Here is a 72,089-nt window from a genome sequence, read left to right as displayed (position 1 = left end):
TGTCCATTTTATACAATGGACCGAAATGAAGAGGGTTTAGAGGATGGTGGGTGATTTATTTTAATAAGCTAAAATAACATCATGATGACTCTACTTACCTAGCCTTACATGACTAAGGTTTAGATAAGAACAAAAGGAAAAAGGGAAGGACCATGCATTGGTCTTCCACTCCCCTTGAACCGGCACCCCTCCCTCTACATTAGAGAATTTGTTCTCTATTCATTTTCCCATGCAATATTCATACATTCATTATTTTGTTATTCTCATCTTCTCTCCCACTACTCTGTAAAACTTGCTTTAGAATACATGAATATTGTTCATCAACAATTCTAATCACAATATAAGATTACTAGTGTAGTAGTAAGAATATTATTAAAATTATATTTTAAGGTCTCTAATTATATATATCTAGTTAATATATTAATTAGAATTAAGGGTTTGTCTTGGTGCAATTGAAAGGAGGTTCTCACAATATTGGGACAAAGGGGATCATCAATTTATTTTGAACTTAAGAACAAGTAAGAAAGGTGTTCTTACTTGTGCCCTTAAAATCCGATTTCCATATTGTAAGAAGCATTCTTCTTATCTTTGTTTAATATTTTGTTACGCATGCATAAGATCAACATCTAGTTTTAAAGAGTAAATTAGATTATTAATTAAATGAATTTAATTAGAGGGTATAGTATCCTTTCAAAAGGAGCGTTTGACCACAGTTCTTATCTTAGCGTTACCTGAGGGAAGCGCGAACTTTGAAGTATACACCGATGCTTCAAAGAATGGTTTGGAATGTGTTTTCATACAGAATGGGAAGGTTATAGCTTATGCGTCGAGGCAGTTGAAGCCGTATGAGGAGAACTATCCTACTCATGATTTGGAGCTGGGTGCAGTTTTTTTTGCTCTTCAGATTTGGAGGCGCTATCTTTATGGGGCAACTTTTAAGGTGTTTTCAGATCATACGAGTCTGAAATATATCTACGCTCAGAAAGAGCTTAACATGCGACATAGACGATGGATGTAGCTGATTGGGGACTATGACATGGAGATCATCTATCATGAGGATAAGGCTAATGTCATGGCAGATGCCTTGAGTAAGATGAGTGTTCATTCGTTGTGTACAGCTATGTCTTTGCTGAAGCTGAAGGATGAGATGTCCAAGATGGGAATCCACATGATTAGGAAAGGGGATACCATCGGGGACTTGACGATCGAGCCAGACTTGTATGATGATATAAAGAGGAAACAAGAGCTTGATCCAAAGATACAAGAATGGAAGTCAAGGGTGGAGAGTGGCACGATTTCCAGGTTTTCTATCCATACAGATGGGGGTGTTCGTTTTGATGGGAATGGTGTGTTCCTAATGATGCAGATTTGAGGAGAGTAATCATGATAGAGGCTAATTTCACTCCTTATTCAGTTCACCCAGGAGGGGACAAGCTTTATAAGGACCTCAAGAAAACATTTTGGTGGCCTACTATGTGACACCCCGCGAATTTCCCATTTTAACATTTAAAATTTATTAAACCGTTTGATTACTTTATTTTATATTTTTAATTGTTCAATTTAACTAATTTTATGTCAAACACGATTTTTATAAAAGTAATATATATAAAAACTCATTTATATAAAAATATGTATTATCATTAATTTATATTTGGGACATAAATTAAATAAGAATACATGTGTACGTATTTTTGGTCGGACAATAGTAGTGACAGTAATAATATTAGTTTCCGTCTCAAGTTAAAATAAACTCGAGACATTTTTCCGTCTAGCTATAGACCGTCACATTTTACTTTGTACTTACTTTAATCCGGACGAACCAGAAATCGACAACACGCTCACCTACCACCCTCCCCCCCTCCCTACACTCCACCCCTAAATATCTCTTTATTATATATTTATATATTATTAGCATTATTATTATGTATTATTAGTTTGTACTATCATTATTCTATTATTGTTGTTATCCTATGCGGCGTCCCCAACCCCACACCCCTCACTCTTTCTTCTTCTTTTTCCCCTGCGTAAAACAACAACAGCAGCAGCAACAAACTCAAGCTCCGCACCACCATTTTTACCACCTTCAACCATAGATCCCTCCTTCATTCCTCAACCAAATTCCATGAATTTTGCACCAATAGCTTCCCCATCTCGTCCTCCTTCTTTATATGCAATAAAGAACAAAGCTTTCGTCCTGTTACTTTTGGGTCGTCTTTCAGGGATGCGATTTCGGAGCTAATTTCTTCCATTCTGGGTTTGGGGTTACCCTTGGACAGTTCCTTGGACGTTTAAGAGATCAAAAACAGGTAACGGTGATAGGTTACTCGACAATGAGTCGATATTTTCGTCCTTTTACTCGGTTGTCACCCTTTTGGTCGTAAAGATTGAGCCTTTATGTCCTTTTGCTTGTGTATAGTGGATTACATGAGTTTAGGAAGCAATTTACATGTTAATTTGACTGTTTTCATAGCCTAATGCCATTGAGAGATTTCGACTATGCTTTATTTTCGACTGTATGCTGCGTCCCTTTTGCAGGATTGTCCCTCCATGGCCGTGCTTCGCACATTTTGGGTGGCTGTTTCGCGAACCCGTTTTGGCTCTTTGTTTTGGGATGGGTAGAGCAGTCTTTTGGGACTGATTTTGAGTCATGTTATACTCGTGAAATTCAGTCTTAACCCGTCTCAAGTGAAGTCGTAGATAGCTCAACTTCGTCTTGTTTTATGCACAGGAATGGAGTAAAGTGAGGTGTATTGTACTCTGCCTTAGGAGTGGTACTTTGCAGGATTTTGGGACTGTTTTAACGTGGCAGAGCAGGCCGCCATTTGGCCGTTGTGGGACTGTTTTAGGGGCGGACCATAGGTTGTAGTGGTGACTAATGTTAGCTCGGTTCATGGGTGATTGGTTGGGTTGTTTGTCTCGGTTTTGGGTAGCTTGCTAGGTGGTCATTTGGGCCTGGGTTGATGTGTGTGGTAAGTAGGTGTAAACATTTTTGTATCCGTCTTAGCATGCTCTTGTTTCCGTCTCATGATTACTCGTCTTAGCATGCTCTTGTATCCGTTATATTTTATTTAAACGGCATGATAAATTATAAAATGGAATGTTTAGTAATATAACACAAGTATGAGTCATTATTACTAAATAGTTATTTGTGAAGAGTCATATTCTTAATAATCCCGTCCTGGAGCCTTGGTCCTATCGGACACTAGGGGTGAGCCATAGGCCCTCTAGTTGCGATATGATCATCGGGACTGATGTTCCCATCTGTACTTATGGTGAGATGCAAGCCATAAGTATGAGTGTGACATTAATAATCCTGTCCAATGTACTTGTTTGTTGTTCATGTTTATTCTATTTAACCGGCATGTATAATTATGAAATGAAATGTTTATTTATATGTTACAAGCATGAAAAGGTTATTAAAAATAATTACTTGTAAGAGTCGTATTCTTGTATAAATGCCATATTACCATCGTACGTGCTTGACATACATCTTTGCCTTGCTTGTGTTGTTCTGGCAAGCACGGGTTTGACCTACTTGTGCTGTTCTGGCAAGTACGGTTTTGGCCTACTTGTGCTGTTTTTGCAAGTACGGCTCTTGGCCACTTGTGCTGTTCTGGCAAGTGAGTCTTATCTTAGTCTTTCCGCCACTTTCGTGCTGTTCTGGCGATTGGGGTACTCGGTCTCCTTACTAGTCGAGTCTTGGGTGCGTGCTGTGCTGGCGCACGTCGAATCGGGATGTACGCCCGAGAATCTGCAGATTTAGACTAGGACCGTATTATTATCGTAGTCCTACCCGGGGAAATTATAGTCTAAGAGTGATAAATGTCTTGCATTATTTGGATGGTTACTTTGGTCATATCTCCTTGAAATACGTGCTCGTGGCTAAGTGGTCGTGTCGGTTTCTTGTCTTTCTTCTCCATTTATTTATTGTTTCTTATGCCTTACCTGTTTATTCCATCATTTCTTTATTCCTTGTTGGTTTAAACACGTATGATCCCATGTTTAGTTATTATTCGATTCACTCATGTCTTATCTAATATGATTGTTTGTTTATGTTCTTTGTTATGTTCGTTTCGACATATTGCGGCTGGGAGAACCTTGAGTTACTCCCCAATGACTGTGGCGTTCATGTTTACATGAATGACAGGTGGTGAAGATGCTTACGTGGGGAAGATGTGTGGGCTAGCGAGAACTAAACCCTTGGGCCTTAGTTGCTAGTTTAGATACCCCTTATATGTTTATTCGTGGGATATCTTTTCCCCGCCTTCTAGACTTGGGTTGTATTAACCTAATTTTGTCTATTATTGTATTTGTTTCTTCTCATTTTGGCACCCGCATGTTAATCTTTAACTAATAACTAAAAAGTTTTTAAAATATCACAAATTTTCGATTTACTTTATTAGTTATATTTTCCGCGTTATCGCGGGGTGTCACAGTTGGTATCAGAGCCTATGTTGCTCCTGACGCACACACGTGTACCCCAAATTTAAATTTGAACTTGACCTTGAATAATGAATGAGAGATGGGTAGACTTAAGGACCTAATGTGGTAGTCTGTATTGTGTTTGCTCTTTGTTAGGTTCTAACATGTTTGTTGATTGTTGTGCTCTTGGATTGACATACCATGAGCTTACCAATGTGATGATTAAGATTTGGTTCCTATTGCCGAGTATTGAAGATTTGTTCGACTTTGAAGAATGCTTCTACTTCCTTGAAGATGTTTCTCGTTCTTTGTGTATCTTGCCTTATTCTTTATCTCTTGGTGCTATCCTCCTTCTAAACTCTCTTCTGTTTTACTTTGAAAGCTACTCTTGTATTTCCTAACTTGTCCTTTGTTCCTTGTTTATCCTTCCTTAACGCATGTTGATAGTACTCTTTGTTTTGAGAAATGTTGACCTTGGTTGGAAAAATTTGGCTTTTGGAGTTTGTTTGTGGTTAACCCATAACCCTGGTTTTGAGAGGTTGTGATGTTGGAAAGACTTAGGTTGTGTGATGAGACATACTTAGTGATTCATATACCTAGATCCTTGATAAAGTGAGCATATTTGATTGGTGGATTTTGTGTGTCAAGTGTGAGTTGCATTGGTTACTAAGGTTATAGAACCTGGCTTTGTTGTTTATGTTTGGGATGCTAGTGCTTAGTACTTGACTTAAAATGGATGAAATTGAATGGTGGATTTGAGGATGTAGGATTGACTAAGTAAGTCGAGTTTGTGATTGGCTTCCATAATCACTTTGGATATGAGAGTTGGATAATGTGTATGTTACCATATGAGAAATGCTAATGGTGGGATTATTAGTTGGTTTAAGTGAGTGATATTGATTACTACTTGAAGTATGGTATGAGAGTGAGAGTAAGCTACATTGTTGGGAAGTCTTCGCGCTTGTTTTAGTAACTAGAAAGGATAATGGTATGGTTGACACCAATTGTTAAGTTTAAGAACATAGTTTCAATTTATGGTTTTAGAAACTTTGAGGTTGTATTCAGTACTTGAGATGATGGGATGATGTTGTAGATGAGTGTAGTTCTGCTTTTGGCAACCCATGATAAGTAAAAAGATAAAAGGACTCGAGATCCTATTGACTTTTCAGACTTTGGGTTGACATGTTACTACCTTGTTTTGAAATGAGAACCTTGTGGAATAGTTGAGCAACCTTTCTCGGGATTTAGAGCTTGGAATTAGGACCCTTGATTGAGCATTTTACCATTTTGAGGAACCCATTGGTTGACACTAGTTGGATATGAGTATAGCTTTGTTGGGAACCTTGACCTTGATCTTGTGGAGGTTGTTTGTGGATGGTTGAGAATTTGGAGTAGTGAAATCACACTCATAGTGGAGTGCCTTGTTTCATGGAACTGCTTAGGGTGAAGTAACATAAGTGATTTGAGGAAATCCTTGGGAGTGTTGTGGTTATAAGTTTTGTTGCTAAGAAGTTTTCAGAACCGTTTAGGATGATGTGTGGTTGGAGGTTTAAGTACCTGGCGTTTCCTTGTTGTCTAATTTCCCTTTTTCTTTGACCATAAGCATTACTATTCATACCTCTCTTTCCCGCTTCATCATGCTCCTCCTCAAGTTTGATGCTAATGACCTATTAAAACTCTATCTTTTACATCTTTGTTGACCTGACTTCGATTCTTATCCCTAGGAAGTTCATCATAGCTTTTGTTGTTGGTTAAATTTGGACTCACTTAGCGTACTTTGTATTCATGTTGTCTAAATTGCTTTTCCTTTCATACAATTCCTAAATATTTCAAGCTAACAGTTTTGATACGTTGTTAAAAGTTGATGTTACTTTTGAAAAACCTTACCTATTTTAAAGATTTGAAAATGAAAATTTGATTTAATTCCATATTTGTTCCTTGAGTATGGACTTATTCCTCAGGATTTTAATTGCTAAACCCGAGATTTCTTTAAGTTTTATCCGATTCCTGTTAACTTTGATCTATTTATGATTTCTTTGACAAAGTTTAATAACACATCCTGAGGAACTTGACCCCTTTTTGAGTTTAAAAGTGAAACCTTCATTTCTAATTTGACTTCCGCAAAAGAAATTTGAGTAGATTATCTTTTTCTTTTGATTTTAACGTTGATCGGATGTTAGAACTCGTTATTGAAGACGTTTGATAACCTGTTCTACGCTTGTCGGCGAATGATTTTTGTTTTGAATCTGTCTTTGACTTGGAAAGTTAGCGTTCTTGTGTGCACGACAAGAGCAATTTCGTTCCATGAATGAGACTTATACTTTTGAAAACTCTTCATTAATGTTTTTGAAAGTATTTTGATTTTTGATTTATGCAAATGATTTAATTTTCGATCGGGTTCTGTCGGAAAATTTTATTTGAAACTTTTGAAAGAATTTTAATTCTTACGATAAGTAACCTTTAAAATGTTTTGGTTACCGATTACAATTCCAGTTTTATTTTTAGAACCTTTCATTTCTACTTTCAAGTTTCGAGGACGAAACTTTTTAAAAGATGGGGTGATTGTGACACCCGCAAATTTCCCATTTTGACATTTAAAATTTATTAAACCGTTTTATTACTTTATTTTATATTTTGAATTGTTCAATTTAACTAATTTTATGTCAAACACGATTTTTATAAAAGTAATATATAAAAGCTCATTTATATAAAAATACGTATTATCATTAATTTATATTTGGGGCATAAATTATATAAGAATACATGTGTACGTATTTTTGGTCGGACAAAAGTAGTGACAGTAATAATATTAGTTTCCGTCTCAAGTTAAAATAAACTCGAGACATTTTTCCGTCTAGCTATAGACCGTCACATTTTACTTTGTACCTACTTTAATCCGGACCAACCAGAATTCGACAACACGCTCACCTACCCCCCCCCCCCCCCCCTACACTCCACCCCTAAATATCTCTTTATTATATATTTATATATTATTACCATTATTATTATGTATTATTAGTTTGTACTATTATTATTCTATTATTGTTGTTGTCCTATGCTGCGTCCCCAACCCCACACCCCTCACTCTTTCTTCTTCCTTTTTCCCTGCGTAAAACAACAACAACAACAGCAGCAACAAACTCAAGCTCCGCACCACCATTTTTACCACCTTCAACCATAGATCCCGTCTTCATTCCTCAACCAAATTCCATGAATTTTGCACCAATAGCTTCCCCATCTCGTCCTCCTTCTTTATATGCAATAAAGAACAAACCTTTCATCCTGTTTCTTTTGGGTCGTCTTTCAGGGATGCAATTTCGGAGCTAATTTCTTCCATTCTGGGTTTGGGGTTACCCTTGGACAGTTCTTTGGACGTTTAAGAGATCAAAAACAGGTAATGGTGATAGGTTACTCGACAATGAGTCGATATTTTCGTCCTTTTACTCGGTTATCACCCTTTTGGTCGTAAAGATTGAGCCTTTATGTCCTTTTGCTTGTGTATAGTGGATTACATGAGTTTAGGAAGCAATTTACATGTTAATTTGACTGTTTTCATAGCTTAATGCCATTGAGAGATTTCGACTATGTTTTATTTTCGACTGTATGCTGCGTCCCTTTTGCAGGATTGTCCCTCCATGGCCGTGCTTGGCACATTTTGGGTGGCTGTTTCGCGAACCCGTTTTGGGTCTTTGTTTTGGGATCGGTAGAGTGTGGGAAATAATCTGTATACTTCCCTTAAACTAGAAGGATTATAACGAGTTTAACAATGATGATCAATGGTCATAACCAAAATACATAAACATAGTGTAAAGGATTTAGAATTAACCTTCGGTCCTAGCAAAATTGGCCTAAGAACAATATCAAAATTGATATTCGCCTATTAGTTGCACCCAAGACGATATGAGATATGCCCCTTGATTATGCTAGAAATCGATCTAAAATTTTCTGTAAAATTTAGTTGTTTTTGTGTTTTTTCTGATGAGAGAGAGGAGGCAAGGTCAAGAAAAAGCATTAGGGTAGAAATAATTCTCTCCCTTTCTTTTTATACAGACCGAAACTTGGAGTCAATTAGGAAAGAAAAATCCTTCCTAATTTTCGTCCAAACTGACCGAAATAAGGAGTATCTCCTCCTTATTTTTGGTTTTTCCAAAAATATATAATATGTGTTGAATTGTCATCTAGTGAGGATCGAACCCAAGACCTCTTGGTTTGTGTACCCTCACTATTACCACTATGACGCATTCATCTTGTTGATATTAAATATAACTGATTATATTTAATTACGAATTAACAGATTAATTCGTCCAAGCTAACAATATATACATTTAATTAAATATAACTTATTATATTTAATTTACGAATTGACAGTTAATTTGTCTCAACTAATATTATTTAATTTTCATTAAATAATTATCTCATCAACACATTGACTAACTTTTTAGTCATATTGGGCATCAATGTGATTATATTTCTATAACCACATTTCTCAAACACATCCTATAGGTGTGACCTTTAGGGACCAGTTGATCACCGCCATCTGTATGATAATAACGTCAAACTTTCTAGCAAGCCAACCTTATTAGGTAAACGTTAATCAACTGATTAAATATACGAAGTATACCCTTGTGAACCTGTAAGATATTTACAAATGTTATCACACTAATTTGTGGAGGACACAAGCTCCAACAAACTCCCACTTGTCCTCACAAGTGTATGTGCGATAACCGATTCTCATATCCTATAAAATTTCTCCCACTCAATGTAAAACAATTTGCAAATCTGAATTCACAAAGGTCGTATTTTACAAGCGATCAATATCAAGAGTGGTTTCCCCGACTAGAGAGTAACTTAACTGATAAACGAATCAACATTCGAGCATGGCCATGCATTTCAGTTACAACTCCTCGAGTGGCCCTGAGAAATAACTATACCTGATAAGGGTTGGATATTTTCCTCAACTCGAATCCTGCAGATGTAAGCGCAGTATGAAATGACCCAGAAAAACTCTACTTAGCCTCCAGTTACGGCAGACCGTGAGAAAGAAACCAAAGTCACCCAAAAACTGCATTAATCTCAAGAGACAGTCCATAGTCAAAAGAATCGACTCTAGGAACACAATGGATGTCCTATCCACGACCTGGCACCGAATGTTATTAAACATTTAGGACTCCATTACGTTGTCACAAAAAGTTGTCCTACGAGGTATCGTCATAATCTCGTATCTGTGATCGATCAGTCAACCGTTTGACTTATGGCTCGTTGAACCCACCATCAATCGACTGCACAATATAATAGCCGGAGTTATCAGCTCACATTGGCGATTACGGACCAAAATAAATATAATGTAATTCAGTTCACTTTGTGGCGTTCAATGTGGCCAGTACAATCCACATGAAAAACAAAAATATTATATATATAAAACGATGAAGTTATAAATAGTATATGAGAAAGATAATGTATCAAATCCATAATCAAGTACTACAACTCAGGAACATGTTTAATTCCCATGGAATTAACATGCCCTACATGCTTATCATAATTCAACGGTTTGGTGAGAGGATCCGCGATGTTATCATCCGTCGCAATCTTGTCAATCACTATCTCTTCTTGCTCCACATAATCACGGATCAGGTGAGCTTTCCGAAGTACATGTCTAGATTTGTTGCTAGACTTTGGCTCCTTAGCCTGGAAGATGGCACCTCTATTGTCACAATAGATGGTGATCGGGTCATTCGAACTAGGAACTACCGAAAGCCCTTGTAAGAATTGACGCATCCATATCGCTTCCTTTGCTGCCTCCGAAGCGGCATAGTACTCGGATTCAGTAGTAGAATCTGCTACAACACTCTGTTTGGAACTCTTCCAGCTGACCGCAGCACCATTAAGAGTGAAGACGAACCCGGACTGAGATTTTGAATCATCTCGATCCGTTTGGAAGCTAGCATCTGCGTAACCGGTTGCGCATAGCTTAGTATCGCCTCCATAAGTCAATACCCAATCCTTAGTCCTCCGTAGGTACTTGAGGATATTTTTGACTGCTATCCAGTGTGTTTCACCTGGAGTCTTTTGGTACCGACTCGTCATACTCAATGCATATGCCACGTCTGGACGTGTGCATATCATGGCATACATGATCGATCCTATTGCAGATGCATAAGGAACACGACTCATGCGCTCAATCCCTTCAGGCGTCGTGGGTGACTGAGACTTGCTCAACTGCATCCCAGTCGTCATAGGAAGGTTTCCCTTCTTGGAGTTGGTCATGCTGAACCTCTCAAGAACCTTATCCAATAAGACTCCTGAGTAAGTGATAACGTCCGTCGTGATCTATCTCGGTAGATACGGATTCCCAAAATACGATGTGCCTCACCCAGATCTTTCATCTGGAAAGGGTTCTTCAACCATTCTTTAACCGAAGAAAGGAGAGGAATGTCATTCCCAATCAAGAGTATGTCATCGACATACAATATCAAGAACACAATCTTGCTCCCACTCGACTTGATATATAAGCATGGTTCCTCGACCGATCGAATGAAGCCATACTCTTTTATCACTTGGTCAAAACGATGATTCCAACTCCGAGAAGCTTGCTTAAGTCCATAAATAGAACGCTTAAGCTTGCATACTTTCTTAGGATGCTCAGGATCTATGAAACCTTCGGGTTGCACCATGTACCAATGTATCTGTCCGGAGGATGAGAGTCTCTACCCGACCTCCTAGGTTCCTCAGGAATATTAACCGTATCATCAGTTGGAGGTACAGCTTCCTCCATCTGTTCCTCGGTTGTTGGTTCTGGAATCTCCGACAGCTCGAAGGTTCTATTACTCGACTTGTTCTCGAGAAATTCTTTCTCTAAGAATGTCGCACTAGCCGCAACAAAAACTCGATGTTCGGTAGGCGAATAGAAGTAATGAGCAAATGTTCCTTTTGGATAACCTATAAAGTATGTCTTGACCGATCGCGGGCCGAGCTTATCCTCGTGTCTTCCCTTGACATAAGTCTCGCAGCCCCAAACCCGAATAAAGGACAATTTAGGGACCGTTCCCTTCCACATTTCATATGGAGTCTTGTCGACAGCTTTAGACGGACTTCGGTTAAGTATAAGAGCAGCTGACAAAAGAGCATAACCCCATAATGAATCAGGCACTACCGTGTGACTCATCATGGATCTAACCATATCAAGTAATGTTCGATTTCTCCGTTCGGACACACCATTCAATTGAGGTGTTCCAGGTGGAGTTAACTGCAAAACGATTCCACAGTCTTTCAGGTGTTGATCAAACTCATTTGAAAGATATTCGCCACCCCGATCTGAACGGAGTGCTTTAATCTTTCTACCCAGTTGGTTCTGTACCATATTCTGGTATTCCTTGAATTTCTCAAGGACTCACTTTTATGCTTCATTAAGTAGACATATCCGTATCTACTCAAATCGTCCGTGAAAGTGATAAAATATCTATAGCCATCTCTAGCGGTAATTGACATAGGTCCACATACGTCCGTATGTATGAGTCCTAATAGGTCACTAGCGCGCATTCCAACACCTTTGAAGGAAATTCGAGTCATCTTTCCAATGAGACATGATTCACACGTGCCATATGTAGAAAAATCGAATGCGGGAATAGTCCCATTATCGACGAGTTTCTTCACGCGTTTCTCATTTATGTGTCCCATTCGACAATGCCATAGATAGGTTTGATCTTTGTCACCAACCTTTAATTTCTTATTATTCATGTGTAATACTTCCGTGGTTTGATCTAAGATGTAAATTCCATTCATGGAAACTGCTTTGCCATAAATCATTTCAATAAAAGAGAAAATACAACTATTATCCTTTATTGAAAATGCAAAACCGTCTTTAGCAAGTACGGAAACAGAAATAATGTTCTTAGATAAACTGGGTACATAGTAACAGTTATTTAAAGATAACTCAAAACCACTAGGGAGTTGGATTACATATGTCCCCTTCGAGGCTGCAGCAACTCGTGCTCCATTCCCGACTCGCAGGTTCACATCACCTTTTTTGAGAGGTATGATGTTCTTTAGGCCCTGCAAATGATTACACAGATGAGAACCACAACCAGTATCTAGTACCCAAGTTCCGAAACTTGCATGGTTAATCTCAATCATATGAATATAAGATGACATACCAACAGGAACGACGCGGCCTGCCTTGATGTCCTCACGGTAGACGGGACAGTTCCTCCTCCAATGTCCAGTCTTGTGACAATGGTGGCACTCTATGTCACCGCCCTTGCTCTTTACTTTACCTTGTGAGCCACTAGTCTCACCAGGCCCACTCTTACCGTTTCCTGGCTTCTTAAAATTTGTCTTACCTACAGCTAGGTCGCCATGAGCCTTGCCCTTACCCTTACCTTTGTTGTAAATCGTGAGAACATCCTGCTTCACGCTCCCACTCAATTTCATATCCTTCTCGGTCTGTACGAGAAGGGAGTGTAGTTCATGAGGACTCTTTTTCAAGTCATTCATATAGTAGTTCGCCTTGAAAAGGGCAAAACCATCGTGAAGAGAATGAAGCATTCGGTCAATGACAATGCTCTCACTGATTTTATAATTCAGTGCCTCCAGCTTCTCGACATTCTCAATCATGTGAAGAATGTGTGGGCTAACCGGTTGGCCCTTCTGGAGTTTCGCATCAAAGAAGCGACAGGTATGCTTATATGTAATGATTCTCGGTGCCTTTGAGAACTCATTAGTGAGCGTGGTGAAAATCTTGTTTGCACCTTGGGCAATGAAGCGTCTCTGCAAATTGGTTTCCATTGCAAAGATGAGTACGTTCTTTATCGCACCCGCTTCCATAACGAAATCACTATAAGCGAGTGACTCGTTGGCTCCTGCATTTGGGCCTGGGTTAACCGGTATTGGCTCAGTTAAATATCTGAGCTTACCGTCAGCAATGGCAGCATTCCGTAGTGCCGCCTCCCAGTCCGCAAAGTTGGACCCATCATTCTTCACTCGCGTGGACTGAATCATTTGGTCCATGAATATCCTTAGCCAGGACAAACGATCTAGTGTGACACTAGGCATTGGGATTGCGTTATTTCCAGCCATTTGTTGTAACAGTATTATCGATAATAAACGTGTTCTACACTGCGAAAGAAGAATAAAAATAATAAGCATGTGCATCGTTTTGATTTTAAGTCTAATGAACTAATGTCATAACGCGAAGACTCAAAACATTTATACAATTGACCTCCCTCAAGAATTATATAAATGACCCCAAGACTCAATTCTCTGTAAATTGATAAGCTAACCTTTTAGCTAATTCTACCGTTAGAATTCTTGGTCGATAAATTTCTGTAAATACTATCTTTAGTCCATCATAATCATGAGAAACTCTTCGGACTATGATGTTGAGGTAAACTAAGTCAACACAACTACTTACCCAACGTAGAAGGGGTCATATTAGGCCTACCGACGAAGAAGGGATTCATAGATGTTTGCCCTTATAAAGACTAATCTCAATTTCCGTTTTAGAGGAAGATCCCATCAACATTATTTTAATTCATTTTAAGTGAACTATAATCTAGCATGCGAGAATGAATAAATTAAGGTGATGGCTTATAGACTGTGACATCTGCATGTCCATGAAAACTAACATACAACCTATATGAGTCAATTTTCATGCATTTTAGAAGTAGGTGGTTTGGTTTTAGGCGGAATATGATGCAATTACTAACATGTGAATGAAACGCAATAATAATGAAAAACGTAAAAAAACAGTAAAAGTCCTAGTGTGGCCTATCCTATCAAAATGAACAATAAATACAAGTTTGGAATCCATCCTTGGACCCGAGAAGCTTGTCTTGATGTTCCATCTTGATCCATGTAGCGGGAGTGAGCTTGAATCTTCATCTTTAGTCTTCTTTGAAATTACAATAAATAAAATTACATAATTGACCTATTTATTACATTCTAATTTCAAAACCCGAAACTAAAATAAAGGAGATTCGAGATCTCATAATTACAAAAAAATCATGTTTCCTTCATTACGAAAACATAATTTGACTAAGGCCACACTAAGTATTACAAATTACAACCGATTGCAAAATTAAATACGTAAATAAAATTCATTCATTCGATTCATTCAACAAAATTAAAAGCATCAACTAAAAATAAATTAAACATACATGACACAATACCTTAATTATGTAGATTAATTTATCCAAACCACCTATTTAAATTAAATTAAGTGACAATTCCGCAATTAATCACATTAATTTCATTCTCAATCCATATTAAACTTGTAATATGAATTCTATCCGTCAAAATTTTAAACTGCTTTAAAATAACTCGGTATCTTTAAATTGTGAACCGATTCACAATAACTAATTGGCCAAAATAAAAATAAAAAAAAAAACCTTTTTTTCTTGTTTGGTCACGGCAGAACCAAATAAAAGAATTTTTTTTTTTATTAAAAACCCAGCTCTCGGCTGGAAAAAGAAAACAGCCAAAAAAAAATTTTTTTTTATCCGACAATAAAAAAAACAAAACCTTTCCCCTTTTTTTTATGCGGCAAAAAGGAAAAAAAAAAACAAAACTTTCCTTTTCTTTTTCTGATTCGATAAATCAAAAAATTTCCTAAAAACCGTTTTTTTTTTCTTTCCAACGGCAAACCCCATAAATTGAGCCGTCAAAAAAAAATATTTCCCTTTTGCGGCAATATACCCTAATTCAAAGATTTTATGAAGAAAATGTTTAAGTTGCTATTAGGACATGATTTAGCAAATGCATTAACAAACATGATTAACCGTATATGCTAAAACTATGTAGCAAAAACAAATTCTTACATCAATGACATGATGATACTATATGTATTTTAACTTAATCCGCATTAAATCAAAATCTACCAATTCTCATATGATAATTTAACCGATTAAAAAAATGATATGAACTAAAAAAATTGGATATAAATCATCAAACAAAAGGAAAAACGAAAGAAGAAAAAAAACAGGCCGAAAGATAAAAAAAAACTCGGCCAAAAATTTTTCAGCAAAAAAAAAACGAAACCCTAATTTTTTTCGAGAATTAGGTTATTGTTTACATACAATTTTTATGAAAATCATCAAAATAAAAAACGTGGCCTAGTGCTCTAATACCACTTGTGGGAAATAATCTGTATACTTCCCATAAACTAGAAGGATTATAACGAGTTTAACAATGATGATCAATGGTCATAAACAAAATACATAAACAAAGTGTAAAGGATTTAGAATTAACCTTCGGTCCTAGCAAAATTGGCCTAAGAACAATATCAAAATTGATATTCGCCTATTAGTTGCACCCAAGACGATATGAGATATGCCCCTTGATTATGCTAGAAATCGATCTAAAATTTTCTGTAAAATTTAGTTGTTTTTGTGTTTTTTCTGATGAGAGAGAGGAGGCAGAGTCAAGAAAAAGCATTAGGGTAGAAATAATTCTCTCCCTTTCTTTTTATACAGACCGAAACTTGGAGTCAATTAGGAAAGAAAAATCCTTCCTAATTTTCGGCCAAACTGTCCGAAATAAGGAATATCTCCTCCTTATTTTTGGTCTTTCCAAAAATATATAATATGTGTTGAATTGTCATCTAGTGAAGATCGAACCCAAGACCTCTTGGTTTGTGTACCCTCACTATTACCACTATGACACATTCATCTTGTTGATATTAAATATAACTGATTATATTTAATTACGAATTAACAGATTAATTTGTCCAAGCTAACATTATATACATTTAATTAAATATAACTTATTATATTTAATTTACGAATTGACAGTTAATTCGTCTCAACTAATATTATTTAATTTTCATTAAATAATTATCTCATCAACACATTGACTAACTTTTTAGTCATATTGGGCATCAATGTGATTATATTTCTATAACCACATTTCTCAAACACATCCTATAGGTGTGACCTTTAGGGACCAGTTGATCACCGCCATCTGTATGATAATAACGTCAAACTTTCTAGCAAGCCAACCGTTATTAGGTAAACGTTAATCAACTGATTAAATATACGAAGTATACCCTTGTGAACCTGTAAGAGATTTACAAATGTTATCACACTAATTTGTGGAGGACACAAGCTCCAACATAGAGCAGTCTTTTGGGACTGATTTTGAGTCGTGTTATACTTGTTAAATTCAGTCTCAACCCGTCTTTAGTGAAGTCTTAGATAGCTCAACTTCGTCCTGTTTTATGCACAGGAATGGAGTAAAGTGAGGTGTATTGTACTCTGCCTTAGGAGTGGAAATTTGCAGGATTTTGGGCTGTTTTAACGTGGCAGAGCAGGCCGCCATTTGGCCGTTGTGGGACTGTTTTAGGGGCGGACCATAGGTTGTAGTGCTGACCAATGTTAGCTCGGTTCTTGGGTGATTGGTTGGGTTGTTTGTCTCGGTTTTGGGTAGATTGCTAGGTGGTCATTTGGGCCTGGGTTGGTGTGTGTGGTAAGTAGGTGTAAACATTTTTGTATCCGTCTTAGCATGCTCTTGTTTTCGTCTCATGATTACTCGTTGTGGCTTGTTGGGGTGGTCGTGGCCTGTCGTAGCCTAGCAGCAACTAGCTGTGGCCTGGCAGTGGCCAGGCTATGGCTGGCAGTGGCCTGGCTATGGCTTGGCAGTGGCCTAGTTGTGGCCTAGCAGTGGCCTGGCCGTGGCCTAGTTAGTTACGGGTTGAGGCCGCGTGTGGTTTGTTGTGAGGTCGAGTTGAGGTTGCCATAATAGCTCGTGAGTCATGGTTATAAATTGTTTTGACGCTAGTTTGGTTTATTTAAAATATGATTAAATAACCGTCTCGTATTTTATATAACGTAACTCGTTAAATATCATTCATTTACATGTTAATTTAATTGGACTTATTAATTTAATTGGACTTCTCATATTTAGCTGTTTGAACTTGTTTGGCTAATTTAATTGAAATTGTCTCGTTAATTTAGTTGGACTTGTCTAGCTTACTTGTTGGGCTGAGTTTGTTCTATCCATTGGACTTGGTATGCTTCGCTTGTTGGGTTCCACATTTTATCCCGTATAATTACTATAATTCCCACATGACGTAAATTATTCTTTATCGCTTGTTATATTTTATTTAAACAGCATGATAAATTATAAAATAGAATGTTTAGTAATATAACACAGGTATGAGTCATTATTATTAAATAGTTATTTGTGAAGACTCATATTCTTAATAATCCCGTCCCGGAGCCTTGGTCCTATCGGGCACTAGGGATGAGCCATAGGCCCTCTAGTTGCGATATGATCGCCAGGACTGATGTTCCCATCCGTACTTATGGTGAGATGCAAGCCATAAGTATGAGTGTGACATTAATAATCCCGTCCCATGTACTTGTTTGTTGTACTTGTTTATTCTATTTAACCGGCATGTATAATTATGAAATGAAATGTTTATTTATATGTTACAAGCATGAAAAGGTTATAAAAAATAATTACTTGTAAGAGTCGTATTCTTGTAGAAATGCCATATTACCATCGTACGTGCTTGACATACATCTTTGTCCTGCTTGTGCTGTTCTGGCAAGCACGGGTTTGACTTACTTGTCTTTGTTACGCAAGTACGGTTTTGGCCTACTTGTCTTTGTTACGCAAGTATGGCTTTTGGCCACTTGTCTTTGTTCGGCAAGTGAGTCTTATCTTAGTCTTTCCGCCACTTTCGTGCTGTTCTGGCGATTGGGGTACTCGGTCTCCTTACTAGTCGAGTCTTGGGTGCGTGCTGTGCTGGCGCACGTCGAATCGGGATGTACGCCCGAGAATCTGCAGATTTAGACTAGGACCGTATTATTATCCTAGTCCTACCCGGGGAAATTATAGTCTAAGAGTGATAAATGTCTTGCATTTTTGGATGGTTACTTTGGTCATATCTCCTTGAAATACGTGCTCGTGGCTAAGTGGTCGTGTCGGTTTCCTTTTCTTTCTTCTCCATTTATTTATTGTTTCTTATGCCTTACCTGTTTATTCCATCATTTCTTTATTCCTTGTTGGTTTAAACACGTATGATCCCATGTTTAGTTATGATTCGATTCACTCATGTCTTATCTAATATGATTGTTTGTTTATGTTCTTTGTTATGTTCGTTTCGACATATTGTGGCTGGGAGAACCTTGAGTTACTCCCCCACTGACTGTGGCGTTCATTTTTACATGAATGACAAGTGGTGAAGATGCTTACGTGGGGAAGACGTGTGGGCTAGCGAGAACTAAACCCTTGGGCCTTAGTTGCTAGTTTAGAAACCCCTTATATGTTTATTCGTGGGATATCTTTTCCCCGCCTTCTAGACTTGGGTTGTATTAACCTAATTTTGTCTATTATTGTATTTGTTTCATCTCATTTTGGCACCCGCGTGTTAATCTTTAACTAATAACTAAAAAGTTTTTAAAATATCACAAATTTTCGATTTAATTTATTAGTTATATTTTCCGCGTTATCGCGGGGTGTCACAGTTGGTATCAGAGCCTATGTTTCTCCCGACGCACAAACGTGTACCCCAAATTTAAATTTGAACTTGACCTTGAATAATGAATGAGAGATGGGTAGACTTAAGGACCTAATGTGGTAGTCTGTATTGTGTTTGCTCATTGTTAGGTTCTAACATGTTTTTTGATTGTTGTGCTCTTGGATTGACATACCATGAGCTTACCAATGTGATGATCAAGATTTGGTTCCTATTGCCGAGTATTGAAGATTTGTTCGACTTTGAAGAATGCTTCTACTTCCTTGAAGATGTTTCTCATTCTTTGTGTATCTTGCCTTATTCTTTATCTCTTGGTGCTATCCTCCTTCTAAACTTTCTTCTGTTTTACTTTGAAAGCTACTCTTGTATTTCCTAACTTGTCCTTTGTTCCTTGCTTATCCTTCCTTAACGCCTGTTGATAGTACTCTTTCTTTTGAGAAATGTTGACCTTGGTTGGAAAAATTTGGCTTTTGGAGTTTGTTTGTGGTTAACCCATAACCCTGGTTTTGAGAGGTTGTGATGTTGGAAAGACTTAGGTTGTGTGATGAGACATACTTAGTGATTCTTATACCTAGATCCTTGATAAAGTGAGCATATTTGATTGGTGGATTTTGTGTGTCAAGTGTGAGTTGCATTGGTTACTAAGGTTATAGAACCTGGCTTTGTTTTTTTATATTTGGGATGCTAGTGCTTAGTACTTGACTTAAAATGGATGAAATTGAATGGTGGATTTGAGGATGTAGGATTGACTAAGTAAGTCGAGTTTGTGATTGGCTTCCATAATCACTTTGGATATGAGAGTTGGATAATGTGTATGTTACCATATGAGAAATGCTAATGGTGGGATTATTAGTTGGTTTAAGTGAGTGATATTGATTACTACTTGAAGTATGGTATGAGAGTGAGAGTAAGCTACATTGTTGGAAAGTCTTCGCGTTTGTTTTAGTAACTAGAAAGGATAATGGTATGGTTGACACCAATTGTTATGTTTAAGAACATAGTTTCAATTTATGGTTTTAGAAACTTTGAGGTTGTATTGAGTACTTGAGATGATGGGATGATGTTGTAGATGAGTGTAGTTCTGCTTTTGGGAACCCGTGATAAGTAAAAAGATAAAAAGACTCGAGATCCTATTGACTTTTCAGACTTTGGGTTGACATGTTACTACCTTGTTTTGAAATGAGAACCTTGTGGAATAGTTGAGCAACCTTTCTCGGGATTTAGAGCTTGGAATTAGGACCCTTGATTGAGCATTTTACCATTTTGAGGAACCCATTGGTGGACATTTGTTGGATATGAGTATAGCTTTGTTTGGAACCTTGACCTTGATCTTGTGGAGGTTGTTTGTGGATGTTTGAGAATTTGGAGTAGTGAAATCACACTCATAGTGGAGTGCCTTGTTTCGTGGAATTGCTTAGGGTGAAGTAACATAAGTGATTTGTGGAAATCCTTGGGAGTGTTGTGGTTATAAGTTTTGTTGCTAAGAAGTTTTCAGAACCGTTTAGGATGATGTGTGGTTGGATGTTTGAGTACCTGGCGTTTCCTTGTTGTCTAATTTTCCTTTTTCTTTGACCATAAGCGTTACTATTCATACCTCTCTTTCCCGCTTCATCATGCTCCTCCTCAAGTTTGATGCTAATGACCTATTAAAACTCTATCTTTTACATCTTTGTTGACCTGACTTCGATTCTTATCATTAGGAAGTTCATCATAGCTCTTTTTGTTGGTTAAATTTGGACTCACTTAGCGTACTTTGTATTCATGTTGTCTAAATTGCTTTTCCTTTCATATAATTCCTAAATATTTCAAGCTACCAGTTTTGATTCGTTGTTAAAAGTTGATGTTACTTTTGAAAAACCTTACCTATTTTTAAAGATTTGAAAATGAAAATTTGATTTAATTCCATATTTGTTCCTTGAGTATGAACTTATTCATCAGGATTTTAATTGCTAAACCCGAGATTTTTTTAAGTTTTATCTGATTCCTGTTAACTTTGATCTATTTATGATTACTTTGACAAAGTTTAATAACACATCCTGAGGAACTTGACCCCTTTTTGAGTTTAAAAGTGAAACATTCATTTCTATTTTGACTTCCGCAAAAAAAATTTGAGTAGAATATCTTTTTCTTTTGATTTTAACGTTGATCGGATGTTAGAACTCGTTATTGAAGACGTTTGATAACCTGTTCTACGCTTGTCGGCGAATGATTTTTGTTTTGAATCTGTCTTTGACTTGGAAAGTTAACGTTTTTGTGTGCACGACAAGAGCAATTTCGTTCCATGAATGAGACTTATACTTTTGAAAACTCTTCATTAATGTTTTTGAAAGTATTTTGATTTTTGATTTATGCAAATGATTTAATTTTCGATCGGGTTCTATCGGAAAATTTTATTTGAAACTTTTGAAAGAATTTTGATTCTTACGATAAGTAACCTTTAAAATGTTTTGGTTACCGAATATAATTCCAGTTTTATTTTTATAACCTTTTATTTCTACTTTCAAGTTTCGAGGACGAAACTTTTTAAAAGATGGGGTGATTGTGACACCTGCGAATTTTCCATTTTGACATTTAAAATTTATTAAACCGTTTGATTACTTTATTTTATATTTTGAATTATTTAATTTAACTAATTTTATGTCAAACACGATTTTTATAAAAGTAATATATAAAAACTCATTTATATGAAAATACGTATTATCATTAATTTATATTTGGGGCATAAATTATATAAGAATACATGTGTACGTATTTTTGGTCGGACAATAGTAGTGACAGTAATAATATTAGTTTCCGTCTCAAGTTAAAATAAACTCGAGACATTTTTCCGTCTAGCTATAGACCGACACATTTTACTTTGTACCTACTTTAATCCGGACCAACCAGAATTCGACAACACGCTCTCCTACCCCCCTCTTACACTCCACCTCTAAATATCTCTTTATTATATATTTATATATTATTACCATTATTATTATGTATTAATAGTTTGTACTATTATTATTCTATTATTGTTGTTGTCCTATGCTGCGTCCCCAACCCCAAACTCCTCAATCTTTCTTCTTCCTTTTCCCCTGCGTAAAACAACAACAGCAGCAGCAACAAACTCAAGCTCCGCACCACCATTTTTACCACCTTCAACCATAGACCCCGTCTTCATTCCACAACCAAATTCCATGAATTTTGCACCAATAGCTTCCCCATCTCGTCCTCCTTCTTTATATGCAATAAAGAACAAAGATTTCATCCTGTTTCTTTTGGGTCGTCTTTCAGGGATGCAATTTCGGAGCTAATTTCTTCCATTCTGGGTTTGGGGTTACCCTTGGACAGTTGCTTGGATGTTTAAGAGATCAAAAACAGGTAACGGTGATAGGTTACTCGACAATGAGTCGATATTTTCGTCCTTTTACTCGGTTGTCACCCTTTTGGTCGTAAAGATTGAGCCTTTATGTCCTTTTGCTTGTGTATAGTGGATTACATGAGTTTAGGAAGCAATTTACATGTTAATTTGACTGTTTTCATAGCTTAATGCCATTGAGAGATTTCGACTATGCTTTATTTTCGACTGTATGATGCGTCCCTTTTGCAGGATTGTCCCTCCATGGCCGTGCTTGGCACATTTTGGGTGGTTGTTTCGCGAACCCGTTTTGGGTCTTTGTTTTGGGATGGGTAGAGCAGTCTTTTGGGACTGATTTTGAGTCGTGTTATACTTGTGAAATTCAGTCTCAACCCGTCTCTAGTGAAGTGTTAGATAGCTCAACTTCGTCATGTTTTATGCATAGGAATGGAGTAAAGTGAGGTGTATTGTACTCTGCCTTAGGAGTGGTAATTTACAGAATTTTGGGACTGTTTTAACGTGGCAGAGCAGGCCGCCATTTGGCCGTTGTGGGACTGTTTTAGGGGCACACCATAGGTTGTAGTGGTGACCAATGTTAGCTCGGTTCTTGGGTGATTGGTTGGGTTGTTTGTCTCGGTTTTGGGTAGCTTGCTAGGTGGTCATTTGGGCCTGGGTTGGTGTGTGTGGTAAGTAGGTGTAAACATTTTTGTATCCGTCTTAGCATGCTGTTTTTTCCGTCTCATGATTATTCGTTGTGGCTTGTTGGGGTGGCCGTGGCCTGTCGTAGCTTAGCAGCAGCTAGTTGTGGCCTGGCAGTGGCCAGGCTATGGCTGGCAGTGGCCTGGCTATGGCTTGGCAGTGGCCTAGCTGTGGCCTAGCAGTGGCCTAGCCGTGGCCTAGGCAGTGGCCTAGTTAGTTACGGGTTGAGGCCGCGTGTGGTTTGTTGTGAGGTCAAGTTGAGGTTGCCATAATAGCTCGTGAGTCATGGTTATAAATTGTTTTGACGCTAGTTTGGTTTATTTAAAATATGATTAAATAACCGTCTCGTATTTTATATAACGTAACTCGTTAAATATCATTCATTTACATATTAATTTAATTGGACTTCTCATATTTAGCTGTTTGAACTTGTTTGGCTAATTTAATTGAAATTGTCTCGTTAATTTAGTTAGACTTGTCTAGCTTACTTGTTGGGCTGAGTTTGTTCTATCTATTGGACTTGGTATTTCTTCGCTTGTTGGGTTCCACATTTTATCCCGTATAATTACTATAATTCCCACATGACGTAAATTATTCTTTATCGCTTGTTATATTTTATTTAAACGGCATGATAAATTATAAAATGGAATGTTTAGTAATATAACACAAGTATGAGTCATTATTATTAAATAGTTATTTGTGAAGAGTCATATTCTTAATAATCCCGTCCCGGAGCCTTGGTCCTATCGGACACTAGGGGTGAGCCATAGGCCCTCTAGTTGCGATATGATCGTCGGGACTGATGTTCCCATCCGTACTTATGGTGAGATGCAAGCCATAAGTATGAGTGTGACATTAATAATCTCGTCCCATGTACTTATTTGTTGTACTTGTTTATTCTATTTAACCGGCATGTATAATTATGAAATGAAATGTTTATTTATATGTTACAAGCATGAAAAGGTTATTAAAAATAAGTACTTGTAAGAGTCGTATTCTTGTAGAAATGCCATATTACCATCGTACGTGCTTGAGATAAATCTTTGACCTGCTTCTGCTATTCTGGCAAGCACGGGTTTGACCTACTTGTGATGTTCTGGCAAGTACGGTTTTGGCCTACTTGTGCTGTTCTGGCAAGTACGGCTTTTGGCCACTTGTGTTGTTCTGGCAAGTGAGTCTTATCTTAGTCTTTCCGCCACTTTCGTGCTGTTCTGGCGATTGGGGTACTCGGTCTCCTTAGTAGTCGAGTCTTGGGTGCGTGCTGTGCTGGCGCACGTCGAATCGGTATGTACACCCGAGATTCTGCAGATTTAGACTAGGTCCGTATTATTATCGTAGTCCTACCTGGGGAAATTATAGTCTAAGAGTTATAAATGTCTTGCATTATTTGGATGGTTACTTTGGTCATATCTCCTTGAAATAGGTGCTCGTGGCTAAGTGGTCGTGTCGGTTTCCTTGTCTTTCTTCTCCATTTATTTATTGTTGCTTATGCCTTACCTGTTTATTCCATCATTTCTTTATTCCTTATTGGTTTAAACACGTATGATCCCATGTTTAGTTATGATTCGATTCACTCATGTCTTATCTAATATGATTGTTTGTTTATGTTCTTTGTTATGTTCGTTTCGACATATTGTGGCTGGGAGAACCTTGAGTTACTCCCCACTGACTGTGGCGTTCATGTTTACATGAATGACAGGTGGTGAAGATGCTTACGTGGGGAAGACGTGTGGGCTAGCGAGAACTAAACCTTTGGGCCTTAGTTGCTAGTTTAGAAACCCCTTATATGTTTATTCGTGGGATAACTTTTCCCCGCCTTCTAGACTTGGGTTGTATTAACCTAATTTTGTCTATTATTGTATTTGTTTCATCACATTTTGGCACTCGAGTGTTAATCTTTAACTAATAACTAAAAAGTTTTCAAAATATCACAAATTTCCGATTTAATTTATTAGTTATATTTTCCCCGTTATCGCGGGGTGTCACATAATATGTAAAAGGATGTGGACGAGTTCGTGGCTAGGTGTCTGACATTCCAGAGAGTAAAGGGTGAGAAACGAAGACCGCAAGGCAAGATTCAGTCACTTGAGGTACCCGAGTGGAAGTGGGAGTCGATCTCTATGGACTTTATAGTGGGCTTACCAAGGATGCAAGGTAACAGTATGATTTGGGTGATCGCCGATCATTTAACTAAGTCAGCTCACTTCATTCTGATGAAGGATACTTGGACCAAGATACAACTAGCTTTGGGTTACAAAAAAGATGTGGTTCGGTTATATGGCGTGCCTAATGATATAGTGTCGGATTGAGATGCAAGGTTTATATCACGGTTTTGGTAGGAGTTGCAGGATTTGATGGGAACGACCTTAAAGATGAGTACAGCTTTTCAACCGGCAATAGATGGTCAGGCTGAGAGGACTATCAAGACTTTGGAGGACATGTTGAGGGCTTGTGCCATGGAGTTCGGTGGGAGTTGGGGAGATAAGTTGGACTTGATTGAGTTTTCTTACAACAACAGCTATTACACCAGTATTGGGATGGCACCGTTCGAGGCTTTGTATGGCAGGAAGTGCAGGAGCCCAGTTTTTTGGGACGATAGTACAGAGGCGGAGGTTTTAGGACCACAGATGGTGCAAGATATGAGTGAGCAAGTTCGTCTGATTCGTCAAAAGATGAAAGCAGCTCAAGATCGACAAAAGAGATGCATATTTGCACCGCAGGGACATCGAGTTCGCAGTGGGTGACAAAGTCCTTTTGAAAGTGTCACCTATACGAGGGGTGATGAGGTTTGGAAACAAAGGTAAGTTGAGCCAGAAGTTTATCGGCCTGTATGAGATATTAGATCGTGTAGGTGAAGTAGCCTACCGGCTAGCTTTACCACCGGCGTTGGATCGAGTCCATAATGTGTTTCATGTTTCATAGCTCTGGAAGTATGTGAGTGATCCATCACATGTGCTTGAGGTTGAGAATATAGAGCTTGATGAGTCTTTATCTTATGCGGAGGTTCCTAAGGAAATCTTCGACCGCAAAGGGCGCAAGACAAGGAATGGTGAGACTGTCTTACTAAAGGTACTTTGGTCTAATCATATTGTGGAAAAGACCACATGGGAACCTGAGGAGTCTATGATAGAGCGTTTTCCCCCACCTTTTTTATCAGGTTTGTTGGTTACGGGGACGTAACCGTTGTCTATTTAGGAGTTAGGAGATGGTCGCATGCTTGTTTTTGGGTTGGTTTCAGTTAGCTTAGCAATGTTTGTGTCATCTGTTCAGTTTGAGTCGAGTGTTTTGTTTTGTGTAATGGCGTTGTTTGGTTCTGTTAGTAGTTGTGTTAGAGTTGTTGGTCTTGTTTTGTGTGTATAGTGTGAACTTCGGGGACGAAGTTCTTTTTAAGGAGGGAAGACTGTAATACCACGATTTTCTAAGTCTGTTACTCGACCGAATATGGCTTACTCGGCAGAGTAAGGGTGACGTATGCTTCTGGACAGATTACTGCCTAGGAATACTCGGCCGAGTATGGTAATACTCGACCGAGTAGAGGATACTCGGCCGAGTATACTCTATACTCGACTGAGTATCCGGTCTGACGATGTTTATTTCCGCGGTTTGATTTAGAGAGGATTAGAGTTATATAAACGTAGATTTCAACTTCTTAATCATTTTTAACAAAACCTAAACTCCCAATGTAACTCAAATCATCTCCAAATCACTATTAAGTGCGTGGATCTTCGTGAGTCTTGATTCATCCTTCCTTGCGTCGATTGTGTCGGTAAGCCTCTAATTATATGAATTTCATCAGTTTGTCTTTTAGGGTTTTGCCCTAGTTTATGATTTGGGGGAAAGGGGATTTTGGCATGTTGTAATTGGAATTATGTGATTTTTGTTAGGTGGAGACTTCGTAGAGGAGTCATTTTAGCCAGCTTGATTGTCTCATTTCAGTTTGTGCTAAGGTAGGGTTTTCCTACTCGGTTTACTGTTTAATTGGTTTAATATATATGTTGTGATTGCTTTTACAATTGATATTGTGATTAACTGCTGTTGTTGGATTGGAGTTGGTGTTGGTGTTGAGATGGTTGATGATGATGTTCGCGAGGTGCGTCCTCGGCTGAGTGGAGTTACTTGCGGGAGTGGCTTCACGCGCTAGTTTCGCCCTCTGTAGAACCCACCACAAGAGGGGATGTTCACATTAATGAACATGGTTATCGCTCGTTGATGAGCGGGGCTTAGGTGGGTACGGCTGCGGTCTCCCACTGGCAGGGCTACACACTTTAGTGTGTAGTCAGTTACGTAGTGAGATTGAGAGTTGGAGGTGGATTATGAACAGATGTTTATCTTATCGTACTTTGTCTTATTTTGATTATGCAGTAAACTGAACCCGTTGTTGTTTTGTAAATCTATGGTGATCCATTCGGGGATGGTGAGCACATTGTGACAGGTGATGATGGTTATTAGCTTCGGGGACGAGATGGGGAGTCATCACTCGAGTCTAGCTTCCGCTGTCATGAGATTTACTTTTATAGTTTCAATTGTTTGAGTACTAGTGAACATTATTTTGGATTTGGTTTTGGAACATGTAATTATTAAATCTTTATGCTTTAATAATTGTTGTTTTGGAATAGTAACTTTGATATACTAGCCTCGGAAAACCGAGATGGTGACGGTCTCTCATGCTAGGGTGGTCCTGGTAAGGCACCTTGTTATGTGGGGGTGTCGCACACAAATTCTCATTTGTGACGGACATATCCGTCACAAGCTCGTGACAGGTCAAATATTTTCCACTTGAGTAGGTAAAGACAAGCACTTTGTGATTCCCTAGACTTGTCTTATCTACACAAGTGGGAGATACTTGACCCGTCATAAGCTTGTGACGGATATATCCGTCACAAGTGAGACTTATTGGTGGCGGATAATGTCCGTCACAATCAAGTCAGTTTGTACTAACTTAATACTCCCTCCATTCAACTCCACAGTACAAGTTTGCTTTTTCATGTTTGTCAACGCGTGTTTTACGCGATAAATATCTTTAGCTGCGTATTTGCAAAAATTATGAATGTTAGATATTCTTAATGTACTCCTAAAGACGAATCAAATAAGATCTCACATGAATATATTATCACTTATATATCGAGAGAAAATCGACATTGAATGTTCACTTGTGAATAGTGTACAAAAGAGAAACTTGTAATGTGGAGTTGAATGGAGGGAGTACCAAATATGGAAGATGCTTTTTTTTGCGGGAAAAACTTGACAAAATGAAAGATAAATGAAAACGGTTACACACCAACCGATGTATTATAATAAAAACAATTACGGGTTTTTAATCAACCGTTATCATATTGCAAAATAAAGAAGGCGGTTGGCTTAACCTGTGTTTATTAGTTTCAATTAAATAATTCTTCAACCAACACACATGCAAACCTTCTCCTCGCTCACTTAAAACCCTCGAACACTGAGTTTCCATAGAACCACTAGTATTCTCCATCGCCATCCTCATTGCCTCTGACGTCCCCTCCGTCATCGCCATATTGGGCCCGGCTTCTCCTCTTTGACGAAGTGATAATAAACCCTACTCCTTCGTCTCATTAACTTAATGTCTTTATTTTCTTTTTTAGTTGTGATATTATCCCCTAATTATCTTAGGTTTATTGTGTGTTAAACAACACCTATTATTTTAAGTATATTGTGTGTTAAACAACACCTATAATTTTAGATATATTGTGTGATCATTTATTTGAGACGGTGCTCCTGATATGTCGACTTAATGCTTAAAGTTAATAGTTTATTAATTTCTGGTTTAGATATGGGTGGAAAGCGGAAAAAAAAAAGATGGGAAAAATTCATACGAAGAAGATTCAGGTGATGAGAATAATTTGGAATCGGATACTGGGCGAAGGAGCCATAGGGTTTCCCTAGAAGCAATAGAGAGAGGGATACCTAATAAACTTCAATGGGATGATGTGGACATGGGCCACCTATAGGCCTGGTCTGTGGATTTGGGCCACCTACCGATCTGCGGTCATGGGCCACCTGCACGCCAAGCCAATCTATGGACATGCAGCGGTCTTTTGAAAGCCACGCTTGGCGGCGTAAAAATGCTTTCGACCGGATCGCTTTAGATTGGTCGGTTTCGTCTCAGTAAAGGTCTCGAAACGATTAGAGATGTTCGGAGTCACCACCAAGCATTTGTGGGATGCTTGGAACCCGTTCGAATCCACTTTATACCTAGGTCAACCAAGGCAAAAAGCGGTGTTTGACATAGGTACTAAAGATAAGGACTCGTCCCCCTTTTAGCATTCTATGCCTAAAATGACTCTCATACGCCCTGGATAAGGCCATCCACTATCCAAAGGTTCTAAGTAAGGGGTGAGGGTACGTATTGGGAAGCCCTTTAATCAGACACCCAATCCCGCCCGCGTTAGCGGCCTCTACTGATCGATCGTGGTTGTTTAAGTGCAAGAGTTGATAAAACGGTAAATGCATGAATGCGCATACATAAGTCTTAACCTAACATGTGAGCTTTCTAAGTCGGTTCTTTAATCCAAATATCAAGCATAAGATGTCAAGTTGGATTTAGATTGATTTGCATGTGAGAACGGAAATTAAACATCCATTTACCAAGTTCGGATTATGGTGCTTAACACGATTCCATTGTTTTGAAAAAGGGTGTCAAATGACAAAGTGTAAAAACACGTAAACTTGTCAATCTGATCCGTCACATATTCGGATAAACCGTAATCGGGATCGTCCTAGACAAATGCTAAAAACGAGACAGAATAGTGCCAGGCAGCCCCATTGGGGCGCGAGCCTATTGGCGAGGGAAGGGGGTCTGCCCAAGTTTTGAAATGTGAAAACAGGAGGGCCTCTTGGGGCGCGAGCCATGGGGCGAACCAAGGGGCATCTCCTGGTTGTTAAAAAGGTTGTTTAAAACCGTTTTTTGTGATTAATGATTTGCAAGTATGATTTGCATGACTTGGAATAATTACTATTATATTAGTAATATTCGTTGTCGGATTTGCAAGTTTGAAAAGCATAATAAAATGGTAAAAAGAAAATGTTTGATTTGAACTAAGTATGTTAAGTTCGATTATTTGTAATTAGTCAAGTTTATCATCGTACTCGGATTAAACCGACATGGTATAAAGAACCAAGGATGATTATGAATTATGACTAATATATTTACAAATGTAAACAAATGAGAAAAATGGTAAATAAAATAAAAGGGGTTAAATAAACCGTCATGGTATAAAGAACAAAGGATGATTTTTATAATGGTCAAAATATGTTCATCATAAAAATGAATTAAAATGGTAAATAAAAGAATAGAAATTCCTTTAAAATGTAATAAACCTATTAATATCACCTCGTCACGGATTTAACCGTCATGGTATATGGAACCAAGGGTGATTATGATTTATGGTTAAAAAGTTTGTCATAGAAATGGTTTGAAACATTTAAAACGGTAAAAACCGATTACAAATAAGAAACGACATAAAGAGGAAAGACGAGAACAAACACGGATGAGTCTGACCTGGACACCTACATGAGGTGCGAGCCTCCCTGCATAGCAAGGAGCTCCTATCTCAGGCCAAAGCTCGGTTTTGGCTCGTCTAACCTATATTTGAATCGTGTTATGCATTGTTCATGCTTATAGACTCATAAAAACAGTAACTACATGAAATAAAGTGAGTTGTTTACAACCTCAAACTTACGTATTTTGATGTTTGCGTGGTAGACGACTTTAGAGACGGTTTTCTCATTGTGACTACTCGCGATCAAAGAAGTTTAAAAAGAGTGCCTTAAAAAAGGAGTCTGTTTTGAAAATGAGTTGAAAATATCTTAATTAAAACATGTTGATTGATTAGTTGAGTTGGTCGAATGGGTCGGTCGAATGCACGGCGACGGTACGAAACAATATGTGTAAGGCTTGTGTTTACGATCGGTCGGTCGTAAACACGTGTCGATTTCGTGACTTAGGAAGTCGGGTCTAGAAGTTTAAGGGAGAAGGAGAGGGCGGACTCTCGCGTAAGTTCTCAACTGAGGGAATTTTAGGGGTATCTATTGGAAAATGAGTGGTTGTGTGAGTTTTGAGTGACGTGGCCACCTGGGCGCTCAAAGAGGCGCGAGCCTCGTCACGGATCTTCGAGGTGTCTTGTCGCTTTCACACTAGAGCAATCATGATTTGTTCTATCCTAGGATTTGTAGTCATATGTTTGGTACTTGACCATTCATAAATCCGGGAAATCTTAGCATAAAAGGCTTTGAATGTTTGTTTTTTGTGGTTGACTCTGTTTGACTCGTTGTTGGAGTCGGGATTTGAATTTTTGAGTCGGTTTTTGGTCCGGTGTCGTTTTTTACTCTAGTTAGTGTCATTGCGACCTCGTCGTCGTGCATTAAACACTCCAGGTATTTTTGAAATGTTTTGAAATGTTTTATTTTTGAAATCGTTTTAAGTTTTCCGACGTAAAGTTGCACACAAATTGTCGATCAAATGCCGCGATTCCAAAACATGTTATAGTCCGATAGTCATCGGGTGTTTGTTGGAGTCTCAGCAGATACTGGGTATCTACAGAGCCCCCACTTTGACTGAGGCTTGGACAGGGCGAAAGTCAAAGTAGAACCCCCAGGTCAATCGAAGATTACAACCTGGAGACCCGAGCGACGTCAAGGGGGCTCGAAAGGATTCGGTCCAAGGACCTGCCGTCGGGAAGGGCGACGCCAACACGACTCGAGGGTACGAGCCAAGGACCTGTCGTCGGGAACAGTTTGGAGTCTATCGACTATCCGTGCGGGTCGTTTAAAGTCCGTTATACTACGTACAAAAGCTCGCCAGCCATAAGAAGGAGTCATACCTGAGGCATCTTCGGATATGTCCTTGCAGGTTTGCGGACAAAGGCTCGCAAGCCATGGTGCGTACCTGAGGAGGGCTCGCCAGCCGCGATGCGTAGTAAGGCTCGCCAGCCACAGTGCGTACCTGAGGAGAGCTCGCCAGCCGCGACGCGTAGTAAGGCTCGCCAACCATGGTGCGTAGTAAGGCTCGCCAGCCATGGGGCCGTCGGTTAATGGACCATGAGAATAGTCGCGTCAAATAGGCTTGATTTGAAAGTAGCGAACTCATGATGCCGCCGTGGAAATAGTGAATTCGAATCTTCACTGTCACTGTTTTTTTAAATGAGCGGGTTCCGCGAGGAAGCCCCCTGTTGGTATTTGAAGGAATAGTGAATTTGGAATCTTTAGCATTCGTTGTTCTTTTCGAATTTGGAGGGTTGGTTTTGATCGCCGTCTGTTTTGAATTTTGAAGGAAATAGCAAATTTTAAATTTTGCTATCACGTTTGGAGTGACGGTTTATGTGCCGCCGTTGACATTTGAAGGAAATAATGAATTTGGAATCTTCACTATTAATTGAAGTGACGGTTTATGTGCCGCCGTTGACATTTGATGGAAATAGTGAATTTGGAATCTCCACTATTAATTGGAGTGACGGTTTATATGCCGTCGTTGACATGTGAAGGAAATAGCGAATTTGGAATCTTCACTATTAATTGGAGTGACGGTTTATGTGCCGTCGTTGACATGTGAAGGAAATAGCGAATTTGGAATCTTCACTATTAATTGAAGTGACGGTTTATGTGCCGCCGTTGACATGTGTAGGAAAAGTGAATTTGGAATCTTCACGATTATTTTTGAAAATGACGGTTTTAATTGCCATCGTTGAAATTTGAAGAAATAGCGGATATGAATTTTCGCAATTATTTTTGAAAATTTTTGAAGGAAAATAGTGAATTTTGATTTCACTATTATTTTTTAAAATTGACGGTTTTAATTGCCGTCATTTGAATTTTGAGGAAATAGTGAATTTTGATTTCACTATTATGTTGAAATTTGACGGTTTTAATTACCGTCGTTGAAATTTGGAGAAATAGCGGATTTGAATTTTCGCTATTATTTTTGAGATTTGACGAAATAGTGAATTTTGAATTTTCACTATTATTTTTAAAATTTGAAGAAATAGTGAATTTTGGAATTTCACTATTTGTTTTTGTATTTGAAAAATGACGGTCCTTAATGTCGTTAACGAAAACTCGAAGTTTAATATGGGAAATTGGGCTAAAGCCCAAATTTCGGTGAAAAAGCAAGGGGAGGCCTGATTGAGGCGCGAGCCACCTTGCGAACCGAAGGGGCTTCCCTATTTTTGTGTAAAAGACGAGAGGCTTGGCTGCATTCCATTCCTCATTCATCTTCAACCTTCGACACGAAAATCCCACAAAAATCGCCATTGTTGGACCTTTGCTCACTTCCATTCGTGCTATCAACCATAATGTCATCTCAAGGTATGTATTTCCTCTTGAATCTATTTGAATTTGTTGGTCTTTAGCTTAATTGAATTAGGGCGAAATTTTACACTACAAAATCGATTTGGGCGTTTTTGATTGAGCCCATTTCGAGTGAAATTGGTGATTGCACTAGGTTAGAAACCTGTTTAGGAGTATAGGGGTGCTTTTAGTTTGCATTTTGGTCCTCGTTCCCGCTCCTTATGCCCGAAAAACGTGAGTGAGGCGAAGGAACCGTCTCATTTCACAAGGCCAAGTTTATTTGCTTGGGTAGTGGGTCCCACTAGGTTGCATTATAGTCGGGAAAGAACATATTTGCCATTATGGACCTTTGTTGGGTATTGTGGGCAAAATTGGAATTTTTGCCTTTTGTGACGGTCTTATGTCTGACAAAATAAGCGCCTGTTTGGGCTTAAATTGAGTCAGTTTGCCTTGAAATGGACCTTATTGGTAGTTTAGGTCACCTTGAGGCGTGATAAAATCACGTTTGCCTCTTTGCGGACGTTTTTGAATTTTTGACCGACTTGTGCTCAAATTGGCGTATGAATTGCCTTTTGAGCCGTAGAAAAAATTCCTCATTGCATTGGGAACGTATTTTGGGTTGTTGGCGGACCCTGTGTGGGTCTTGAGATGTCATTTTCGTTTGTTGTGGTTGTTTTGACTCGTCTTTTGCTTAAAAAGAAGGGCGAGTCATTTTTGTGCATTTTTGGTGAATTGTTTTTGTTTTGTTTGGTTGGGTTTGGGCGGGATTGCCCTTGTTTTCCTTTGCAGGTTTTTGTTCTGGGTTGGTCCAATTTACGCCGTCATAATGCCGAAATTTCGGCTAACGTTTTTTTTGTTTATTCTTTTGATCGCAGGTTACCATTTGGGACCTATGGGGTCCGTTGTTGAGGTTTTGGGAAGAGGAGGATGATCCCGGAGGAGCTGTAGCGACCGGGGAGGCTGTCGGAGCCGAGGTGGTGGTGGAGGATGCTTCCGTAGGGGAGGAGGGGCGGCTGATGTGGCCGGCTTGTCCTTTTCGTTGTGGCTCATAGATAGGATGGCTGATGATTGGAGGTCAGCCCCGGGGTGGTGCGTCGCATCATGGTCCTTGGCCTCCTTACCATCCGAAGTCTGCCAGACACTGTCTTCATTTTTTTCGTGGAGCAGGAACGAGGTATTACCATCATGGTAACCACATCTGCTTCTGCTGTTGCTCCTCTGTTTCTTGTGTTGCTCCCTTTCTTTTCTGTTTGAGAGGATAGAGAGTGCTTAGTTCAGTAGGTGGCGGATAGCCTCCAGTTCGTTGTCTTAGGCCAGTGTTTGTATGATAGATAGTTGTTTAAGTTCACTGTCTGTATGATAGATGTCTGTACTGGATCCTGTTTATACGATCAGTTGTCCGTATCAAACGTGTGTCGATGTATTTTGCGTGAAGCGGTTTGTATATATGTGTTTTTGGACTGTGGTTCATTTGTGATTTTTGGCTTTTTTTGTGTTGTGTTTTGCAGGAGCGCTGTCGGCTGTCGATTCCCCTTTTGCTTTGCATCAATTCTTGCATCGTTAGTGTAGAAAAACAGGCAACAGGTAGCACATATGCATAAATGCAAACACGTGAAAAGCATTTGATTGCAAAACAAAAATTAACCAAGATGACTTGAAGTTAAAAATTGAAATTTGAAATTTGAAATGAATTTTGAAAATTCCGTGACAAGTCGTCACGTTTAGACTCCGAAAGGAATTGATTTGAAAATTTGAGCAATTAACTCATGTCGTGAATTAAATTGCATCGAAGTTATTGAAATTCATTTGTGACTCGAAAAATTCAAACTCAAACCGTCAGGGAAGAATTTTAGAAAAGATTTTTACGAGTATATTTGATTTGGTTTTTGTGAGGTCAAGACTCGAATTTGTGAGCGCTTGAAATTTTGAGGAAAACTGATGTCGTGTTATCAATTTTCGATTTTTATTTTGATGGAGAATTGTGAAAGAGCGAAAAAATTTCGGAATTTCGACTGACTTGGAATTTTCGACTAACATGGAAATGATATGTTGCGGATCGGGGCGACTAGCCCTTCCCCCTTAAAAAAAGAAAGAAAAATCCGTATGTTTAAAGCTGCGTCATGGAAACCTTGTCGGATTTCGTAAAACGCGAAAGCAAGGATATGTGAGTGTGAGGAAACACAAAATGTCTTGGATCATCCCGAAGAGGCGCGAGCGTCCTGGCGGGAGGTTTGAGGTGTCAGGAGAAAACACAAGTTGAAAGAGACAAGTCAACAGCGGGAATCCTGGGGAAGGCCCAAAGAGGCGCGAGCTGCCTGGCGATGGAAGCCGCTCTCTCCCTTTTCAAAACGACCGATCATTTTTGTATAAATAGTGATGTTTGTGCTTCATTGTTTCATCATCCGAAACACAAAAAAAACATCTCTACAAAACTTCTTCTTCTTTTTCCACAAAAATATTTCATAGATGCTTTTGAGAATGCATTGCGACAATGGTGCCGGGATTTGTCGCCTCCCGAAAAGTATCAACTCATTTGCATGGGAGTTGGTCAATTGTTGGTGCTCCGTCAAGTCAAGGTGCAACCTTCATTTCTTGAAGCATGTTCTCGATTTTGGGATTCGAAACAAAATGTTTTCGTTTTCCCAAAAGGTGAAATTTGTCCTCTTGCCGAAGAAGTTGGAGCCATTGGTGGGTGGTCGGGTTGTGTTCCGGTGCTTCCTTCGACTCGGTTGTGCTACAAGGAGAAATTTCGTTCCATGTTGGGTTTGTCTACAAGTCAAGTCAACTTTATTCTTGCTCCACATGGTGTGGATATGTTGGCTCTTATCAACGTCTTTTCAAACCGATTAGATGCTAATGTTTCGGAGGTGGCTAGGAGAAGGGCTCTTGCCTTTTGCCTTGTCCATGTGTACCTCTTTGTTGATGCTTTGAAGAAGGAGGGGCCAAAATGCTATGGTAGCATGACCCTTATCCACGTGGTTGAGCAAATGGAGCATGGTAGAGATCCATCATGGTTGGTGCTCAGAGAGATCATCCAAGCTTTGGACAAGGAAGGCTCTTTCGGAGAAGCTCCTTCATTTGGGTTTCCAAGGATCCTCCAAGTGTGGCTATCGGAGAGGCTAAGGTATGTAGAGCCTCCGGTTGATTCTTCTTCTTACTCCTTCCGTCACCTTACCATGAGGAAGAAGTTGTACCCGGATAGTTTTGCTTCTACCGAGGTTTATTGGGCCGCAAGATTGACGGAGGAGGGTGGTCCTCACATTTGTTGGGTGGTGCCATGGTGGCATTTGAGGTCCTTTACGGGATTGCCCGCTTCGGGTGTTAGTCCTCTTTCTTTGATGGTGGTGGGTTTGAAGGTTGCTTCCTTCATTTATCCGAAAGGCTCATGAGGTAAATGGGGCGTCAACGAAAGCTGCCCGCTCAAGATACTCTTGTCCAAGAGAATGTTTTCTGGAACTCCGAGCTTGTGGAGTTCTTCGAACGATGGTGGGCCACTCGGCCGCTTTGGGAGGAACCAAACCCCGTTGCCACGACATGGGTGACTGCCGCTTATGTCAAGTGGTCACGTGCTCCGTCCTTAGAAGAGAGATCCAAATTTCGTAAGGACGTGGTTGTCGACTTGAAGTATCGAGAGGTTGGCAAGGCCAATCGTGCCTTCTTTGAGGAGTATGTTGATGGAGCTAGCCCGGATGTGATGAGACGACCAAAGAGGAGAAGCTCGGGTCCCAAGAACGTGGTGGGCCGTGCATTGGCTCATTTCGGGTCGAACATGTTGTCTTGTGCTGAAGAGGAAATCCATGCTAGGCGGGCCAACAAGAATAACAAGGGGAAGATGTACCCCGAGGGAAAAGGCAAGGGTAGAATGGAAGAGTGAAGACCTCCATTACCCGTTTTATTATTATGTTGTATTAGTGTTGTGAGTTTTTATTATGTTGTACTAGCTAGTTATTGTGTGTTTTGTGCTAGTTTTATTATGTGAGGTGTTTTAGTTGACACCTTAGCTTTGACAAGTTGTAGACTCGTCGAGCTTTATTTGTTGTTGAAATTGTAATTCCTCCCATTATTAATTAAATAAGAGGATTGCTCGTGTCGAAAATTGTGAACGCTTGTTTCTTCCATCCATTTTGTAAAGGCAATTCGGTTTGAATCATCCTAAACATTTGCACTTGGGAAAGTGGATTTTTGTGGGAAGGGAGAAAGGCTTATTTTTTTGTGGGAAAGGGAATGTTGTTCCTTTTTTCTTTTTTGATGGGGATGTTTTTTTTTGTATGCGGGGGTTTTTGTCGTATGGGGATGGTTGTTTTTGATTGTGGGGATGGTTGTATCCTTCTTGTGTAAGAAAGGACTGCCTACTGAAGAGGTGAAATCAAACCATGATCGTAGTTCAGGGGTTTTTGCGGTTTTGATTGGGTTTTGTGGTTGTATCCCTCATGTATAAGAAAGACTGCCTACGCATCCACCTGAAAAGCTGAAATCAAACCATGCTCGTACTTCAGGGGGGTTTTTTTTGTTTTAGTGCAAATGGATGTTGCCTTTGACAGATTAAAGGACCTTCGAAATGGGCAAGGTGCCGCAACTTAGACTCGATAAAACATGCAACATCAAATCAGAACACGTTGAGGAACTTGACTTGAAAAGGGGGTGAAGGCGGTTGCTAGTGGTAGAACTAGGCTTAGGTTGTTGGTTGCTATGGTTCAAGGGTAGTATTTCTTGAGTTGGTCCAGGTTGGTCGGGTTTCTAAAATCCTCCCCATCTAGGTCACTCAGTCTCACTGCGCCCCCCGAAAGTATTTCTTTGACCAGGTATGGCCCGGCCCAGTTAGGTTTGAATTTTCCCCTCGGATCGACGGGTAGCGGTGCTCGAACTGACTTGAGGACCAAGTCGCACTCCTTGATGTTCCTGGGTTTGACCTTCTTGCTAAACGCCCGTTGTATACGTTGTTGGTATAGTTGGATGTTGTGCAAGGCGTTGAGTCGTCGTTCGTCTAGAAGAGTGAGTTGCTCGTACCTTCGACGGGTCCATTCCACCTCAGGGACTTGACACTCCAGTAGGATGCGTAGAGAAGGGACCTCTAACTCTACCGGTTGAACCGCCTCCATACCGTATGCTAGGTAGAAGGGTGTGGTGCCTGTCGGTGTTCGAATGGAGGTTCGGTATCCCCAGAGTGCGAATGGGAGTTTGCTCGGCCAGTCGCGGTAGTTGTCTTGCATTTTCTTGATAATAGTGACAAGAGTTTTGTTCGCTGCCTCCACCGCTCCGTTAGTTTGGGGACGGTTGGGGGATGATCGATGTCGTTTGATCTTGTATTTGTCTAGCAAGGTCTAAGTTTCCGCCCGGAAGTGAGAGCCTTGATCGTTGATGATTTCATGGGGTACCCCATATCGGCAGATGATGTTGTTTTGGATGAACTTGGCCACTTTTTTGGCGGTCAAGACTGCATATGACTGCGCTTCTACCCATTTGGTGAATTAGTCGATGGCGACGAGGACGAAGCAATGCCCCTTGGTGCCTACCGGGTTGACTTTCCCGATGATGTCAATGCCCCATGTTAAGAAAGGCCAGGGTGATGTCATGGTGTATAAAAGGGATGGTGGTAGGTGTTGTATGTTGGTGAAGATTTGGCAATTGTGGCAATGTTTGACGTAGTTATGGCAATCAGCTTCCACGGTGGTCCAGTAGTAACCTAGCCGCATGATTTTCCGGGTAAGCATCATTGCGCTCATGTGAGGGCCACATTCTCCGTCGTGAACCTCTCCCATGACTTTTTTGGCTTTGTGATGGTCAATGCAAAGGAGGAGAATTCCTTGGGGTGTTCTTTTGTATAGTTGATTTTGGTTTATCACGAATTGTGATGCGAGTAATTGGATGGCTCTTTGTCCTCTTTGATCATAGATGGGAGGGAATTCGTTTTTAATTTTATAGTTGAGGATGGCTTGGTACCAAGGTTCATCATGGCTTTCCTCGTCGTCGTTGATGGCACAAATGTGGGCTGGCTCGCTCCTTCTCTCGACTCATAGGGGCATTGATGCCATGTCGTCAGGTATGTTGACGAGCGCGACAAGTTTTGCCAGGGCATCAGCAAATTGATTTTCCTCTCGCGGCAAGTGGAAGTAGTCGATTTGGTCGAAGAATTTGGCCTCTTGATTGATCTTTGCTTGGTAGCTAGCTAAGCTGTCAGATCGGATTTTCCATGATCCGGACACCTGATTGATGATGAGCGAGGAATCGCCGTGGACCCTCAATCTCTTGATGTCCAGTGTGATGGTTGCTTGTAGGCCGATGAGACATGCTTCATATTCAGCGGCATTGTTGGTGACGGCGAAGTCTAGTTTGACCGAGATCGGAACATGTTCTCCCTCTGGGGATATTAGAAGGATTCCTACCCCGAAGCCTCTCAGATTAGATGCACCGTCGAAGTATAGGTCCCATGCATCGGAATCAGCACAAAGGATGGCTTCATCAGGAAGTGACCATGTGTCAATCTTTGGATCCTCGTTGACGGGATTCTCTGCTAGGAAATCGGCAACTGCTCTTCCCTTGATAACCTTGAGGGGTACAAATTTGAGATCGAACTCGGACAGCATGAGCGTCCACCTAGACAGCCTTCCGTTTAGTACGGGTTTTTCGAAGATGTATTTGACCGGGTCCATCTTGGAGTAGATGCGGACCGTGTAGCTGAGCATGTAATGCCGCGGCTTCTTTGTTGACCATACTAGGGAAATGCATGTCTTTTCCAATTGGGTGTACCTTGTCTCGTATTCAATGAACTTTTTGCTGATGTAGTATATGGCTCGTTCTTCGTTGCCGACTGTTTATGCTAGCATTGCTCCCATGGCTGTGTCGGGAACAGTCAGGTACAGGGATAAAGGGATCCCTGGTTGAGGTGGCATGAGGACATGAGGTTTGGATCGGATTTCCTTTATCCTGTCGAAGGCCTTTTGAAAGTCATCATCCCAATCGGTGTGATCGGAGGCGCGAAGCTTCTTGAATATCGGTTCACAAATCATGGTGAGCTTGGTAATGAAGCGGCTGATGTATTGGACCTGACCGAGAAATCCCCGAATACCCTTCTCGTTCCTAGGCCGAGGCATTTGCTGAAGGGCTTTGATTTTGGTTGGATCAATCTCAATGCCTCTTTTGCTAACGACATGTCCCAAGAGTTTTCTGGAGGTGACCCCGAATGCACACTTCTGAGGATTTAGTCTCATGTTGTATTTCCACAGACGAGCGAAGAATTTCCGAAGGGCGTTGATGTGGCCGTCCCGTTCTCTTGATTTGACGATCATGTCATCGACATATACCTCCACCTCCTTGTGCATCATATCATGTAGGAGAGTGGTAGCGGTTCTTTGATAGGTTGCTCCGGCGTTGATGAGGCCGAAGGGCATGACCGTATAGCAATATGTACCCCACTGTGTAGTGAATGCAGTCTTGTACATGTCTTCCTCAGCCATTTTAATTTGGTTGTACCCAGCATACCCGTCCATGAATGATAGGAGAGCATGCTCGGCAGTATTGTCCACCAGAATGTCAACATGTGGCAAAGGGAAGTCATCCTTTGGACTCGCCTTGTTCAGATCCCTGAAGTCGACGCAAACCCGAATTCTCCCGTCTTTCTTTGGTACGGGCACAATGTTGGCCACCCAGTCGGAGTATTCAGACACTTTGACGAACACAGCGTTGAACTGTTTGTCAAATTCTTCCTTGATTTTTAGGGCCCATTCAGGACGCATCCGGCATAGCTTCTATTTCACGGGTTTGGCTCCGGGCTTAATGAGTATCCGGTGCTCTGCAATTTCCCTGTCAATCCCGGGCATATCTCTGTAGGACTAGGCGAACACGTCCTTGTATTCGTGGAGGAGGTCAATGAACTGTTGTCTTTCTGAGGGGTCCAGGGTTGTCCTTATCCTAAGTTAATGAGGTGTGTTGTTGGTTCCTACGTTAATAGGTTCGATCTCCTCAATGATGGGGGTTCTGGTTTCCCGTTTGTCAAGTTCTTTGGCTAGGTGAGGTGGGTAGTCACTTAGGTCAAATTCCTCATAGTCATTCAGAATTGCATTGTAGTTAAATTGAGACGAGTCGTAAGCAAACTTAGCGTTCATTAAGTTGACACGAGCAAAAATCTCGGAGAGGACAGACATCTCATGGTCGGTAAAAGGCGACACAGCAGAGGAGGTGGCCCCTAAAACAGGCTCCAGGTCGTCACCTTTCATGGGAGTGGGGGTGACCTTTGTAGACTCAGCCTGTGAATCGACCACGACCTTGTGATAAAACAGTGGGAAGGGGACCTTGACTGGGACATCAGGAGTGTTAGGACCTATGATAGACTCTGACTCCGACTCAGACTCTAATTCTTCTTCACTTTCCTCCTTGAACATAGGGCCTTCTCCAGTTGTGATCTTGAGAATATGGCCTTGGCGATCGGTCCACTTAACGGTCTTCCTCCAGCCCTGTGTAGCTTTCTCTGGGTCAGTGTCGGAGATCAAGGCGGTTGGGTCGAATTTATTGTCCTTCAGGGCGATGTTGATGATGTCCACATAGTCGAGGTGCTTGATGTTATCTTCTCCAAAGAGGAGAGTGACAGCTTATTCGTCGAGGCATGACGACGGCCTAGACTCGGTTGAAGCAGCTTCGGTGTTGTCGGGGATGAAATAGCAGTCCTGGAAGACTTCCACACCCGGGTACCAGGCCTTGGCCACAGGGTTATAGATCGGCTCCAGAAAGCCATGGTAGAGCTCTGATTCTCCCTCGGGGACAAAGTATCCATTGAGGATCAGATGATAGGGATGGAGGATAACCCCGTGCTTCTTGCGTTTTCGAACTAGGAGGTTCATCTCCTGGATATCTTCATCGGTAGGTTCATATCCCAGTCCGAAGCGAATGTTGGGGACCTTAGCCTGTTTCAAGGGAGGTAAGGTGCTCTTCAGTGGATTGAGGGGTTGACCCGGGAAGTAACCCTGGCGCATCATGATACGGTTGACTGTGAGATTAGAAAATGGGTCACAATCAAAGGGTGTTGATTCATCAGTTATGTCATTCACGGCTTGGAATCCCCACATTTCATTGTCATCTTCCTCAATGGCCTGGGAGGCTATTCCCTTTCTCATGATGACTTTAATCTGGGAAACAGGAATTGTGATTATTTTCCCGTTGAAGGAGACCCTCATTTTCTGGTGGAGAGTCGAGCTAACTGCCTTGACGGCGTGAATTCATGGACGTCCCAGGCGCATATTGAAAGAGGCGTCGATGTCGACCACCTGAAAACTGGTTTGACTTTCCAGTGGTCTGGTCGCGACAGCCAGAGTGATAAGCCCCGCGACCTTGCGACGAGTGCCGTCGTAGGCGCGTACTCCTTGATTTGTTGGGACCAAATCAGCTTCCTTAATACCCAGCTTGTGAGCAGTCTTGAGGGGAATGACATTCACCGCGGACCCGTCATCTACAAGGACCATGGGCACATTCTTCCTGAGACATTGCACGGTAATGTACAGGGCAAGGTTATGGTTGGCTCCGAAGGGAGGGATATCTTCGTCGGAGAAGATGAATGGGTTGTTCAAATCAGGGGCGTCCCTCGTCATGTGCACCAAAATTTCTTCAGGGGAAGAGGTGGAGGGCACGGTTAACTTCCCCAAGGCCTGTAGCAAAGCCTGTCGATGCTCAAAGGATGTCGCAATCAGTTGCCAAATTGAGATTTTGGCTTTTGCCTTCTGAAGCTGTTTGAGAATTGAATTCTTAGGAGCTCTTGGTTGAGTGTCTACGTCCGGGACGACTTGGTCGTTCGTTGTTGGAACGACCATTGGATTGTTCGGATTCTGATAAGGGCGTCCGGACCGGGTAAGGTGACCAATCTCTTTCGCCCGTTTCTCTTTCTCTGGGACAAGGTAGACATCTTCAACATCATCTCTCCAGATGCCATTGATTTCAGGATCTCGAAGGCACCTTGGAGGGGTATTCCTCGGCGGGCAGTTTTTGTGAGGGATATTTCTGTGAGGGTAGTTTTTGTGAGGGTAGTTTTTGTGGGGGTGATTATTGTGAGGGTGATTATTGTGAGGTGCATGCCAGAATGGTCGCGGGAGCAATCCATCTTGGTGAGGGTAGTTTTAGGCGCTCGGGGGACTTTCCCTCGGGCGTGGTGGCGGAGGGTTGAAGATAATTCGACGGTAGGCATCGTTAAGTCGGGTGATCCTTTCGGAGAGACTGGCTATGGCTTCCTCAACCTGTTGGAACATAGTGAGCATAGTGGCGGCACTGAACACAAATACCCCGTCTGAGAGATCTTTCTCCAAGGCGTTCACCTCGTCATCAACTGGCAGAATGAGGTGTGAGCAGTCCAGAGTTGGCTCATCGTTGGATATGGCGTGGAATCCCAGAGGATTTGTTTTGTTGTTCGGCTTAGTCGGCAGGGGTAAAGGCAAATCCCCTTTCTCAATCATGTCATGGATAATGTGTTTGTGTTTGAAGCAGGTTTCAGTATCATGCCCCTTCCCTTGATGGTACTGACAATAGGCATTGGGGTTCCAGAAGCGGGATTTCTTAGCATCGGTCGGATCCGGGGTGGGTCTGATTGGTTATAACTTCCCCTGGTCCATGAGCCTCTTCAAACCACTTGCATAAGTCGACCTTATATTAGTGAACACTCTCTGGGGGCGCTCAGCTCTCTTAGCAGATGGTTCAACGAGGTTGACTTCATCAATTTTTTTCGTTTTGCCGTAAGGACGAGATCCGGTTGTGGTGGATCCTTGGTAGCCTCTGCCAGTGGTCTTGGCCAAGACGCCTTTCCGGAGGTCATCTTTAATGCGTGTCCCCAGAATTTGCAGATCCTGGAAGGTCTTAATATTTTGGTACCTTAGTAAGTTGGCGTACACTGGGCGGAGATTGTTGATGAACTTTCCCGCCAAAGTTGATTCACTCGGCTTACTGACCAATTGAGTACTCACCCTCCTCCAACGGGTTAAGAACTCTGTGAACCCCTCCTTATCGTTCTGGGTTAGGACCTCGAGAGTACGGGTATTGGCTTGGATTTCAACATTGTCGGCATATTGTTTAGCGAATTCAACTGCGACCTCATCCCAAGTAGTAAGGTTTTTTGGATCAAGGGAGTAGTACCACTGGCGAGGGATCGGTTCCAAAGAGGACCGAAAGATCTGGGTGAAAAGTTCATGTTTGACCCCCTTAATGGCCATGTAGTCTTTGAAGGCACGGATATGATTGAGCGGGTCCTCCACTCCTTTGAACTTAGGTACATTAGTTAGGGTAAAGTTGTCGGGTAATTGATCCCCAACAGGTTCAAACCTTCGGTTGTTCTCAAGATGGATATTGTTACCCCGGGCAAGGAGTTGTTCTTCCAAGAGCTTTAGTCTCTTCTCAGTTTCAGTCAGAGGTAGATTATTATGTTCTCCAGCTTCCTTGTTTTCCAGGGCGTCGATGCGGGTCTCGACGCAATCTAGGGTGACCTTAAGAGCGGTGAGCAGGCTGGCTAGCTGATCAGTCGTGACATCTTTGTTGTTATCATTGTTGTTGTGGTTGACAGACAAAGTTGAAGACGGGGCCATGGCTTGTTGTTATCCTCGGTGCTGACTCGATTTACGACGTGACGGTGTTGACCGAACTTTTAACATGAGTCCAATGTAGCGGCGTGACGCCATTAGACGAGTCTCGTGGTGAGACGACTCATAGGTAAAGACCCATAAGTACATTTTCTTCGACTCGGAAGACACGAGGCGGAATTGGAATGGTGGACTGAAGTTTCCGAAAATAGAAATTTTCAAAAAGATTCATTTGTCGCTTTATGGACGGCTTCCGAAGATAGAGATCTCCGCATGTCGATCATTTGAAAGGGTTGTCTTAAGTTTATTTTCAAAAGACGGTTTGAGTTTGAGTCGGCTCGGAAAACAGTATATTATCTACCAAGACGGTTTTTGAATTTCAAAATTGTATGTTTTGAAAATCGAGTTTGAAATGTTTGAAGAGGTCTCGGGGATGGTGGATGGTCCTCGGGATCTCAAAAGTGTCTCAAGAAAATGGTGTGTGCTTTTCTCGGGTTTTGAAAGAGCCATTGTCGGTGCGAAATGGGTTAAAATTCGTGTCTAGACGCGGTGATTATAACAGCGTGAAAAGGTCGTTTGAAACGGTTATAAAAAAAACCGGGTTTGAAAATCGTCATTACGACGGCCTAGAAAGGCGTGTTGAAATGGTTATAAAAACCGAGTTTGAAAATCGTCATTACGACGGCCTAGAAAGGCGTGTTGAAATGGTTATAAAAACCGGGTTTGAAAATCGTCATTACGACGGCCTAGAAAGGCGTGTTGAAATGGCAACGGCCGGCGAAAGACCGAGGTTTGAAACGGTCATTATAACGGCGCAAAAAGATGATTTTAAAAGTTTTGAAAATGACACGGAAGGACTTATGATCAAGTAGCAAATAAGCACTCACAGTTTCATTATATTATGCATTATGCTGACAAGGGTTTTGGCTTAAAAGGGTGGGTTACACACCAAGCAATCAAACCCCGATTTGCGAGAGGGATACCAATCCAAACAAAATGTGTAAGGAGGGTGCCCTAGCCTCGTGCTCGAAAGTGATGAAAGCTCTTTGACAATACAGAAATGTGTAACGTCAACGGTATGCTTGACTCAATCGGGATTTGAAACGCGGGGATGAGAAAACTCATGCCGACGAGACGAGCCAATTGGTCGATGAAGGTTAGGTTGTGGGCCCGGACAAGGAACCCGGCCGTGACCGTAATATCAATTAATGCATTCCAACCAAGACCTCATTCGAGTCTCACCATCTAGGGATCACAAAGACGTAAGTGTCCTAGTTTTCCCCAGCGGAGTCGCCAATCTGTGGATATGGCCCACCTGCGGGCCCGGTCTGTGGATTTGGGCCACCTACCGATCTGCGGTCACGGACCACCTGCACGCCAAGCCAATCTGTGGACATGCAGCGGTCTTTTGAAAGCCACGCTCGGCGGCGTAAAAATGCTTTCGACCGGATCGCTTTAAATCGGTCGGTTTCGTCTCGGTAAAGGTCTCGAAACGATTAGAGATGTTCGGAGTCGCCACCAAGCATTTGTGGGATGCTTGGAACCCGTTCGAATCCACTTTATACCTAGGTCAACCAAGGAAAAAAGCGGTGTTTGACATAGGTACTAAAGATAAGGACTCGTCCCCCTTTTAGCATTCTATGGCTAAAATGACTCTCGTACGCCCTGGATAAGGCCATCCACTATCCAAGGGTTCTGAGTAAGGGGTGAGGGTATGTATTGGGAAGCCCTTTAATCGGACACCCAATCCCGCCCGCGTTAGCGGCCTCTACTGATCGATCGTGGTTTTTTAAGTGCAAGAGTTGGTAAAACGGTAAATGCATGAATGCGCATCCAAAAGTCTTAACCTAACATATGATCTTTCTAAGTCGGTTCGTTAATCCAAATATCAAGCGTAAGATGTCAACTTAGATTTAGATTGATTTGCATGTGAGAACGGAAATTAAACATCCATTTACCAAGTTCGGATTATGGTGCTTAACACGATTCCATTGTTTTGAAAAAGGGTGTCAAATGACAAAATGTAAAAACACGTAAACTTGTCAATCTGATCCGTCACGTATTAGGATAAACCGTAATCGGGATCGTCCTAGACAAATGCTAAAAACGAGACAGAATAGTGCCAGGCAGCCCCATTGGGGCGCGAGCCTATTGGCGAGGGAAGGAGGTCTGCCCAGGTTTTAAATGTGAAAACAGGAGGGCCTCTTCGGGCGTGAGCCATGGGGCGGACCAAGGGGTGTCTCCTGGTTGTTAAAAAGGTTGTTTAAAACCGTTTTTTTGTGATTAATGATTTGCAAGTATGATTTGCATGACTCAGAATAATTACTATTATATTAGTAATATTCGTTGTCGGATTTGCAAGTTTGAAAAGCATAATAAAATGGTAAAAAGAAAATGTTTGATTTGAACTAAGTATGTTAAGTTCGATTATTTGTAATTAGTCAAGTTTATCAACGTACTCGGATTAAACCGACATGGTATAAAGAACCAAGGATGATTATGAATTATGACTAATATATTTACAAATGTAAACAAATGAGAAAAATGGTAAATAAAATAAAAGGGGGTTAAAATACCCATTAAAATGTAATTAACCATAAGGTCATCGAGTCACGGAATAAACCGTCATGGTATAAAGAACCAAGGATGATTTTTATAATGGTCAAAATATGTTCATCATAAAAATGAATTAAAATAGTAAATAAAAGAATAGAAATTCCTTTAAAATGTAATTAACCAATTAATATCACCGAGTCACGGATTTAACCGTCATGGTATATGGAACCAAGGGTGATTATGATTTATGGTTAAAAAGTTTGTCATAGAAATGGTTTGAAACATTTGAAATGGTAAAAACCGATTACAAATAAGAAACGAAATAAAGAGGAAAGACGAGAACAAACACGGATGAGTCTGGCCTGGACACTTACATGAGGAGCGAGCCTCCCTGCATAGAAAGGAGCTCCTGTCTCCGGCCAAAGCTCGGTTTTGGCTCGTCTAACCTATATTTGAATCGTGTTATGCATTGTTCATGCTTATAGACTCATAAAAATAGTAAATACATGAAATAAAGTAAGATGTTTACAACCTCAAACATACGTATTTTGATGTTTGCGTGGTAGACGACTTTAGAGACGGTTTTCTCGTTGTGACTACTCGCGATCAAAGAAGTTTAAAAAGAGTCCCTTAAAAAAGGATTCTGTTTTAAAATATGAGTTGAAAATATGTTAATTAAAACATGTTGATTGATTAGTTGAGTTGGTCGAATGGGTCGGTCGAATGCACGGCGACGGTACCAAACAATATGTGTAAAGCTTGTGTTTACGATCGGTAGGTCGTAAACACGTGTCGATTTTGTGACTTAGGAAGCCGGGTCTAGAAGTTTAAGGGATAAGGAGGGGGCAGACTCTCGCATAATTTCTCAAATGGGGGCATTTAAGGGGTATTTATAGGAAAATGAGTGGTTGTGTGAGTTTTGAGTGACGTGGCCACCTGGGCTGCTCAAAGAGGCGCGAGCCACGTCGCGGGTCTTCGAGGTGTCTTGTCGCTTTCACACAAGAGCAATCATGATTTGTTCTATCCTAGGATTTGTAGTCATATGTTTGGTACTTGACCATTCATAAATCCGGGAAATCTTAGCATAGAAGGCTTTGAATGTTTGTTTTTTTGTGGTTGACTCGGTTTGACTCGTTGTTGGACTCGGGATTTGAATTTTTGAGTCGGTTTTTGGTTCGGTGTCGGTTTTGACTCTAGTTAGTGTCATTGCGACCCCGTCGTCGTGCATTAAACACTCCAGGTATTTTTGAAATGTTTTATTTTCGAAATCGTTTTAAGTTTTCCGACGTAAAGTTGCACACAAATTGTCGATCAAACGCCGCGACTTCAAAACATGTTATAGTCCGATAATCATCGGGTGTTTGTTGGAGTCTCAGCAGATACTGAGTATTTACAGATGACTTAACGGGGCTGCTAGATGGTATCTGATATAGTGCTCATTTACACCAACTTTTCTTCCTATTTTCATGCGTTCCAACTCAATTCGAGTCGGTTTTATATGTCTTGCATTGCATTTTGTACCTCGACTCCCTAGTCTATTATATTATGCCCGTCTTGCAGGTTTTGAGGCGAAAATAGAGGAATCGGAGCAAGAGAGACGATTTAATAGGCTAAACTTGAAGAAAGGAGGAAAGAATGCTGAGAAGAGCTCCCAGCCGGTAGGCCGATAGTCGGTCAGTCGGTTGGGACTCTCCCTACACTTAGCACCAAGGAATAAGGGAAGAAAGTTACAGCGAACTCCCAGCCGGGCAAGGCACCGGCAGCCGGCTGGGAGCACAAAAAGAAGGAAGAAAGAAGAGGAAGTTCCAGCGAATCCCAGCCGAGCATGGAACCGGCAACCGGCCCACCGGCTAGGAATGCAAGCTGAAGCACAAAATTCAAATGGAGAAGGGTAAAAGTCAAACGAGATCCCATCCGGTGGACCACCGGCAGCCGGTCCACCGGCCAGATACACCTGATAACATTTTCCAACTTCAATTTCTTACAGCGGATTCCCAGCCGGTCAGGCCACCGGCAGCCGGACCACCAGCAGCCGGACCACCGGCTGGGACTACCTTTTCCGCATTTTACCTTTCTTTGTAATTTCCGACCTAATTTGGGTGTAACCTATAAATACCCCTCCATTAATCATTTGTAGACACAACCCTAGATCTGAAACTTTCTCCTAATTTATGCAGTCTTTCCCTAATCAAAGTACTAATCTTTCCTTAATCAATATTAATTATTTAGTAAAATTAGCTTAGTAATAGTTATTATCAATTGTTTACATTTAGTTATTGGGTTGTATTTGGAAGATATTGAAGAATCTCTTCCTTAATTCAATAAAAGTTGCAATCTTTCCTAATTGTTGGTATAATTCTCTTCTTTATTTACCTTGTTTATTAAATAGTTTACATTCCCTTTTGTTACTTATTAATTGTTCATCTTTATAAAATGTTTGTTGCCATGTTTGTTTGCTTTTGTCCAATTGTTCACATTTGCTTTGTAAGCATGTGTGAGTAGTCACCGACTAGGGTTTAGGGGGAACCTAAGTGAAGGTTTAAGTTAATAAAATGGGTTGTTAATATGGGTTTTTGGGTGATAATATTAGTGTTCATAATCATGCATATAAGGTGTTTGTTGAAATGTGTGTATGAGAGTTCATGCTTTTCTACAAAGTTTGCTTAGCTTCCTCATGTATGAGAGTCTATGTAGTTGCCTGATAGTTTATTTATGATGAGATAGGATGTTCAATAAAGATTTTGTGTCCATCTTGAGACGAGTTAAAGAAATTAGCTCACTTTCTTCACTAATATTTACCCGGAAACCATTTGACACCCATTGTTAGCTAACCTTGCTTAGGGGAACCCGACTACCCTAGTCACTTAATCTATTGTTTACACATCTCGTTATTTGCTTGCTTTAGTTTATAATTAGTTCCTAGAATTCAATCTATCTCCACCTTTTTTTACTAAACTAAGACCTAATCAAATTATCGTGTAAGCCCCCGTCATCCTTGAGACCGACACCCTAATTATACTACTTAATTTGGGTTTATTAGAAATTGTTTTTGATAGTAGGAATGACGACTAAAATCTCTACTCATCAAATGGCGTCGTTGCCGGGGATGGCGTTAGGCTATACTTAGTTTGTTAAAAGTCTTAGTTTTAGTTTTAATCTCACTTGCTTGTTTGCTTTAGTTGTTGTGTGCTTCATTGTAGAGTGTGTGATTTTTGCCTTTCCCTAGTGTGTAAAAACACTAGGAGACTAACGGTTTATCGTGTGCATGCCAAGGAGGAACCATCAAGCTTTGCTCTTCAATCCCGACCCCGAGAGGCTCTTTCGAACCTTGAGGACAAGGACTCTTGCAAGAGTTAGGAACCCTCCTCAAGCAAACATAGACCAACCAAACTTACTCACTCTACCAATCATTGAAACCATAACCCAACTACAACCAAACGGCACAATTGAGACTCCAATAGAAAACCTATTTCACAACCTTCAAATTCCAACTACACCTCAATCACCACCCCCTCAAGTACCAAATCCACCACCACCAATGTCTTTACGCGACCATAACCGCCCCGACCATAATGATGCTTTTAACCTAATTAACTTTGGTCCCTTGGCTCCAAAAAATTTCGAAGTGCACCCCGCCCAAGTGGGATCGATAGAGAAGGATTGTTTTGGTGGGAATGCCGATGAAGATGCTCATGCCCATCTTAGGAGATTCAAAAGCAAGGTGGGCATGATGAAGCAAAATGGAGTGTCCGAGGAAACTTTGAGGTTGATATTATTCCCATTCTCTCTAACGGGGAAAGCGGGTCGTTGGTTGAATGATCATCCACCGGACACATTTAACACATGGGATGCTTTAGCCAAGGCATTCCTAGCAAAGTATTACCCGACATCTAAGACCTTTCTTGCTCCGGAATGAAACTCATACTTTCCAACAAGAATAAGGGGAGTCCCTAGGTGAGGCATGGGATAGATACCAAGATCTCATTGCTAGTTGTCCTTACCATGGGATCCCAGCTTGGTACATTACTCAAACCTTCTTTCAAACTTTGCTACCTAGGACCAAGGACATGGTGAATGCCTCCGCGTGAGGGGGGGTTTGACCATTTGGGTGATGATGAGGGCACGGCTCTCATTAAAAAGATGGTAGACTTGGAAGCCAACTACGGTACAAGGGGCAACGTGCTTAGAAGGAATGGTCGGTATCCGAAGGAAAATTCCACTACTTCGAATGCCGAAACCAATGCCAAGCTTGACTTACTCACCAAGCAACTTGAAAAATTTCAAAGGAATTAAGTTCATCAAGCAACCACCTCACATGGTCCACCCATGGAAAAGGTAGACCAAGTTTCATCTTGTGAGCTATGTGGGGGAAATGGTCACACTTTTGACATGTGTACCTTATAACTATAATGTGGGGTACGAGGAAAATGTCCAAGATGTTAATGCCTTCCAAATCTATAACAACAATACAAGACCACCACGACCACCCTATAACAATCCCAATGTCTATAACCCAAATATCAACTTCTATCATCCGGGTTTGAAGAATCACCCCAACTTTAGCTACAAGAGCACCAATGTCCAAAACCCACAACACCTTCAACCACACATGCCCAATAACAATCCACCCGGATTTTCCAAACCTAGAGTGGGTATCCTAATCAAAGAAATAACACATGAAATCAAAACCAAAACTTTGGGAACCAACCTCAAGGTTACCAAGATTTTGGAGGCAACCAAAGTAATCAAGGGTTCTATAAAGGGAACCAAATCAATCAAGCTAATCAAGGATTTGGGTAAGGGTTTCAAGAACAAGGTCAAGGACCAAACTTCAACAAAAATGGCCGTAGAGGGAATTATCAAGGTCCCAACACCCGGAATGACTATGGGTTCCCTTTACCCATAGCCAACCAACCTTATCAACAACCCCTAGGTGACGCCTCCCAAAATGAACTTATGAGGGTGGTGAAGAACATGTAAATGCAACATAGCCAAGATTTGGCTAATTTCATAAAGGCTACTCAACAATAAAATGCTAACCAAAGACTTGCCCAACAAAAGGAAATAAGGGAAATGGAGGCCCGATTGGCCGGCCATGCTCTTGCTAACCCCCATAGGCCACTCGGTGGCCTTTTAGCTCAAGGGCAAAGCTTCAAGGACGCTTCAACTAGCCACCAAGCACATGCGGTGATCTTGAGAAGTGGAATAGAGCTCGAAGATACCTACAAGCATCTTGGGATAGAGGTTGATGCGGATCCCAAGAGAAAGAGGATAGAAATGAATGGTGAAAGGGAAAGCCCACCAATGACACCATCGGCACGGATGAGTGAATCTAAGAAAGGGAAGAAGGCTTGTAAAGAACCTTCAAGTGGGAAAATACAAGTGGAAAGGGAAGTAGACGGTTTGGTTTAATATTTACCTTATGAGGAAGAAAGGGGCGAAGATGCTACCGAGGAGGTGCTCCTACAACCCACCACTAAGGTAACAAAGAATTTGAATCCCCCGAAGGTAATTTCCGATTCTCGACTTGTTTCCCATATTCCTTACCCCTCGAGAGCTATAAAGAGTAGGGAAAACTTCAAGTATGCCAAGTTTTGTGACATGCTTGAGAAACTCGAAGTAACCCTACCCTTTACCGAGGTAATATTGAACATGCCAACTTACACAAAAATTTTAAGGATATCTTGACTAAGAAAATAGTCTTGGGTGACCAAGAAATAGTGGCAATAGAAGAAGCATGTAGTGCTCATATCCTTAACAAAATGCCCACTAAACTTGGTGACCCAGGGAGCTTTTCAATTCCTTGTGTAGTTGGTGGTGTCCCTATCTCTAGAGCTCTTTGTGACTTCAGAGCAAGTGTGAGTGTCATTCCTCTAAAGGTTGCAAAGAAAATGGGCATTATTCATAGTCTTGCTCCCACTACTATGACCCTCACATTGGCGTATAGGTCCGCCAAGCGCCCTTTGGGGGTGCTTGAGGACATACCCGTCAAAGTTGGGAGGTATTTCGTCCCGGCCAACTTTGTTGTCCTTGACATCCTGAAGGATAGCCATACCCCCATCATCCTAGGCAGGCAATTCTTGGCTACCAGAGGAGTACTTATTGATGTGAGAAATGGGCGGGTAACCTTCCGGATTGAGGGTGACAATGTCGAATTTAACCTTTCAAATTTGATGAAAGGCCCCAAAGTTCATAGAGCGAATATTGTTGAAGTGATTGATGAAGTAGTTGAATTGGTGGCTTGAGAAGAGTCGGAAATGGAAGAGGTCTTCCAAATCTCCCTCCTTGATGAGGAAATGAAAGAAGACCATAAAGTCGATGATGAGCTCTTGAAGAAGGTGGAGGGACTTCTCCCTCCAAAGGTACAACTCAAACCTCTACCTCCCTCACTCAAGTATGCCTTTCTTGGTGAGGGAGAGTCTTATCCCGTGATAATCAATGCCAACCTTAGTGAGTCTCAAGAACAAAAACTTTTGAATGTCTTGAAAGTTCAAAAAAGCTCACTAGGGTATAGCATTGATGATATCAAGGGAGTGATGCGTGTCATTTATATGATGTTTTACACCTCATTTTACACGCTTTTCAGAGCTCATTTGTGTAGTTTTATGCTACTATTTGCCCCATTTCGTCTACTTTCGTATTTTTATGTAATATTGCAGATTTATGCGGAAATGAGTAGATATTGAGCCAAATCCGTCCCCGAGTATCTTGCATAGCATTTGACGTGAAGTACTTACTCAAGGAACGAGCTTGGTGCGCATTTCGAGGCCCGAAAGACAAATCCACGAGAAGTTAAAAATGGATTATCAGCTAAACCAGTCGATCGACAGGCCCCCTTAGTCGATCGACCAACCCACGACAAGCAGAAGCTACTATATACTGCAGCTCAGTCGATCGACCGGTCACCTCAGTCGATCGACCACACCGCTACTCAGACGAGAATTAAAAGATCGAGAAATAGCAAGCCCATAGTACATTAGGTTTTAGAATAAGAACTACGTTGTATTCTATATAACGTAAGCTAGGTTATTCAGTTTTGGCATCTAGTTTTTAGCATACAATTCTTAACACAATTAAACATTCATTTGTTAGATTATTTTCCGTCAATAAAGTTACTCTTTTGCAATCGATTTTTGGATCCTTTTCTCTGCAATTTCGGTATTTCCTCTGTTCTTATTTCAGTTCCATTGCCTTTTTATTGTTCATAGATATAGAATTGCTAGTTAGTATCCAAAGCCAATTATCGTTTATCGCTATTTGTTATTTGATTACTTCAAACATGAATTCAATAGCTTATTTCGTTATGATTATTGTTGTTTTTATCAGTATCATGAGTAGCTAAATTAATTGTGCTAGGATGTAGGGGAATTATAGTATAGGCGGCATTAGAATTAGGGAGCCCTAATTGCGTGTTGGTCGATCGACCACCCTACCCGGTCGATCGACTGACCTCGTGAGTTTTATCTCGTTTTAATTATTTTAATTGTTATATTTGACGAATCGAATGCATGCGACTAGTTGAATGCTTGGTATAGAACTGACCCATTAGATCGAAAGATAAGGAAGGTTATTAGACTACCAATTAAAATGACTAAACTTTGCTGAGATCGAAAGATAGGTATCGTTTAGATTTTTAGTCACTTTTCAGGACGAAAGTCAGTATTAGTGGTATTAGGGACCTGTAGCAAGATTGAAAGATGCTGCTTGTGAGAGTGGACCGAGAGGACCTCTTATTTTCCCGTCTCACGAGATTGATTTAGGCCTACCTAATTTGCTGCCGCCAAAACTGTAGTGAACCGACCATCCTTGCACCCTTTTTATATCTGTTTTTATCCGTCTTTTTAGTTTTTTTTTTGTCTTTTATCGCCCTTAGCTATAGATCAAATCAACTCAAAACCCCCCACATTTCTGTTACCTTAGACCGAAATTAAACAACTAGAAATTACGTCTGCCTCTCTGTGGTTCGACCCGACTACCGCTAGCTGTAGTTGTAGTTGGAGATTATAAATTTATTTTTGACACCTCACGACGGGTATCAAATTTTGGCGCCGTTGCCGGGGAGGCAATTGTTCTAATTTTTAGTTGTTTTATTTTAGTCTGTTTCTTAGTTTAAGGGACACTCGTTCCTTAAACTGTTCTCACATTCCTTTTGTAGTTTCTTCTTATGTGCAGGTCACAGGGTGGTGAATTAGTACCGTTCAATCCTGAGATTGAGAAGACCTTGCGTGAGTTGAGACGATCATCTAGGATATTGCCGACAGAGGAAGAGCTGAGTACTCTGTCTAGTTACTACGAGAACGAACTGTTCGAAGAAGACCCACCTACATCTCCTACTTCTACTTCTTCAGTTGAGACAGTCACATCTCCGGAAATTCCAGTCATGGCTGAAGAAGCAACTATCGCAAGTCATTCTGAGCCGACAGCTACAAATCTATACAAGGGGTTCGAATTACCTGGAGCTGATAGGAAATTCGAACCGAAGCCTTCCTATATCAACTTAGTTGAGAGGAACCAGTTCGAGGGTGCAGCAAATGAAGATACAACCAAGCATATGGAGATATTTATCGATTATTGCTGCTCTATAACCCCACCGACCGGTGTGACCCAGGACCAGATAAAGGATTCTATGTTTATATTCTCACTCCGTGATGCTGCAAGGGAGTGGTACAGAGATCTGGATCGAGCTGCTCATGAGATCACCGACCGGAATTCTTTGGCCCTGGCATTCTACAAGAAATACTTCTCTGCCTCGAAGACAAATGCCATTAGAGCTCAGATCACGAGCTTTAAACAGGGACCTGATGAGAACTTTCATGAAGCATGGGTCCGTTTCAAGAAAAAGTCAGTGCGAACCATTCCGCACCATGGTTTCGAAAAATGGAGTCTTTGCAATCGCCTATAACGGGCCGTATGACGATCAGAGGGCTATTTTGGATGCTGCAGCCAATGGCCGATTTGCTGAGAATATGGGAGAGACTAAGGGGTGGAAGATCAATGATGACTTAGCCACCCATAAAGCTGAATATGAGAATTCGAGAGGCAATCAGAGGAGGAGTGCTGAATCCCCTTCTGTAGCTGCATTAGAGGCTCTCACAGCGAGGTTTGACAAATACGAGTTGGGAGGAGCTTCAAAAGGAGGGATGTATCATGTGAATGCTGTTTCAGACGGTCCTTTCGTCTGTAGAAGATGTGGAGCTTAGGGACATGTTTCAGAAAATTGTCCTAGTCCCTTTGAGTCTTGTGCTGCCTTTCAACATTACAGGCAGACAAACACGTACTATGAGCCGAATGTCCACCCAAACTTGAGGTGGAGTAGCCAAAATGTCCTGAATCCGACTCAACCTCCACAGCAGCAGCAGCAGCAGACTTATGTGCCTCCTCATAAGCAACAACAGTTTCAAAAACCTCCCTATGTGCCGCAGCAGCAACAAACCCAAAATTCCGACTTTGTTAAGTTGAAGAATATGTTGCAAAAGGAGTCCCAAGCTAGTGAGGCCGGAATGAAACTGCTAGAGAGCCAAATTGCTCAATTGTCTAGCAAGAATACCACTCGAGCTCTGGGACACTTACCGACTCAGACGGATCAAAAGGAGACCCTTAGTGCCATCACTTTGAGGAGTGGGTCCACCCTGGAGGAGCCTGTCATGGTCGAGGACGATGCTGCAAAAGACGAGGCGGAACCGAGTCAAAATAAAGCTGGAGCGAAAAGTGGAAAGAAAAAGGCGAACAGCAGGCATGTCAGTCGATCGACTGACATACCCGGTCGATCAACTGAGGTGCAACAAACAGTAGCTTCTGGTCCTGTTCAAGTCAGTCGATCGACTGACCATACCGGTCGATCGACTGAGATTGCTGCTGATAGTGAACCTTTTCGTCCTCTAATGCCCGATAACTTGAGGGATCATTTGTTTCGGGGTACGACTGCCCCGAAAATATTGAGGCCAGACCCGACTGCTGATGGATCTGTTCCGGTTTCGAAGTACGACCCTATGTCAATTAATGGTTCACATTTGAGACGGTCTGAAGAGGATTCAAGCTTCAATAAGGAGAAGGTGGTGGATTTTCAGCCTAAATCCACCGACGCCGGCATGCGAGATTTAGAGGAGAGGGCTAAGTTACTTCTTACAGCCCCATATCCAGAGAGATTAGTGCCGATGAAGGAACAGGTATCTTTTAATAAATTTGAAAAAGTTATTCGTAGCTTGAATGTACAAGTTCCTTTTCTCGAGTTAGTAAACCAAGTGCCTGCTTACACTAAATTCATGAAACAACTTTTGTCCAAGAAGCGGTCACTTGAAACTGTGCATATTGTCTCACTTACTAAAGAGTCATGTTCTTATATGACCCACACTGCACCCCATAAGCTAGAAGACCCAGGTAGCTTCTCCGTTCCTTGTAGCATTGGTACCTTTCCTATAGAGAAAGCCTTATATGACCTAGAAGCCAGTATAAGTGTAATGCCCTTGAGTCTTGCTAGAAAGCTCAAATTGACTAGGTTTGCAGTGACCGACATGACAAGATGTGATGGGATCGAATCATGGTCCACCAATAGGAGTCTTAGAGGACATCCCTGTGCAAATAGGGAAGTTTTTCTTCCCTGTTGACTTCGTGGTACTAGATATGCCCGAAGATGCACACATACCTATCATACTAGGTAGACCATTCCTGCACACTGCTGGTGCAGTCATAGATGTTGGTTCGGGAACTTTGACCTTCAAAGTAGGGAAGCATTCCTTTGTCTTTGCCCAACCTGGTAAGAAGAAAGACCCCATGTGGCCTGTCACTTGCAATACGGTTTCTGAAAAGAAATCTTATTTTATACTTCCTGATATGCCTGTCTCTATTCCTACTTCTGTTGTGACACCTCCGCCCCAGACTGGGAGCAAAAAGGAGGACGAATCTGTTGTTTTAGACATTGCAGGAGCTGGTTTGGGAAGGAAGAGCCGTACGTTGCTCCAGCTGTGAAGGAGCCAATCATTTCACGAGGCGGTCTTGGATGCCTTAGCTATGTCACTGATGAGGAGGTTGATGATGAGCCGGTCAAAGCAACGGAGTCTGATTTGGATTCTGACGAGTATGAAGAGGTCATTGAGTGGGAAGATGCCCGACATGTTGATCCGTTGAGTTTTGTGGATGCTGAAGTTGTGAAGGGTGCAGCTGAGAAGATGAGCACCGTTGAGGCTACCTCTTGTAGCCAGAAGCCAGTCAAGTGGGCCATACCGTGGCCATTCTTGATCAACTATTAGTTGATCACATGCTTTACAAACAGTTTTTTTTATTGCTTTTAGACTCTTTTTATTGCTTTTGTGTGCGCGAGACTTCGCATTTATTTTTGTTACTTAGGATTTTTAAGCACTTTAGACTGTACTTTGGGTTTTGCGCAATTTTGGGCGCGTATTATAGTGCATTTGCAGGTTTTTAGACCTCAGGAGATTAAGTTATTGAGCAAATACGAAGAAATCAGAAGTTACAGCAGTATTTTAAGTCGATCGACTGGTTTGTATGGTCGATCGACTGGTCTGCAGTTTCCAGGAGCTACTGTTCCTTTCACCTTGGTCGATCGACTGAGTGATGTGGTCGATCGACCGCCCTGCACTGCTGTACCTATTCACGACCTCTCCCCTGCTGTGTTTGGTCGATTTACGGAATTAAGGGAGTTTTCTACTCCACTTTATTTTCCGTCATATTTCTGATTTCTTCCATTTTCTAAATTGTGCACATAATTACCGCTTCAAAATTGTTTTCTCGGACTTATGCGTGGTTCTTTTGTCTTTTCAGGTACTTATTGGTAGCACTGCTAGCTACTGAAATCTACTAGCTCACGCTGGTTTGGGGAGGTTTCCTTTTGCTGCGTTTAAAGTCTTGTGAGTTCCCAAGTTTTACTTCTTGTCATATTTATCTATTTTATCGCAAATTCCCGTTTCTCTTTTCTTTCACTACATGATTTTGCACAATGGGGACATTGTGCTATTTGGTTTGGGGAAGGGTTTTGCGTCGCATATCATTTGCTTGTATTCACGTTTACATTTTGTTTTGCATTGTTTTTTTTCATTTCTCATATATAAAAAAAAATATATATATTGAAAAATTTCATCAAAATTCAAAAATTTGCACGTTTAGTTTAGCATATAGGTTGAGTCGGAACGGTAGTATTTCAATGATGACATTGCATTTGCATCTGTTTTGCCTAAGCCTTGCTAATTAACATGTTATTAGTAGAATCAATTGCATAGTCTACGAGTTTTCGTTAAAATTGAAAATTTTCATCAAAATTCAAAAATTTGCACGTTTATTTTAGCATATAGGTTGATTCGGAACGGTAGTATTTCAATGATGACATTGCATTTGCATCTGTTTTGCCTAAGCCTTGCTAATTAACATGTTATTAGTAGAATCAATTGCATAGTCTACGAGTTTTCGTTAAATTATTTGCTGAACTTGAGACTTGACTTTGATTTTTGGCAAACTACATCATATTTCTGAGATTTAGAGCTTATAACTGGTGTCTTCTGTGACCGGTTTATTAGGAATGTGAGTAGTACTCCTTATGAGGCATGTTACATAAATGTGCATAAATATGAACTTAATCTGCTTAATACCTGTATGCATTCGGTTTGTGGTTTGTTGACACATGTGGTAGAGGTTTTCCTTTATTCATTTTTTGCCCATAAGCGCCACACTGCCAAAAATAGCCTTTTTGTCCCGTTAACTACATCCTACATATAGCCTGCCCTTGTCAAGCTAGTAGTTTACGTTTTTGGGATTGTTACTTCGTTTTTAGTGGTATTTGCTCGATCGAGATGTTGTTGGGAAATGAAAAGAAGGAAAGAAAGAAATAGAAAAGAAAAAGAAATAAAAAGAAATAAAAAATGATTCGAGAAAGAAAGAAAAAACGAATGCTGTACTGTTCATTGCGGTCGATCGACCGGCATCACTGGTCGATCGACTGCAGCCCGAGACAGAAAAGAAAATCAATTCGCATAATTCAAGCTTTTATCTTATGGCAATTTTTGCTCCCATGTTGCATTAGTATATTATGGGGAGTTCATTGATTACTATTATTTTGGAGATTGTGAGATCTGTGCTTTCTAATAGCACCGTTTTATTGACTTATGAGCAAGAAGTTGGATGTTGCCATATGGTTCCGTTTGGGTACTAGCTTGATCACCTGTACCTCCACTTTTCCATAATTGTTTTGCCTCTTCTTACCCATACCTCACATATCCCATATATACCTCGGCATGTGTCATGGTCATTTGTTGGTTGGAATGCATATGTACGGTCATAGAGATTACTTTCGTATTATACTGCAGACATGTTCGTATAGGTCGTAGTTAGGTGAGTGTCACTACAAAATGAATTCTTTCTATCCTCTTATATATTCACCTGTGCTTATGTGTGATATGAGCGACCCGCGAGAGTCCAATTTGATAAGTCTCTATAGTCGGCGGTTCAGCAGTTTTTAACGACTTCATAATTCGTTTGCATGATTCGCATTGCTAATTAATTGTTAGTTGTTGCATTAAAATGGTTTAGGCTTTACATGTTGCAATTCGCTCTGAGATTGAACTCGTTCCAATAGGTCATTAGATCGAGTCTAGTTCTTGCTTGAGGACAAGCAAGGATTTGGTTTGGGGAAGTTTGATGCGTGTCATTTATATGATGTTTTACACCTCATTTTACACGCTTTTCAGAGCTCATTTGTGTAGTTTTATGCTACTATTTGCCCCATTTCGTCTACTTTCGTATTTTTATGTAATATTGCAGATTTATGCGGAAATGAGTAGATATTGAGCCAAATCCGTCCCCGAGTATCTTGCATAGCATTTGACGTGAAGTACTTACTCAAGGAACGAGCTTGGTGCGCATTTCGAGGCCCGAAAGACAAATCCACGAGAAGTTAAAAACGGATTATCAGCTAAACCAGTCGATCGACAGGCCCCCTTAGTCGATCGACCAACCCACGACAAGCAGAAGCTACTGTATACTGCAGCTCAGTCGATCGACCGGTCACCTCAGTCGATCGGCCACACCGCTACTCAGACGAGAATTAAAAGATCGAGAAATAGCAAGTCCATAGTACATTAGGTTTTAGAATAAGAACTACGTTGTATTCTATATAACGTAAGCTAGGTTATTCAGTTTTGGCATCTAGTTTTTAGCATACGATTCTTCTTAAATTAAACATTCATTAGTTAGATTATTTTCCGTCAATAAAGTTACTCTTTTGCAATCGGTTTTTGGATCCTTTTCTCTGCAATTTCGGTATTTCCTCTGTTCTTATTTCAGTTCCATTGCCTTTTTATTGTTCATAGATATAGAATTTCTAGTTAGTATCCAAAGCCAATTATCGTTTATCGCTATTTGTTATTTGATTACTTCAAGCATGAATTCAATAGCTTATTTCGTTATGATTATTGTTGTTTTTATCAGTATTATGAGTAGCTAAATTAATTGTGCTAGGATGTAGGGGAATTATAGTATAGGCGGTATTAGAATTAGGGAGCCCTAATCCCGTGTTGGTCGATCGACCATCCTACCCGGTCGATCGACTGACCTCGTGAGTTTTATCTCGTTTTAATTATTTTAATTGTTATATTTGACGAATCGAATGCATGCGACTAGTTGAATGCTTGGTATAGAACTGACCCATTAGATCGAAAGATAGGGAAGGTTATTAGACTACCAATTAAAATGATTAAACTTTGCTGAGATCGAAAGATAGGTATCGTTTAGATTTTTAGTCACTTTTCAGGACGAAAATCAGTATTAGTGGTATTAGGGACCTGTAGCAAGATCGAAAGATGCTGCTTGTGAGAGTGGACCGAGAGGACCCCTTATTTTCCCGTCTCACGAGATTGATTTAGACCTACCTAATTTACTGCCGCCGAAACTGTAGTGAACCGACCATCCTTGCACCCTTTTTATATCTGTTTTTATCCGTCTTTTTAGTTTTTTTTTGTCTTTTATCGCCGTTAGCTATAGATCAAATCAACTCAAAACCCCCCACATTTCTGTTACCTTAAACCGAAATTAAACAACTAGAAATTACGTCTGCCTCTCTGTGGTTCGACCCGACTGCCGCTAGCTATAGTTGTAGTTGGAGATTATAAATTTATTTTTGACACCTCACGACGGGTATCAGAGAGTAAGTCCAAACTTGTGCATGCATAGTATCGTGTTAGAGGAGGGAAGTCAACCTAAGGTTGATGGTCTACGGCGAAAAACCCCAAGATGGCCGAGGTTGTAAAAAATGAGGTTTTAAAATTGCTTGAAGCGGGGATTATTTACCAAATCACCGATAGTAAGTGGGTGAGTCATGTCCATGTAGTACCCAAGAAAGGTGGGGTGACTATGGTGGAACAAGATGATGGGACTCGCATACCTACTCGTCCAGTGACCGGATGGCGAATGTGTATTGATTATAGAAAGTTAAATGCCGCCACCCTCAAAGACCATTTCCCTATCCCCTTTATCGATCAAATGTTAGAAAGGCTTGCGGGGCATGCTTACTATTGTTTTCTTGACGGATACTCTAGATTTTTTTCAAATACCAATCCATCGGGAGGACCAAGAGAAAACAACCTTTGCATGCCCCATTGGAGTTTATGCTTACCGCAGAATGCCATTTGGGTTGTGTAATGCACCCGGCACCTTTCAAAGGTGTATGATGCCAATTTTCTCGGATTTTCTTGAAAAGAGCATGGAAGTCTTCATGGATGACTTTAGTGTCCATGGAGACTCCTTTGACCATGGACTTGTTAATTTGACAAATGTTTTGAAGAGGTGTAAAGAGCACAATCTAGTTTTAAATTGGGAAAAATGTCATTTCATGGTTGAAGAAGGGATTATGCTCGGTCACATTATCTCCAAGAGAGGAATTGAGGTTGATGGAGCCAAGGTGGCGGTCATAGAAAATTTATCACCTCCCTCAAATGTGAAGGGGGTGAGGAGTTTTCTTGGCCATGCTGGGTTTTATAGGCGTTTTATTGAAGACTTTTCAAAGATTGCAAAACCATTAACCTCACTTCTCCTCAAGGATGTGCCTTTTGTGTTCGATGAAGTTTGTCTTGAGTCATTCCATAGGTTGAAGCAACCTTTGGTCTCGGCTCCTATAATTCGGGCTCCGGATTGGAATCTTCCGTTTGAGTTTATGTGGGATGTTTGGGCCTAATTCTGCACATTGGGCCTAAAGAGGAACGAGTCCATCAAGATTTATAAGTAAATTGGGCCAAGTAAACTAACGTCCGCAGGGGGTCCACGAGCTGAAGAAGTCAGGGAGATTTCAGGGAGATTAGGGAGAATAGAGTCCTCAATGGCAAATTATTGAAAGAAGTCCAATAAGACTCAAACACGGGCTTCCTTGCCGCACAAGTAACCTAAACCTCACTAGGGTTTTGGGTCCTATAAATAGTCAAGGAGAAGGAGAATAAAGATTCGTTCGAGACCAACATGGAGATATTACACATTGTGCTAGCTAGATCGTCGTGCCACCTCCCTTGTAACAGTCCTCATAATTAAAGCTAGTGAAATCATTGGAAGGGTAACGTCCTTTCTCGCGGTCGTTTCCTACATTGGGTTTTCCGCGTCACCAAATCCCTTGTGTTAATTTTTACTTACGTCTTTTTTTTCTATACTCGGCATTCACACAAACAACATAATTCACATAAAGCGAATAAGACCACTTTAACCTAATTTAACCTAGCTCGGTAGAAAACTACTAAAACAGTTTGACGCCCACCGTGGGGCATTGTGGTCATCATCGTTAATCACTAAGTACAGAATTGACGGAGGCAAACAAACATCAGCAGCCGGGTCAGGGAGCACTCAGCCCCTTATACCACCAAATCCCATCCAAAATCCGGCATCAACGGCTCAAACTCAGTTACCCGGTGTATCAAGAACCACACCCGTAGCGAAAGTCACCTTACCCCCCAGGACCCCCATTGTAGCAGTTCATTCCAAGTCAGACAGAGGGACTGGAAGCCCAAATCTCACCCCACCGCCAAGCCCGACATAAACCTTGCTTAGTGGCATGGAAAACTCGCAAAAAGTAATGGAAAGCATGCGGGAAGATCAAAACAAAGCATAAGCTCAGGCAACCAAGAGGAACAGGGAGATCTGGGCACAGATAGACTTCCTGAGACAGCAATCAAACGCGCCATCAGGAACAGAGGGTGACAACCAGGCCCCAGTAGTGGAATTCATGCAGGGGGCATCAGCCAGCAGGAGTCAACCAAGGAAGATCCCAGCAGAGTTGGTGACCAGATTGGATTTGGCAGCAGTATCAACGGAAAAAAGGATAGTCCCACAGGGGCTAGGATACCTCACGCCAGATAACTGGCAGCCTGCCAGTCGCATAGAAATAGTACCAGGTAACATCCCAGTTAATAATTTAATTACAACTAACCAGACACCTAGTGCATGATCCGTTGGCAGTTCGCAAGTAAGCTGGCATCAGGGGACACTCATGACATCAACCCCATTAGATAGCACAACGCATCAGACAGTCGCACCTCAGACTCAGCAGGTAGCAGACGGCCGTAGCTCAGAACAAGGAAGCCTAACAAACAAGCAGTATCTAGAATTAAGGGAGATGTTGAGCAGAGTCCCAGGGATGCCGCCTCCACTTGAAAAGGCATCGCCTGACAGCTACACTTATTCACCATTTGTAGACGCAATATCAATTGTCGCCATGCCAAAAGGATTCAACAATCCAAACATGACTCTCTTTGACGGTACGACGGACTCCTTCTATCACGTGAGCCAATATAAACAGAAAATGATGACATTAACAGCCATTGGGCACGTGAAAGAGGCCTGCATGTGTAAGGGGTTCTGATCTATGCTATCGGGGCCGGCACTTCGATGGCTCGTAAGTCTACCTAACCGGTCGATATCCATATTTGCCGACCTGGTAAATGCGTTCACTCAGCAGTTCGCAAGTAGTAGGAAGCCGCAAAAGCATGACGGTGACTTGTACCGGATCGTTCAAGGTGCCAATGAGACTATCGGAGAATTTAACACCAGATTCAATAACGAAAAGGTGGCAGTACGGGAGTGTGATGCGTCAACAGCGATGGAAGCATTCATAAGGGGCTTACACCACGAGTCAGACCTATATAAGCAGCTGACTATGCACCCTTGTCATAGCTTTGAAATAGTACAAGAGAATGCAGCAGCTGCAATCAGACTGGAAGAAGACGTGCTAGGTAGAGACAGCATACCAAGCACGCCAAGCATATCCATCACGTAGGCCATAGATAAGTCAAGCAGAAAGCAATCCATCGGAAAGAAGGAAGAGAGATATAAGCCATATGGCAGGGGAGTCAACAGAATCGACAACAAAGAGGAGAATCGGCAACTCCCTACGCTGGCAGAATATGGATTCACAACTGGCGTCGGAGGAATCCTGAAAGCACTCAGAGAAATGGGGGATGGAGTGAGGTGGCCTAGCCCACCAGTAGAAGGGAAGTCATGGCGAAAAGACAACAAGAAAAAGTGCGAGTTCCATCGTGACATCAGACATACCACGAAGGATTGCTACACTCTACGCAGGGAAATCAGGTGCCTGTACGAGCAAGGAGAGTTGAGCCACCTGTTACCACGTGGGGGCGAGCAGCAGGACAAGGTAGGCTCTGCAAAGCCCGCAGCACCACCTACATTCACCAAGATAATAAACGTGATAACAGGAGGCTCAGACTTGAGCAGACTGGGATATTCGGCGGCCAAGAGACATGCTACTAAAACTAAGGGAGACAGGCCAGAGACCTCCTACAGAGCTTCCCATAGTGATCTGCCTGCTTTCGCCTTCGACGAGGAAGACATACACGACAGCCAGGAGCACCACGATGCACTTATCATAACATTGTTAATGGCCAATTGCACGGTTAGAAAGGTCCTGATAGATAGTGGTAGCTCGGTCAATCTAATCATGCTGAAAACCATAGAAAACATGGGGTTCAGCGAGAAAGACTTGCAGAAGAAGACCATCCCGCTGGTAGGGTTCAGTTGAGAAATAGTTAACTCATTGGGAGAGATCGTGATTCCAACATATGCAGGAGGAATCAACAAACAGGTGAGATACTTGGTCATAGATGGACCATCTACCTACAACGTTATTCTCGGGTGACCATGGCTACACCTAATGAAGGTAGTCCCCTCAACATACCATCAATGCGTAAAGTTCCCCACACCCTGGGGAGTAAAAAAGATAGGAGGAGACCAGGAGAAAGCTAGAGGCTGCTACAAAAAAGCATTGAAGTGCACAGCCAGTCCTCCAGCATAGTAATTACAGAAGCAGCGTGTACAGGATGAGTATATTGATCCCCCAGCTGAGGAGCTGGATCAGATTAACCTGGATAAGCTGCACCCGGAAAGAACGGTGTTAATAGGGGCAGAATGCACAGGTGACCTCAGGCAACATCTAATCATATTTCTACAGGACAACATGGATTGCTTCGAATGGTCCCATGATGACATGATAGGGATAGACCCATCTATCATAATATACAAGCTCAGCGTAGATCCAGGATGCAAGCCCATCCAGCAGAGACGAAAAAAATTTGCAGCTGAAAGGAATAAAGTGATCAACCAAGAAGTGGATAGCCTACTAGCAGCGAACAAGATAAGAGAGGTAAAGTATCCTGAGTGGTTATCAAATGTGGTAGTAGTGCCCAAGAAGAATGGAAAGTGGAGAGTACGTGTAGACTTCACCGACCTCAATAAGGCGTGTCCAAAAGACCCCTTCCCACTAACACACATTGCTACAATGGTAGATGCTACAGCTGGACACGAGATGTTAACATTCTTGGATGCCTGGAGCAGTTACAACCAAATCAAAATGGATCCAGCGGATCAAGAAAAGACAGCATTCATGTCTGAAAGAGGGATATACTGCTATAACGTTATACCATTCGGCCTGAAGAATACGGGGTCCACGTATCAAAGACTGGTCAACCAGATGTTTAAGGAGCAAATAGGCAGCACCATGGAGGTATACATTGACGATATGGTAGTTAAGTCGAAGAAGGCCAAGGAGCACATGCGGCATCTGGCAGTAACCTTCAGCACACTAAGAGAGTACAAAATGAAGCTGAACCCCTCCAAATGCACCTTTGGAGTTTCATCCGGAAAGTTTTTGGGCTACATCGTAACTCAAAGGGGAATAGAAGCCATCACGGAGCAGATTAAGGCAGTGTTACAGCTAGAGTCACCAGAATAGCCGGAAGATGTGAAACGGCTAGCTGGCAAAGTAGTAGCCTTGAGAAGGTTCATCTCGAGATCTTCAGACAAATGCAGGCTATTCTACGACATATTAAGGAAGAGCCTGAGATTTGATGGACCGCAGAGCATGAGCAAGCATTCAGGGAGCTAAAGCACTACCTCAGCACCCCACCGTTATTATCAAAACCAGAACCGGGGGAACCAATGTTCCTTTATCTAGCCGTCACGGAGGTAGCAGTAAGCGAGGTTCTAGTTAGGGAGCAGAACAAGGAGCAAAAGCCAGTCTACTATGTAAGCAAGTCTCTGCTGCCAGCAGAGACCAGGTACACATATCTCGAAAAATTAGTACTAGCACTTGTAATTGCATCTTACAAACTGTGCCCTTACTTTGAATCCCATGCCATACACGTTGTGACTACTTACCCGCTAAAATCTATAATGAGAAAGCCTGAGTTGTCACGCAGAATGTCGAAATGGTCCGTGCACCTCAGTGGGTATGATATTAGGTATGATCCGAGAACGGCGATAAAATCACAGGCACTAGCAGATTTCGTCTCAGATTTCAGCCCAGCCATCCAAAATCTGGCAGACAAAGAAATCTTAACCCTCAAAGGAGATAAGGAAGAAGAAGTCTGGCAGGTGCACATTAATGGTGCCTCCAATCAAAGAGGAGCAGGGGTGGGCCTGATCTTATGGTCCCCACACGGGGATCTGATAGCACAAGCGGTTCGTTGTGAATTTAAGGCAACTAACAACGAAACAGAGTACGAAGCCTTGATACTGGGAATACATTTAGCTCTAGAGTTAGGATTCAGAAACCTACAGCTATATAGCAACTCCTTGCTCATAGGAACCATTTGAATGTTGAATATGTAGCCAGGGATTCAAAGATGGTAGCCTACCTGAAAGTAGAAAAGGAGATTAAGCAAAAATTCAAAGATTGCAAGCTCAAGCAAGTCCCCAGAGACCAGAATGTGGAGGCTGACACCCTAGCAACCCTGGGGGAAACCTTCAGGGCAACAGAGCTGACTAGCATCCCTATCGCGCATGTATTGGAACCATCAATCCAAAAGGTAGAAGAAGTAGACAAAGGAGAGCTAGAAGAATAGCCAGAGGAAGCTACAGTTCTGTCAAGTACAGACGACCAGTCAGCTGACCCGGATTGGCGTCTGCCTTACCTAGATTGGCTGAAGCACGGCAAGCTGCCAGATGATAAAAAGGAGGTAAGAGGTTTTAGAATGAAAGCCTCCAGATTCACGCTGATTGACAATGTGCATTTTAGAAAGTCACTGGCAGGACCTTACTTACGGTGCCTTGATAAAAAAGAAGCACATATCGTATTGCATGCCCTCCACAGTGGTGAATGCGGAAACCATGCAGGGGGCAGGAGCCTGTTAAAAAAAGCACTCAGACAAGGCTACTTCTGGCCTACAATGAGGGCAGACTCAGTAGAATACGCTCGAAAATGTGACGCCTGCCAGCGGTCAGCGCCAATGATCCACCAGCCAGCAGAACCTTTGCATCCCATCATTTCCCCTTGGCCATTCATGATATGGGGAATGGACATCGTGGGCCCTCTGCCTAGAGCCCCAGGGAACAGGCTGTGGATGCTAGCAATGACAGATATTTTTCAAAGTGGATAGAAGCAGAAGCATTCACGGAGGTAAAAGATAAGCAAGTCATTTCTTTTATCAAACGTAATATCATCTGCAGGTTTGGTATCCCATCATAAATTATATGTGACAACGGATCACAATTCATGTCAAATGACGCGGAAGGATATTGTGCCATATGGAACATCTCTCTAAAAAAGTCAGCACCCAGGACTCCAAAGTCCAATGGGCAAGCTGAGTCCAGCAACAATATCATCATGGACAATTTAAGAAGGAGATTGGAGGAGTTAGGAGGAAAGTGGGCAGATAAGTTGCCACTGGTGCTATGGTCAGATAGAACTACACCAAAGCAGCGAGAGGCCAAACACCCTTCAGCCTGGTGTTTGGTGTAGAAGCAATAATTCCATCAGAAGTTCTAGTTCAAACCCACATGTATGGATGTATGATGACAGGGGAACTGAACAATGCAGAGATGATCAGAAGCCTGGACACAATAGACAAGCTGCGAGCAAGTGCCAAGATACGGCTGGCTGCCTACAAGCAATTACTCGCTAAAAGCTACAACAAGAACGTAAAAATCAAGCTCCTGGAGGTAGGAGACCTGGTTCTCCGGGAGGTGTTCCAAAACACCAAAAATCGCAAAGCAAGCAAATTCGCCTATAAATAGGAGGGACCACACCAAATTGAAGGCGTTGTTGGCCATGGGGCATACAAATTGATGACCATAGATGGTCAAATCATACACAAACCATGGAACATACTTCACCTGAAGAGGTATCACTTTTGATAACAAATAGAGTTTAGTGTACAGAGTTTTGTATTCAAAAACCCTAAAAAAAACGGTCGTAGGCATACTACCAACTTTGTTTCGCTTCTTTTGTTTATTTACATTTTTTCGAACTTTAAAACTGCTATTAGAGCTGTGTGGTCTGTAGCTAGCTTCCTGGGACTACAATTGCTCTGGAACCCCTTGAGATAGCACCAGGTACTTCACATCGCTTTGATGGATTTTTCTATTTTTTGGGCTTCTTTGAAAATGCTATTCTGCACTCTAACATCAATGGTACATTGAAAGTGTTACTGGCAGAACTGTCAACTATAAACGCGGGGTGATAAAGCACATGGCACTCCAACATGCCTAACCTAATTCTCTAATAGGAGCACCCTCACTAGGCGGCTTGTGTAACATACGAAAGGGAGCCTGGCTGACAGCTTAAAGCTCACCGAGCTACCCCGAATACTACCCCCAAATGTAGCTCTCAACACCGAGTACTCGACACAACCAAGGCCCCAGCATGCATGCACAAACATATGGAGCGCAAGGATCGCTGAGCTACCAGAGTCCTGCAACGTTCCATTGGTCTTAGAATGACGATAAGCTTGCCTAAGGTATGCCCCTGTTGGCTTTAAACATGATGAACACACCTTGCGTCATGAACAAGGTTAAGTAGTCAGTATGCGGCATATGTCTAAATCAGCCATTAGGCTGACACGGCAGCTAGCTAAGTCTAAATCAGCCTTCTCAGGCTAACACGACAAGGTCTAAATCAACCTCACAGGTTGACACTGCCATCTCTATTCAGAACGCGGAATATGTCTAAATCAGCCATTAGGCTGACACGGCAGCTAGCTAAGTCTAAATAAGCCCCTTCAGGCTGACACGATGGGTCTAAATCAACCTCATACGTTAACACGAACACCGCCAACTAAAATCAGCCATTGGGTTGACACAACAGCTCCCAGAGCTAAGTCTGACCACCTATGCAAATAAATCTATGAAATCAATCACGACATAAGAAAAACAACTTGCCAAAATTGCGCAAGGGTCATTTCAAAATATGGCCAAACACGCCGCCAAGGCAAGCACGGCCAAGAGTGTAAAAACGCCACCATGGTGGAAAACAACAAGAGTGTTTGAAAATTCTTAAAAGTCTGCGCCACACAGGGCCAGACCACCAGTCATGAAAAATTAAAATACTTTTAATTAGAGGTCAGGTCAATGACCTCCCTCTCAGGAACATCTCCTGCATTTTCTTGCTGACTCCCCATTTCAGGAATAGGACCAGGTTGCACCTCCACACCACCAGAAGCCTCTTGTACCTCCACAGCAACAACAGCTTCCTGGAAGGAGCCAACCTCCTCAGCACTAGCCTGCTCCATCAACGCGGGGGAGTTCACCTCGCCAACCTCAGGCATCAGCATGCTCAAGTCAGGTTGAATAGGGTAGAGAGTCTCCAGCTGCCTCTCTTCCTCCTCTATGGACTGCAAGGTAGGAGTCTCAGACAGCGCAGTACGCATCCCACTGATCTTGCCCCGCCAGGTAGCATAAGCAACGATATTGGTAATAAGGGAGATCAGCTCGCCAATCTTCTCATCAGAGCGCTTGAGGGCATTAGAAAAAGTATTGCACACCTCTTGAGTGCGCGCCAGCTTGTCGGGTTCCTCCTTCAACTTCTTCTTGGCTCCAGCCAGCTCAGCCTTCAGCTCTGCCACGCGCTACCTCAGATCAAGACGCTACTGCTCCAAGTCGGTTATGGTCCTAGAAATCTCCTGATTCTTAGCACTCATGGCCCGACTAGTGGTCTGAACCACGTTGATCATCTTCCTGTTGTAGAGGGCTGACTGAAACGCCTGTTGGCAAAAGGGGGAATTAGCAAATTCAGCAAGAAAAAGTTCAGGACATGTAAGGCAGCAGAAGAGGGGTATGTACCATGAAGGCATTATGCACATCATTCTCAGCCATCTCCTCGGGGGAGAATTCCTTAAAAGCCTCCACCAGTGAAGGAAAGAGGAGCTGGTCTATCTCTGGCCAGTACGGCACCTGATCTATATTCCCAAAACCATCGGGAAAATGGGCGATGATACCGCCACTAGTGGCAGCATGGCTCGCTGGAGGAGTAGGGGATGGC

The 72,089-nt window shown here is 41.5% G+C and overlaps 2 protein-coding genes across 2 annotated transcripts; both read left to right on the top strand.

Annotated features, from left to right (window-relative positions):
* Positions 1-53,103: 53,103 nt before the first annotated feature.
* Positions 53,104-53,586, top strand: LOC141589923 (uncharacterized). The gene has a single exon (XM_074410544.1). The coding sequence runs from the start codon at positions 53,104-53,106 to the stop codon at positions 53,584-53,586; it is 483 nt and encodes a 160-aa protein (XP_074266645.1).
* A 12,185-nt stretch (positions 53,587-65,771) lies between these two features.
* Positions 65,772-66,356, top strand: LOC141589922 (uncharacterized). Its single transcript, XM_074410543.1, has one exon. The coding sequence runs from the start codon at positions 65,772-65,774 to the stop codon at positions 66,354-66,356; it is 585 nt and encodes a 194-aa protein (XP_074266644.1).
* Positions 66,357-72,089: the final 5,733 nt, after the last annotated feature.

The sequence above is a fragment of the Silene latifolia genome, chromosome 7, assembly GCF_048544455.1.
Source record: "Silene latifolia isolate original U9 population chromosome 7, ASM4854445v1, whole genome shotgun sequence".
Lineage (NCBI taxonomy): Eukaryota > Viridiplantae > Streptophyta > Magnoliopsida > Caryophyllales > Caryophyllaceae > Silene > Silene latifolia.
This window is presented reverse-complemented; position numbering and strand designations above follow the sequence as displayed.

Excerpts from the sequence above, each read along its gene's own strand:
- LOC141589923 (XM_074410544.1), top strand. The coding sequence starts at position 53,104 with ATGCCCACTAAACTTGGTGACCCAGGGAGCTTTTCAATTCCTTGTGTA.
- LOC141589922 (XM_074410543.1), top strand. The coding sequence starts at position 65,772 with ATGGGGGATGGAGTGAGGTGGCCTAGCCCACCAGTAGAAGGGAAGTCA.